Below are 71,172 nucleotides of genomic sequence, written 5' to 3' on the forward strand. Positions count from 1 at the left end.
TGGCAAGCAGGAATGTCCAGGAGGCAGGCAGAGATCCAAGGCAGGTAGCAATCAAGGGAGGTCCAGGAAGCAAGCCGAGGTCAATACTGGGTATCCATCCAAGGAAAGGTGGGATGGATAGGCAGGGCAGGAAGGCAAGGAGCAACATAGGTGGGCAGACGGAGCAACATGGAACACAGAAGAACTGAAGAAACTGACCACAAAGAACTGAAGAGCAAGGAGAACGATGACTAGTGGAATTGAAGGCTGAAACAAAGACCAGGAATTGAAGACAGGAATGAAGACCAGGGACCACTGAGGCAACTCACGCTACAAGGACTGTAGGAGACCTGTTGCTGAGACAAGGAAAAGATATTCCAGAGGGCCTTTTATAGGCCTTTTAGTATGACATCATCAGAGGGCGCCGATGGCCTTTTCCTGCTGCGGGCCCTTTAAAAGAGGGGACGTTGGATATGCGCTCGCCTTAGGGAAGCCTGGGGAGCATAGGCGGCATCCTTGCTGTGGGGAGTGTCTTAACGCGCTGATGTGGGGTGTCTCGACGTGTCGGGAAGTTGAGCAGCTTGGCAGCGTTGGAGCATGACCATGGCTCAATGGGTAAGTGCAGCGGTGCACAGGAGGGGCCTGCGGGCTACCAAATGCAACATAGTGGTTCCCTACCAGATCGGGTAATTGGGGACCGGTGTGGATCCTGGCTCCAGCATTTTTGCAGGTGGGAGGGATGTGGGGTGGGGACCGGACCGGGGGCCTTAGGAGGCCCCTTTTTGTTTCTTTTTTTAGGGATTTTATTTTTTGTTTCATTCGTTTTTTTTTCACAAGTGAAAATGAACCAAAAAACGAAAACACATTTTTTTCCCCAGCACACAGGCTCACCTGTTGGAAGTTTGGGGGCCAAGCACAATGGCCAGGAGAGTTAAGAGCCTCCTGTTGCCAGACAGAGATCAGCAGCTGCATCTACACTTGCAGAGGTTGATATTGAAAGCCTCCTAAGAGCCTTCATCGTTAGGACACTGAGCAAAGAAAAGATGTTACCAATGTTAGCGTACAGATTGATGCCACCTTGTGGCGGATTGTTAATACTTCACTATTTTTTTACTTTCTGCCTCTGTTGTTGCTTTAAACCCTGTGTGTTGCTTGCTGGGTAGAATACAACGTGGCACCTGTTGGCGAGCAGGCTTTCAGCTGTCTTTTATTTCCACATCTGAAATAATGTTCACTGAAGAAGAGCTTGGAATAGGGACCACAGAAAACTGCCACCAAGGAGACGTGGAAGCGAGGTTGCCTCCAATCGGTTTTGGGAAGATTGTGTTCAGGGGGGGATCTGGCAGACTTAAAAGCAGATAGAGGAATGGGGCTGGACGGGGTACATCCAAGGGTATTAAGTGAACGTAAGGGAAGCTCTGGCAGTGCTGCTCTCTGACTCTTTTAATGTTTTGTTTTGGTTTTTTTTAGAGTCAGGCGTGGTCCCAAAGGACTGGAGAGCGACCCCTGCGGCTCCTCTTCACAAAAGCAGAGGTAAGGGTGGAGGCCGGGAAGCACGGGCTGCTCACTTTGACCCTGGTGGCGAGGTCATGAACGGAATCCCTGCTACGAACAAACAGAGGACACTGCTGCGGTTTCTGAAATTCAGCGGCTTATGGGATCGGAGGCAGGATAGTTTCAGCAGAGGTGGGTCTGGTCAGACGAATCTAACACAGTTTTTTTGTCTGGGTGAGGAGGGAGATCGGGGAGAGCACTAGATGTAGAGGCCTCTGAGGCAGTTGCACCTACGTGACTTATAAACAAAGCGGGCACCCTAGCTATGGGCCCCAACGGGACTGGCTGGGTTAGAAAGCGGTGGAGTGGGAGGCAACCAAGGGTGGTGGTAAATGGAATTCACTATGGGGGTGGGGGGTACCGATGGGGGGCTTCAGAGGCCGGGACCCGGCCCAGTTCCGTTCCACATCTTCGGAGGCGATAGCGCTGAAGGTCTGGTGTAAAGGTTTTATGGATGATGCCAAAATCTGCAACGGGATGAACAACCCTGCAAAACATGAAGGAGGGATGCATTAAGGCCGGAGAAATGATCTAGACTTTGGCAGATAATATTTAATGCTAAAATAAAAAATTAAAAAAATGCAGAGCGAAGTATCTGCACTGCAAAAAAATCCATGGGCGCAGTACGGTATGGGGGTGAAGTTCTGGGCACAAATCAAGAGCTGGATCTGGGGGGCGATCATAACTGATGATCTTCAGGTGCCCAAACAGGGAGCATTAGGCAACGGCAAAAGCCAGAAGAATGCTTGGGTGCACAAGGAGAGAAATAGCCCACAGGAAAAAAAAAAAAAAAAAAAAAAAAGAGGCGATGTGGCCTCTTTATAAGCCTCCGGTTAGGCCTCCTTTGGAATTATGGGTAGAATTCTGGCCCCTGGACACCGGCTGGAGTCAGTCCAGCAGGCAGCTGCCACTAAAAGGTCAACAGGCGTCATCGTAAAGCACATGAGGACAGGCTCAATCTAAACACGAGTGCCCTGGAGGCGAAATGAGAGAGACCTTTAAATACCTCCAAGGAATAGATGCACAGGAGGCTTAACCTCTTCCAGCGGAGAGGAGGCACTAGAAGGAGAGGAGGGGGGTCGTGGGGTCAGGCCGGCTCAGGAGTAATCTAAGGAAATGTTCATTCCCAGCCAGGGCAGATGCATGGAATATCCTCCCTGTACAGGTGGTGAATACAAGGGAACAGTATCAGAATCTGAGAAAAAGATCTGTGCTGGTCCCATTCTAAGAGAGAGGAAAGCAGTGTAAAACGGAGCAGGAGACGAGGATGGGCAGATTAGATGGGACTGCCCTCCTGTTCGAGGTTTCTGTTTCCATGACCGTTAACTTTAAGCAGATGTCCTGCTATTCAGAGGGTCGCCACTAGGGGGCGCCGAGGGACATGAACCTGGAAGTGAAGAGGGAGATTCCTGGGGTTACTGGCAGACGCCGCTTGTTGTTCCGAGTCCTGCTTTTAATCCGGGCTCAGTCTCTTCCGTGAGTGAATAGCCGATGGAAGACCGGTTAAAAGAAAAATGCAAAAAAGTGAAGCATAACCTCCAGAGAAGTATGGTTTCCATTTAAAGTGAAATGCTATTACAGGGTCCGGTCTGCGAGGGCTAGGGCTACGCGCCGTGTGAGGAGGCAGGAGGTGAAGGAATGCACACATCTGGCTCGGGTTTTCCCCTGGGAACAGAGACATTCCTAAGCCCGGTGAGAGTTTCCGCAGCGCGGTGCACTAAATCTGTAATATCACATGCGACGTTTATTTACCGGGGGGTCTCTAAATATCGACCGACGTGTTTTCATCTCCGAGCCGGGCCTGAACTCACAAGAAGTTTGTTCAAGACTTGAGATGCAGTCTCGGATCAGGCCGCCCGCAGAAGTAAGCTCCGTTACAAACCGGAGAAGCCGCCGCCATTGCCACCGCAGACTGTAACGTTCGGCGGGCTGCCTGCGCCTTCGGCGCTGATCTCTGCCATTGCCTCGTGGGCTCGGCCTTTTCGGTCCGGAGCCCGTTTCATTTGATGGAGGCGAATTAGCCACGGCTGTCCTTGAAGGTCGTGAGCCACGTCAGAGCTTGGGAACGGTGCCCCAAGTCCCTGGATTTTTCTCAGCCACAAAAAAAATGCCTGTGCAGAACAGAGAACTCTCTCTCCTCCTCCTCCTCGTCGGCTCCTGCCGCAGCTCGCTTCTGGTGTGAACGCACGAGAGAGAGAAATGCAGTGGGCGGAAGCGAGCATTTCACAGGGGCTGAGTGCTGCTGGTTTTGGCTCAGGCTTTCTCCAGCACTGACCCCCTTCCCAGACCGGATGCATTCATCCAGGAGGCCGGTGGCTGTGCAAGCCCCGTGAACAGCGGCGTGGGTCCCAAAGTAATGCAACGGAGCCGGCCTCGCTGGCGTGCGGCGCCATTTATAGCAGTCACCTCTCCCCTCCTTCTCCCTCAACCCCCCCTCCCCAAGACTCAAAAGACAGGCGGAACCCATGTGGCATTAGGCCTGGTGCAATCGAGGGGGCAGAGAAATCTCAATGTCCAACCCCTTTGTCCTTGAGGCCTTTTTATTTGAAGTCTCACAGATATATTGCAAGACATTGCGGCGAGCTTGTGGTGAGAGTTACACGGTCCCCTGACAATTTAGCGCCTTCAATGGTTCAAGCTGCCTGAACCTTTGAATGCGATATAAACTGGATGCAAAAACATTTACAAAAAGAAATACGGTTTTCCTGCACACATCTGTTCCGCATATTAACAACATCTGGAGGCACTTTGCACTTAACAGTCAAACATTTGCAAAGCTGTGATTATTGGTCCCTCCCAACGCAGCTGTTGTACGAGACACGGTCACACGCATAGGCTCTTACTTACCTCACACACATACACCCACACACAGGCTCTCCCCCCCCCCACACACACACACACACAGGCTCTCCCCTCCCACACACACACCCAGGCTCTCCTCTCCCCCCACACACACACACGCACTGGCTCTCCCCCCCCACACACACACACATACACCCACACACAGGCTCTCCCCCCACACACACACACCCACACACAAGCTCTCCCCCACACACACACACACAGGCTCTCCCACACACACACACACACTGGCTCTCCTCCACACACACACACACACACACACACACAGGCTCTCCTCCACACACACACACACACACACAGGCTCTCCTCCCCACACACAAACACACACACACACACACGCACTGGCTCTCCTCCCCACACACACACACAAACACACACGCACTGGCTCTCCTCCCCACACACACACACTGGCTCTCCTCCACACACACACACACACACAGGCTCTCCTCCACACACACACACACACTGGCTCTCCTCCACACACACACACACAAGCACTGGCTCTCCTCCCCACACACAAACACACGCACTGGCTCTCCTCCCCACACACAAACACACACACTGGCTCTCCTCCCCACACACACACACACACACACGCACTGGCTCTCCTCCCCACACACACACACACACGCACTGGCTCTCCTCCCCACACACACACACACACACGCACTGGCTCTCCTCTCCACACACACACACACAAACACACACGCACTGGCTCTCCTCCACACACACACACACACACACACTGGCTCTCCTCCACACACACACACACAAACACACACGCACTGGCTCTCCTCCCCACACACACGCACTGGCTCTCCTCCCCACACACACACACGCACTAGCTCTCCTCCCCACACACAAACACACAGGCTCTCCTCCCCATACACACACACACATGCACTGGCTCTCACCCACACAGGCAGTCATTTATCTACGTAAACACACCCCACCCCCACCCCCACATACTTATACAGGCTCTCTCCCTGGAGGAACAGGACTGAGGAAGGCCAGGAGAGACTCCGGAAAGCCCCGCTGGCGGGCAGTCTGTTCCTTTTTCTTTTCATTGCATGATTTCATTTATCGCTCAGCTGTTTTTTCTTATGGTGGGAGTTGGGGGGGGGGGGGGGAGGGTATTAGCACCTGTTGCACGTGAGACTGGTTGTAAAGAATCCATGTGGTGGGGGGTGAGGGTCTGTATTGGGAGTATTTGTGGCTCCATTGCTTTAAACTTTCAGGGAATGAGAGCTAGCGCTGCTGATGGGAGAGGACTGGACGCGGTATAGGACGGAAGAATAATACAAAGATTTTGGGTCATTCTAAGTAAAAACCAGGTCTGAAGGAGCGGCTGCTCTCGGGTGTCTTTGGAGGTTTCGTGAATACCTGTAAGGCCTTTGCTTGCTGTTACGGTTATCCTGTAGCTGTCTCGCAGACTTGAGAACGTTTTCAGGTTATCTCCTTAGCAGTCTTAATTGGTTCCCCTCCAGAAGCAGGAGTGGGCCCCAGCTGCATAGGAACTGTCTGGGTCTGGGGGGGCAGCAGAGAAGGTGCAGAGAGAGAGAGGGGGGGGAGATGGCAGGGGCGCTCCCGGGAGGTGGCGACGATGCAGGGGGTAGAGGGTGGGAGGCGGGCGAGAGGAGAATGTTGTCCATGGGGCCGGGGTTGCGATCCATGGTCATCCTGGCTCTGCCGCCTGCCCTTAAACAGCTGAACGTTTCTGATAAAAAGTCTGAAGGCCACTCTCCAGGCTTCGGGGCAGGATGGGAGGCTCTAAAACGGGCCTCTTCTCAAATCTCCGCCACGGAGGCCTGCGGGCGGGTGCCGCGCGCCCTGTCGTCCCACGCAACCTTCCAAATCAAGCCGTTCCTGACCCAAGCAGCAGCAGCAACGGATCAGGGCCAGGACCGACAGAAGATTCGGTGGGCCGCTTCAGCTGAAGATGCACAGAGGTCCGGCGAGCGGTGCCCCTGCCTCGTGGATCAGAGGTTTACATTATATGGGTGGCTGGGGGAACAGATCCGAACCGCAAGCCAGCGAGGAGGGAGGAAAGTAACAGCAGGAGGAGGAGGGCGGCTCTCGGGAAGAGGGGATTTTGATAATAAAATCGGTTGAAAGAAAGGTAAGAAGGTAAAGCGTCGAGAGATGATGATCAGACTGCTCTCGGGCCCGGCCTGCTGAAGGGAGCTCACTGGTCAGTCTCTGCCCCTTCCCTTTCCAGACCGCTGGAGAGCAGACCCACCCTGGCCGCCGGCTTTAACCCCTCCCGTACCATGTCGACTCTTAAGGCTGAGAAACCGGACTGACCCGCAAGGCGTCCGAGCGCTCCCGGCCGGGCTCGCGCCGAGCAGAAAGCCACACTTCAGCAAAGAGAGGATTTTAAACGCGAGGAACCGCTCCACCCCGACCCCCGGCAGGCGAGCCCCGATTCTGTTACTAGTAATCCGCAAAGAAAACGGGTCTAGCTACCTCTGAACTTCAGCCCCGACGCCGGAAGGCAAAATTAAAAAAAAACAAAATATGTTCTAAAAGTCCCCTCTACCTTCCCGCGCGTGAGGTTACGTCAGAACGCTGGTGCGGAATTAATTTTATACACGGGTGGGGGGGGGGGCCCACGCTGAGGCCCCGCCCCCTGTGCTCCATCGTGGAATCCCAAAGCCCGGCTCCTGCTGCTTGGACAGGTGGGGGGCTGGAGGATGCTGCAGAGGCAGCGCTCACGGCACTCCGGGGGGGGGGGGGGCCCAGCTATCACGCAGCGGTGATATCTACTTCCCAGGCTCGGGATGCATGGATTCTGGAGAGGGAGGGAGGGAGGGAGGGGGGGGGGAGCATAAAAATATGGAAGACACCCCCCCTCCCCCCCACGTAGTTATGAAGGTTCACGGTTCTGTTCTCCCTCCTGCTAGGGGCCGGTTCCCACTGAGCTGGGAGCGCCAGGGGCCGAGAAGAAACTTGCCAGGCCACCCAGGCAAAACACTACAATTAATTTCTATACACATTAGGCTTCCGTAACGAGGGCCACGTTCAGCCACCATCCGGCCGAGCAAGGGAGCTGGATAAACAGATCCGGCCAACGTGGCCGAGAGGTTCAGCGGTGCTTACTACATCAGGCTACGAGCCGGATCATTTTATCTGCTCCACAGCAGGTCTAGCTCATCCGGCTGATTGAGCTGGATAAAGCTGAATATTGGCAATTTATCCAGTTAAAGTAGCTCTGACCCAGATAACGATTGAGCTGGATAAATAGTTATCAGACTACGTGCTGGCCGCTGACTGCAGCCGAATATTCAAATAGCGCCACTGAGCTAGATCAGCCAAATCTATCTGCCTAAGTGGCACTGAATATCGATCTCAGAATATTTATATTTTAAACAAATTTTCATCCTTCCCACGTGATTAAACCTATTCCCAACTGAGGCCGCAAAATCTTATTTTAAAAATAAACAACAACTATAATACACTGAAAAATACCAATCCCCAGAAAGGAACATTCTGTCAGGTGCTGATGACATCGTGGTTGAGCTGTGTGGGATTAAAAAAAAAAAAAAGCATTGCAGGAAACGACGGGGATGTCATAAGCTATGGGACAGTCTTCTGCGCATAAGATAGCTCGGCTTTAAATCATAAAATATTTACTACCAGCAAAAGATATGCATTTTTCTATTTTACAAAACGGTTTTAGAACTCAAATTTCTCGGGGATCCCCGCATTTTTTTGCTCTCTCATCATTTCAACCTGCATTCCATGCCGGAAATCATGTCCATCGCCCCCCTGGTGACTCAGCCTTCTTTCATTACTTGGCTGCGATCCCAGGGTCCTGCCGAGGAGATGCTCAACCTGGCACCGGCGGTGAAACAAAAAAAAAAAGTCCTTTTCCTCCTCAGAGCACAGATATCCGCTTGCTCTTAATGTACTGGTGGTAGGGGTCGCTCCTTTTCTCCACCTTCTTCGACCTGGTGTAGCCCAGGATCAAGCTGCCCACAGTCACGGCGAAGAGAAACATCACGAAGAGGATGTACAAGTAGGCGTAGTCGTCCTTGCCGGGGGCCACGTCCTCAGGGGACTCCGTCCGATTGACGCTTTGATCTCGCTGGCAGTGCAGGCTGTTCAGCGTCCTGTTCAAGGCGCTCAGCATGTACTGGAGATTCTCGTACAGGCCGTCCGCCGCCAGCTTCTCGCTCTGCGTGTCCGCAGGCATCGCAAGAAACGTCGCCAGCAAGGCCGAGGGATGGAAGGCCTTGGATGTCGTCCGCTCGCTGGCTGCTCAACGGGTTCCCGGGGACCTGAGGAAACAGAATAGCAAGAGTTAACTGCAGTTTCTAATATCTGAGCTCCCACTGAGCATTTCCATCCACCGTGCTTCATACTGGAGACAGTGCTGCAAGTTAAGCTGGCAAAATAGGCCCACACATTTCACCAGTTTGCAAAGCAGACTTAACGCGCACAGGGCCGATTTGAAAAAAAAGCAAAAAAGCAGACAGAATGTTGGGAATTATTAGGAAGGGAATGGTTAATAAAACGGAAAATGTCATAATGCCTCTGTATCGCTCCATGGTGAGACCGCACCTTGAATACTGTGTGCAATTCTGGTCGCTGCATCTCAAAAAAGATATAATTGCGATGGAGAAGGTACAGAGAAGGGCAACCAAAATGATAAAGGGGATGGAACAGCTCCCCTATGAGGAAAGACTAAAGAGGTTAGGACTTTTCAGCTTGGAGAAGAGACGACTGAGGGGGGATATGATAGAGATGTTTAAAATCATGAGAGGTCTAGAACGGGTAGATGTGAATCGGTTATTTACTCTTTCAGATAACAGAAGGACTAGGGGGCACTGCATGAAGTTAGCAAGTAGCACATTTAAAACTAATCGGAGAAAGTTCTTTTTCACTCAACGCACAATTAAACTCTGGAATGTGTTGCCAGAGGATGTGGTTAGTGCAGTTAGTATAGCGGTGTTTAAAAAATGATTGGATAAGTTCTTGGAGGAGAAGTCCATTAATGGCTATTAATCAATTTTACTTAGGGAATAGCCACTGCTATTACTAGCATCAGTAGCATGGGATCTTCTTAGTGTTTGGGTACTTGCCAGGTTCTTATGGCCTGGATTGGCCACTGTTGGAAACAGGATGCTGGGCTTGATGGACCCTTGGTCTGACCCAGTATGGCATGTTCTTATGTTCTTATCTCGGCAAATCTATCCACACACTATTTCAGCCACTAAAGCGTATGCAGAAATTACCTTTTTAAAATCCAAAAGGTGCAAACCCCTCCCCAAATCCGTCCGCAGGAACACCTCCGCTCAGGCTGGATAAACTTACGTATGAATGAGGCATAGGTGTATGAGTTTACCTGCATATTGGGCTAAATTGACCTAGCCCGGGTTTGAACCTTGCACGTACAAAGTAGGGATGCGCAGCGTTGTTTTTTTTTTAATTTCATTTCAATTAGCGTGCACTAAAACTTAACGAAACAAAAACAAGAAAATGAACATTTTTTGGCTGCACATCCCTGGTACGTAGGGTTGCCAGTGCGTTATGAATTTATTTGATTTATATTTTGCTTTTTCAATTACCGTACATTCAGGCACTGTAGGTACCAGGCCACCTGGAAAGAGTGAGTGAATCCTGGTTTTTTTTTTTTGTACTTATAATTTTATTAAATGATCAAAAAAGTACAATACAGGCATCATGACCAGGCTCAACATCAGAACATAAAGAATATACAGTCTGCGCCATATGCCCCCCTCCCAGGATACCCCCCCCCCCCTCCCATCCCTCCCTCCCTGCATCCATGTGCTCAGAAACTAATAAAGTACAAGAGGTCCATGAGCAGTGGGAAAACGAGCAAGGGTGCCACCAAAACAGGAAATGAAAAAATGAAAAACACACAAGGTCCAGTAAAAAGAACTTATGGTACGCAGTCTATTACTTGGTCTGAGGCAATGTCTGTTGTTGTTCCCAACGCAGGTAAGGGGACCAGACATCTTGAAACTTGGGAGCGTCCGCGTGGAGATCCGCCGTGATGGCTGCAAGCTTACAAGAAAGATGAACTTTGTGTTGAACCACTGATAACGGGGGGACCGCCGCTTGTTTCCAAACTTGTGCAATTGTCAATCTAGTAGCAATAAAGACTTGTTGGCACAATAGTCTATGATTCTTACGGAGAGTAAGAGGAGGATGGTGGAGAAGCATAAAGCTGGCCTTATACAATCCAGAAACTCCCAGAATGGTCTCCAGCCATTTGGCTACCGTTAGCCAAAGGCCCGCCACTGGCGGGCATTGCCACCAGACATGAAAAAAGGTCCCTGTATGGCCACAGCCCCGCCAGCATTGAGCGTCTAGGTGGGGGCACCGTCGGTGTAGAAGATGAGGGGTAAGGTACCAGCGAGTTATCATTTTATAGCAATTTTCCTGGTAAAGAGCCGATACGGAGCACCGACGGGCCTGGGTATATATATAACGCCAGTCTTTGGTTGAAAACGTCAAGCCTAGGTCTTGTTCCCAGGCATTCATGTGAGGAAAGGGAGCCCCGTCCGTCACGGCGAGGAGGGCGTATAGTTTGGAGATCATTCCCTTAGTTTTGTCAACTTCTGCACAGAGCTTTTCAAATTGAGACTTGCCCCGATGAATAGAATCCATCATTCTGGGGGACCTGAGAAAGTGAAGCATTTGACTTCCCGCTAAAAAATCAGATGCAGGTAAATGGTAAAGAGCCTGAAGCTCAGCCCACGACATCAGAGTCTCTCCTTTAAGTAAGTGTTCGATACGAGTAATCCCCTTCCTCCTCCAAGCCCGGAAAGCCCCATGTTGACGACCAGCTGGAAATTGCAAATGATTGTAAAGTCCAGTAGTATGAAAATAATAGCGATCTCCTGCCAGTTTAACTTTCCATCGATCCCAAAGACGGAGCATAGCATCGAGAGCCCCTGTCTTGACTCCCGTCGGCAACCAGGTGCTGCGCGGCTGCCAGATAAGTTCAGTCAGTGGCATGCCTCCAAGGACCTGCTCCTCAAATGCAGCCCATTGCTTTGGAGAGCGACGACTATGGGCATCAGGTAACGCCTTCAGTTGTGCAGCTGCATACAACCATAGCAAGTTTGGAACACCTAGACCTCCTCGGTCACGGGATTGGTAGAGTAGACGCCTCGACACCCGAGGCGGGCGCCGACGCCAGATGAAGTCAAACAGTATTTTCTGCCAGGAGCGAAGTATTGCAGAAGAAATGTAAATTGGAATGGTATGGAAAAAATACAAAAGACGAGGAATAACATTCATTTTGAGAATGGCCACCCTCCCCAACCATGAGTATTGCCCCCTGTCCCAAAGGTGAAGATCCTGTCTAATCCGTTGCAACAGTGGTATATAATTAAGGCGAAATAGCTCATGAAAATTCGCTCCAATGTGAACTCCTAAATATTTTAACACCTTTTGGGCTATTTTAAAAGGATAAAGGCATACCAAAGCAGTCATGACTTCAGGCTCAGCGGAAATATTTAAGATTTCCGTTTTATCCATATTGACTTTAAACCCAGACACCATACTAAATGCCTGTAGTTCCTCCGTTACACCGGCAACAGAAGTTAAAGGGTGGGTAAGGGTGAGGAGAATGTCGTCCGCAAAGAGTGAAAGTTTCATGGGGTTGGGCCTCATGGGTACTCCAAATACAGAACCAGAGCTTCGGATCCTAGTCGCCAATGGTTCTAAGAACAACGCAAACAACAAAGGTGACAGAGGACATCCTTGGCGTGTCCCTCGGTGGACCTGGAAAATGTCCCCATACCGCCCATTAACCTTAATTCTCGCCCCCGGGTCTTGATAGAGGCACCGAATCCAACTTAAAAAACTCGGGCCAAATGACATTTTTTCCAAAACGGCAAACAAGAAGTCCCAATGGACCAAGTCAAAAGCCTTTTCGGCGTCAATGGCCATTAGCACCATAGGGACATTCGCCGTCCGGGCCCACCAGATCGCGTCTATCACCTTTCGCACGTTGTCAACAGCCATCCTACGGGGTATAAAACCAGCTTGATCATTATGTACTAACAAGGGGAGGACAGTGTTAAGCCGGGCAGCCAAAACCTTAGCCAAAAGTTTGAGATCCACATTAAGCAGAGAAATAGGTCGGTACGACCCGCATTGTGTGGGATCCTTACCGGGTTTTGGGATGACTGTGATACCCGCCACATTAGAGTGAAGTGGTAATCGGGCTCCCTCCCGCAACCCATTAAAATAGTCAGTCAAAGGGCCCGCTAATTGGGTGCTAAATTTTTTATAATAACCCCCAGAATACCCGTCCAGGCCCGGCGCCTTACCAGCTTTAAGGTCCTGAATGGCCGCCTGTATCTCAATCTCCTGTATGGGAGATTCCAAATAGGCTTGCTGCGATCTAGTTAAGGAAGGGAGTGGCACGGTCTCCAAATAATGATCTACCTGCGCCGGAGAGATATGAGAGTCTGCCGCATATAACTGAGCATAAAACTGAGTAAAACAGCGCCGGATGTCTTTAGCCGCTGTCCACATAGTGCCCTGCTTATCCCTAAGCTTGGCGATGATGCTCGAGTAAGTGCGTTGCTTCAGCAATCTCGCCAAAAACCGCCCCGCCTTATTATTACCCTCATAATAACGTTGCTTGGCCCGAAACATAGCGTGCGTTATCTGCTCCGCGTCCAGGGTTTGCAATTCAATGCGTTTAAGCCGCAAGCGAGCAAGCGTGGCCCGAGTCTGGTGGCGGGAGTGGTCCCGCGTTAGTAGGGTTATGTCAGCCAGGAGAGCAGTGCGCTTCGCCTCCCTCTGTTTCCTCAAAGCAGAGGAGAGTGCAATCAAATGCCCTCTCATAACCGCCTTAGAGCCCTCCCAAAAAATCCCCGCGTCCCGCACTGTCCCCTTATTCAAAGCCAAGTAGGTTCGTAGATGGGCTGCCAACTGGGCGCTATGTGTGGGGTCCCGGAGAAGGTCGTCCCGAAGGCGCCAGAAACGACACCCCGGGTCAGAGTCCAGCAAACCAATGGTCAACCACACCGGGGCATGATCTGACCATGTGATATCTCCTATACCAGTGTCCAGCACCTGATTCTGAACCCCCTTATCCACTAGCATGAAATCTAAACGAGAATAAGTGTTATGAGGGTTAGAGTAAAAGGTGTAAGTTCTAGAAGTAGGGTTCCTCTGCCGCCAGATGTCCACAAGACTCCAGTCATGCATTAAAGTCTTCAAGGAGGAGGTAGCCTTCCAGCTCCCTGCCTTCCTGGGGCTTGAGGAGTCCGCCCTTGGGTTCCGCACCACATTGTGATCCCCACCCCATATCAACAGGCCCTCAGCAAAGGTAGACAGCACCTGCTCCACCTCTGCAAAAAAGAGGTGCTGATCCACATTGGGGGCATAAACACACGCTAAAGTATACAAGCGGCCATCCAAGCGCAATTTCAAGAGTACGTAACGGCCCGCGGGGTCAGCCACGTGCGACTGGTATTCAAAAAGGACAGAGTGAGCCACAAGGATACCCACCCCCGCATATTTAGTAGTAGGGGAACTGGAAGCAAAGTAACCATGTGGGTAACCGACAAAGCGCAATAAGTGTTCATGGTGCTTCCTAGTGTGAGTCTCCTGAATAAAAGCAATGTCAACTTTATGACGCCTTAAGTCCCTAAGAAGGTGTTGCCTTTTCATTGGGGTATTGAGTCCCTTAACGTTCAGGGACCATATCTTCAAAGCCATAGATGATACCTAAGGGATCGGTGTATACCACTCTGCTGGGACCACCCCCATTCTCCAGTCCGGACCCCCTGAACAAACTGAAAATCCCCAGCAATAACCCTTGAGCACATGGATGAACAGCCTCCCACCCCCCACCCTCCATTTCCCACTATATCCCCCATTGGGATAACTCCTAAACCGGGGGTCATAGTAACCAGCGAGAAGAGCCGTACCTCCCGGCCCTATAACAGTAAATCCCCTCAAACAGAGCCAAAACCCATACAGATCAATAACAGCATGAACAGCACTGAAACTGGAGAGAAAAACAAGTTATACACAACTCATGCGCCCTGTGAAACCAAGGAGTCCACCAGTCCTTTCATCCTGTGGGGCCTGTGGGAGGCACCATTCGCGCCTGTGGTGGGGTCCGTCCCTGGCGCTCCAGACGACGCTTATTACCAACCCGCTGCCAGCGCGGTGTCTTCGGAAGACTGGGCGCATGTGACGCGACGGGGGTGGCTACAATGGGTGGAGGCAACTGGACCTTAGAAAATGCCTCGGACGCCTCTGCCAGTGTGCGAACTCGAAAAAAGCTCCCCTGGGATTCGAATTGCAGGCCAAAAGGAAAAGTCCAGCGATATCTAATGTTCCGGTCTCGCAGCGTGCTGGTGACGGGTCGAAATTCAAAGCGCTTGCGCAGCGTGGAGGCCGCAAGATCATTAAAAATACTGATCCCGTGGCCCTCCCAAACCCATTCACGCTGTTTACGGGCACTGACATACAGCAGCTCCTTTGCCCTATAGGATTGCATACATACTAAGATATCCCGGGGTTTTTCAGACCTTTTGGGCCCCAGGGTCCTGTGAGCCCGCTCAATGTTGAAGCTGGGGTCCCCCACAGCCCGCTCTCCTGCTGACTCCGCCGCATTCAGGATGTGTTGAAAAATCTTTGTTACCACGTCTGCACAATTGGTGTAGCAGTCCAGCTCAGGTACCCCTTTAATGCGGAGATTATTTCGGCGGGACCGGTTTTCAAGGTCCTCCAGCTTGTCAGCCATCAGAGCCTGTTCTGTTAAGCTGGTGTGAAGCTCGTCGGCCATTTTATGAAGCAAGTCTTCATGGCCCTCCACTTTCGTTTCCGCATCGTCCACGCGCCGACCCAGCGCTGCAAGGTCGTCCCGGAGCTCCTCCATATGCAGCAATAAGTCGGCCTTATGCTGTTTCATGTCGGCCCGCAAATCGATGAACCACTCCCGCATCTCGGCCCGTGACGGCAGGTCCGAGATCGCTTCCGGCGCTGGGTGTGCCGCCGCCGCTTCAGAGCTAGGGCCTGCAGTCTCGTGCGCTTCGGAACCTCTGTCGTCCCCCCCAGGTTTCGCGTAAGTAAAACGCGTTAAGTCACAGCCCGACTTCAAATTCGCCATCCTGGGTTCACACTCTATGCGCTCCAGGGTTCCAAGCGCGGGTTCGGTCAGAAAAAATGAGGGTTTTGGCGAGCGTAAAGAAATGAGGCCGGGAGCTCTCCGTTTAAGCGGCCATTCCCGCCGGTGACGTCAGCGCGCCCCCTGAATCCTGGTTTTATCCCACTGCATCCCTGGACCGGTAGTCCCCCTTTCCTTAGAAAATCCTCGAACTCCAGTCTGTAGATCCAGCTGGGGTCAACGAGGCATTTGGTAACCTTGCCCCTATGCAGATGATTTAAACTATTCCGTTTAGCGAATTAACCGCAGTTCCATCAAGACCTCAAAGCATTTTACAAGGACTAATAAACAGGATAATACAACAGCAGTAAAACAACTAGATAATAAAACAATTAAAAACAACTTTATCTAGAATACATTAAAAAATATAATATAATTAAATGAGAAACTGATCAGTAAACACATTGACCAGAATAAAAGGCATCACAGTAGAAGAAGCAGAGTTGTTATCCCCTTGCTATAATCCAGTGGGTACAGTAACCTCTACATAAAGAAATCCCTTTCAGAAGACATTTCTGTACGTCCCCCGTTCTGAGATTCCCAAATGACCGTTGCACATTGGAAAGAAACAGTGCCGTCTCCATCATAGGTGAGCCCTCTCACCATATAGTGAAACTGGCATCAACCAGATACTAAATTTAGCCCTCTCTTTCATTCCTGTGGCTCGTCCCCACAGTTCGGCAGCACCTTGAAGTCCTCATCCAGCCAGTAACACGGAAATGTACGGTCATGACACGGGTACTGCAACCATACGCGCCAGTCAACACCCAATTGACCTATCAGGCCAGTCAGAGGATCACGGTCAACCTGAACGTTATCGAAACAACTGCCGGCGGCGTGCCGATCCATGGCTGGCTGCTAGATTTACTGCAGGTTGCCCAGGTGGTCTCCTACTGATCCCCGACTGCAGGGAAAAACACACAGGGGCAATTCCTGGCTTGCTGTTCCCCCGGGGCAGTGCTGGTTTTAGAAGCCTTTCCAGTTTTCCCTTGTCCCTGTTTTGGGCAATTCCCCCGACGTGCTACTAAACATTTCTCTAGGGGCTGCATGCTCCCGGATTCCCCGTGTCTGATCCAACGTCAGGCACAAACCGTTCACGACGGGAGAGCACAGAGCGGCAGTCTCGCTGCTCGGGAGCAGACGGCGCCAAAAGGCAGCAACCAAAAGTGAACGCCCAGAGAAAAGCTCCTGGCACAGCACGGGCAGCAGGGCAAAAGCTCGAGATAAAATATTCTTTTATATAGCAAACGTGAAAAAACAAACTGAATAGCAACTTAACTGGAAAGCATTTCAACCTAACCAGTACGTTTTCAAGGGATTGCTACTGGCAAACTACAAACCCTACGCAGATCAATGTATAACTCTAGAGGCCAATGTTCAGCCGGGTGGAGAGTGGGTGGGTTAGCCGGATAAACTTATACCGGATAGTCAGCAGTGTGGATCTGCCACTGAATGGGCTCAACTATCGGAAAGTTAATTAGGATTGCTTTCAGGCGCTCCTAAATATCGGGCCAACTTAATTCCGAGGTGTTCAGTAAATTTGAAATGCTGGCGTTTGTCTAGCTAAGTCCCAAACTTAGTCGGGTGAAAGCCCTGAATATTGACCCCCACAGGGTCTTAGAAGGGCAAAACGGACCAAAAATATAAATACACAGAAACCTAGGGCTGGCCTGTTTTTGAGTTAGCAACAGGGCCGTGCACTGCTGTGCGGAAATCCTGAGTTAAATCCCCAGACCCAGCTTACCTGCTCCTTGGGTCAGCCAGGGCTGGGAACCCTACAGAGGCAGCGTTCACAGCTCCCTGACGTGGGGGGGGGGGAGGGAGCCTGGGCCACTGCTTAATGGTGGCATCCGCCGGCTGGAGCTAGGGGTGGAGAGACATACCCGGGGCATCGCAATCTGCGGCCGTGGGCCACCGTCGCAATGGCTGGGCTAGAGAAGCATACAAAAATAGGGGACACACCCCCTCTCCCCCCCCCCCGGGAGCTGCGAGTGAAGGCGGCCACCGCTACTACCGCTCGCCATCGCTATAGCGCTACTGGACGTATTCAGCGCCGTGCAGATACAATGGAGGGAGAGCCTGACGTTTCCTTTGCCCAGCGGAAGCCAGGTCCAACTGAGCCGGGAGCCCAAAGGAGGCGGAAACTGCCAGGCCAAAAATACAATTCAAAAATAATAAATGCAAACACAATAAATGAAACTCAAGAGCAAGCGAGAGGCTCAATAATTCATCATCGATGTTCTATCAGGGACCTTCCACCTCCCATTCGAGATCCGGTCCTTCCAGCTCACCGTTAGAATTCGTTTATAATCCCCACGCTCCCATTGCCTGAATGTTGCTCGTGATCTCTTTACGTCCGTGTTTCACTTCCATATCCTACCACCGGGAAGGCGTCTGCACGCAGCCGGCTTAAACCTAAGCTCCTCCGGTAACACATCCAGAGCAAAAATTACGGGGACTGCATCATATTAGATCACCCCAACCAAGCAACCAAAATAAATCAGCAACTAATTATGCAAGCCTATACTAGACAAGCCGTAAAGCCCGTTAAAACGGGCTACATCCCTCTGTCTCTCACCTCCCCCTCATTCTCTCTCCCCACTCTTCACCACCCCCCTCCCCACCCTCCCTCTCCTCTCACTCAGTCCCCCCTCTCCCTCCCACTCAGTCCCCCCTCTCCCTCCCACTCACTCAGTCCCCCTCTCCCTCCCTCCCACTCACTCAGTCCCCCTCTCCCTCCCTCCCACTCAGTCCCTCCCTTCACCCACCTCCATTTCCTCCCGGCGCCGTAAGCGCGACTTCCCGCAACCCTCACCCGGCTCCATTAACTCCTCCCGCTCCTGCCGGCAGATCTCGGGGGGGGGTCACTCCCGCGCGCGCGCGCGCGCGGCAGTGACCCCCCCCCGAGATCTGCCGGCAGATCTGGGGAGAAGTAGCGGCACCGAGCGCGCGCGGTGCCGCTACTTCTCCTCCCGCTCCTGCCGGCAGATCTCGGGGGGGGGGGCGCGGGAGTGACACCCCCCCCCCGAGATCTGCCGGCAGATCTGGGGAGAAGTAGCGGCACCGCGCGCGAGCGGCGCCGCTGCTTCTCCTCCCGCTCCTGCCGGCAGATCTCGGGGGGGGGGGGGGCGCGGGAGTGACACCCCCCCCCCCCCCCGAGATCTGCCGGCAGGAGCGGGAGGAGAAGCAGCGGTGCCGCTACTTCTCCTCCCGCTCCTGCCGGCAGATCTCGGGGGGGGGGGGGGGCGCGGGAGTGACACCCCCCCCCCCCCCCCCCCCGAGATCTGCCGGCAGGAGCGGGAGGAGAAGCATCGGTGCCGCTACTTCTCCTCCCGCTCCTGCCGGCAGATCTCGGGGGGGGGGGGGCGCGGGAGTGACATCCCCACCCCCGAGATCTGCCGGCAGATCTGGGGAGGAGAAGTAGCGGCACCGCGCGCGCGCGGCGCCGCTGCTTCTCCTCCCGCTCCTGCGGCCCCACCGCCATTATTTTTTTCTGACCAACGTCCTTGCCCGCACATGCGCAGTAGAGCTGCGCTCTACTGCGCATTTGCGGGCCGTCGGTCACAGGCCATTTATAAGGTAGATAACTGTACTCTTTACTCAAGAGGCCTTGCAAAACACGCACCTGTGAAAAAGAGAGGGCACCAGAAAGCTGAGACGTGGATCACGTGCCCTGAACCCATTTATCGGCCAGTTAAAAATATGTATATAGGAACTGGCTAGGTCTGACCTTGTGGCACGTGATGTGTCGAGATGGTCAGTAAGAGGCCTGGGGAATCTGCCAAGTCAGGTTTCCCCAATCACCCCACAATCACCGCAGCTCTTCTGTGAGAGACGGAGCTGGACCTCGACCGAGGTCAGACCACGCTCTGCCATACTGTGCAAGGGGAGATCCTAGGATTCAGTCCACACCTGACCAGGGTGGGAAAGGTTCACTGATCCTGGGTGAACCTTTGGTCTGTGGTCTGGGCCTGCTGCTCACAGACCACAGGCAACCATCTGACCACATCGGATTGGGTGAAACTAGCTGTCCCGGGTCAGTGCCTCCGTCGTGACGCCCCCATCGGCGGCAGGATTCCCAGGCCACTCTCCGTGCCAACGGCCAACTTCGGTGTCCTTTGTACAGACAAGAAGGTCGGATATTATCTTTAGCCCCGAAGATGTACCAGGAAACTAAAAAAATGTGACTTATAGAAAGAGAGTGAGACACATCCAAGGAACACAAACAGGATATGAGATTCCAAAAATAAAATCTTCATCCCCCTCCGCACACAAACAATTAGTATATGACCTTCAACCTTCCTATGTGCTGCAGGATCTCTCTGCTCCAACGTGGGCCTCCACTGTGCTTTCAAAAGAACTCCAGAGCTGTGACCCATTGCAAGAAGCCAGTCCTGGTCACCGAATTTACATCCCGACACGCTGCCCAAACCAGGAGCTCCCCTGGTTTCAGCAGGAGACTTCAGGATTTTATTCAGATTCCTGCTTCTCTAGACACAGGTTGCAGTCAGGCCAAGACCAGTAGGGGGATCACGCCCTCGCTCACTATGAACTCTCTGTGCTCTGAAGCTGAGGAGAGCATTGCTGGGGGAGGATGAGTGAGGGAGGGGTGAACTGGGGGAGAGGAGGATGAGTGAGGCTGGGGATGGGGGTCACTGGGGTTGGATGAGGCAGGGCTGGCACGTCCTATTAGGCGAACTAGGCGGTTGACCCGGGCGCCGACCACTAGAGGGTGCCAAAAAGCAGCCATGTGGGGACCGCGAGCGGAGTCTATCCTGATCGCGGCAAAGAGGAGTAGAGATTCGATGGGCCGCAAGCAGTGCGCCCCAGAAAAGCACACACTCGGTGGGCACGAATGAGGTAGGAATCAGGGCCGAGTCCAAGGGGGACACAAGGCAGAAGGTTCACCCAGGGAGCCTAATAATCTTGCACCGGCTCTGGGATGAGGGAGGGAATTTTGCCAAGAAGTGGAAGAGGAAGGTGAGATGGAAAAAAAGGATGAGATACAAGAAAAGGTAAAATTGGAAAGAACCAGAGAAAGGCTTAGAAGACAGATAAGAGGAAAGATTGCAAACCCTAAGATGGATTAAAAAAAAAAAATAAATCTCAGACAACAAAGGTAGAAAACCAGTTTTTATTTTGGTAGTAGTTGGAATATGCAACCCTCTGCAATATTAAACAATTACATTTTCCTGAAAATGTTTGAAGTGCCTTGCTCTACAACTTGACGCGGTGTTTCCCAACCAGCGTGCCCGTCAGGCGTGCCAGGGAAAAGTCACCACTGCCGGCTGCGCAGATCCAGGCCAGCACCTTGTAGCCGCAGGAGACACCAGCGGTGGTGGCTCTTAACGTGCAGGAGCTCCTTTCTGCGAACACCCGTGCAATCGCGCACCCCTCCTTCTCCTGGTAACAGCACGAGTCCCGAAGTGTGGGAATTAATGGGCACGGACATACTCGGGAACCCTCTGGAATTCTAAAGGCACTGCTGGGTCTCCGGGCCTAATATTTGAAAACCGCAAGTGCTGCTGCAAAACCAGTCCCGGATAAAAATGTTGTCTAGGCCGCACACTGAAAAGCGGGGGAGGAGGAGGAGGAGGGGGTCAGAACATCAAAGACCCCCCTACCTTCCTGACGGAAGAAGAAAAAGGGGGCCCATGTAGGGAAAGAAAAGGGAGGCAACGGGTTGGCCCTCATGGGGCAGCAGGAGGAGGCAATCCCTGGCCCAGAGCTGCAGACATAGGAGGAGATCCAGCGGGCCTGGAAGAGGAGGCTGGTGTCGCTGGTAGGTTGGGGTAAGGAAAGAGGATGAGTGAGCATGTGTGTGAGTGAATGAGAGAGAGAGAGTGTGTATGTGTGTGTGTGTGTGGGAAAGAAGTGAGGGCGTGAGTGAGCACTGGAGTGACTGGGAGAAAAGTGTGTGCATATACTGTATGGGTGGACATGTAAAGTAAAGAAAGGAAGAGAAAACTGAAACCTGTCTGGTTCTCAAAGGAGGTGGTTGATAAAAATAAAACCCAAAGGAAAAGCGTTTAAGAAATATAAAGGATCCCAAAGGGAGGAACACAAGGAAGAATATCTGGTGGAACTGAGGGAGACGAAGAAAGTAATCAAGACAGCAAAACATGAAGCGGAAGAAAGGATTGCCAAAGAGGTAAAGAGAGGTGACAAAACATTTTTCAGATACATCAGAGAAAGGAGAAAAGTCCAAAGTGGTATAGTGAAACTGAAAGGTGAAAAGGATCAATGTGTGGAGCGAGACGAAGAAAAGGCAGAAATATTAGACAAATACTTCAGTTCGGTGTTCACTAAAGAGGACCCTGGAGAAGGACCGTCGCTAGTTAACAAGAAACCAGAGGGGAGTGGAGTAGATGTAACTCCATTTACAGTAGAGAATGTATGGGAAGAGCTGGGGAAACTGAAAGTGGACAAAGCCATGGGGCCTGATGAGGTTTATCCTAGGATAGAGGGAGCTCAGAGAGGTGCTAGCAGGTCTGCTGCATGACTTAGTCAATAGATCCCTAGAAACGGGAGTGGTGCTGAGTGATCAGAGAAGAACGGTGGTGGTCCCACTTCACAAGAGTGGGAGCAGAGAGGGGGCTGGAAACTACAGGCCGGTCAGCCTCACCTCGGTGGTGGGAAAATTAATGGAATCACTGTTGAAAGAGAGAATAGTGAGCTATCTACAGTCAGAAGAATTGCTGGACCAGAGGCAGCGTGGATTCACCAGGGGAAGATCCTGTCACACAGATCTGATTGACTTTTTTGATTGGGTGACTAGGGAATTGCTCGAGGCCATCTTCTGTAACCTATCATTAAAATAATCTGTTGTACCTGAAGACTGGAATGTGGCCAATGTTACCCCAATATTTAAAAAGGGCTCCAGGGGTGATCCGGCAAACTATAGACCAGTGAGCCTGACTTCAGTACCGGGAAAAATAATGGAAACTGTTATAAAGAATAAAATCACAGAGCATATAGAAAGACATGGTTTGATGGGACACAGCCAGCATGGATTTACCCAAGGGAAGTCTTGCCTCACAAATCTCCTACATTTTATTTTGAAGGGGTTAATAAACATGTGGATAAAGGTGAACAAGCCTTCCCAGACTCAGACTAAAAACAATTCTCTCCGATACTCAAATTCCAAGCAACAATTCTCTTTTATAACCATCCTGATAATCTTCCCCTACACTTTATAAACATCCAGAATCTTCATTACTTATGTTTTCTTCCTCATTGTTAAAAACTGCATTTTTGAACTGAACAATTCATTGTAAATCATTCACTTCCATCTTTGGAAACTTTACCATTCTACAGGTTAATACAACATGTTAAAGTTCCTATCTTTTCTTCTTCTTACTCCTAGTTGTACGTATCCTTGTTTATTGTAACTGTATTTATAATATGTATATTACATATTTGGTTCTATGTTCCAGTTATTACCCCATTGTTTACTGTAAACCGGCTTGATGTGATGTTATCACGAATGCCGGTATAGAAAAAATCAAAATAAATAAAATAAAATAAATGTAGTGTATTTGGATTTTCAGAAGGCGTTCAACAAAAGGCTTCTAAGAAAACTAAAAAGTCATGGGATAGGAGGTGATGTCTTTTTGTGGATTGCAAACTGGTTAAAAGACAGGAAGCAGAGAGTAGGATTAAATGGTCAATTTTCTCAGTGGAAAAAGGTAAACATTGGAGTTCCTCAGGGATCTGTACTTGGAACGGTGCTTTTTAATATAAGAACATAAGACATTGCCATGCTGGGTCAGACCAAAAGGTCCATCAAGGCCAGCATCCTGTTTCCAACAGAGGCCAAACCAGGCCACAAGAACCTGGCAATTACCTAAAAACTAAGAAGATCCCATGCTACTGATGCAATTAATAGCAGTGGCTATTCCCTAAGTAAACTTGATTAATAGCCGTTAATGGACTTCTCCTCCAAGAACTTATCCAAACCTTTTTTGAACCCAGCTACACTAACTGCACTAACCACATCCTCTGGCAACAAATTCCAGAGCTTTTTTGTGCATTGAGTGAAAAAGAATTTTCTCAGATTAGTCTTAAATGTGCTACTTGCTAACTTCATGGAATGCCCCCTAGTCCTTCTATTATTTGAAAGTGTAAATAACCGATTCACATCTACTCATTCAAGACCTCTCATGATCTTAAAGACCTCTATCATATCCCGCCCCCCTCAGCAGTCCCTTCTCCAAGCTGAACAGCCCTAACCTCTTCAGCCTTTCCTCATAGGGGAGCTATTCCATCCCCTTTATCATTTTGGTTGCCCTTCTCTGTACCTTCTCCATCGCAACTATATCTTTTTTGAGATGCGGCGACCAGAATTGTACACAGTATTCAAGGTGCGGTCTCACCATGGAGCGATACAGAGGCTTTATGACATTTTCCGTTCTATTAACCATTCCCTTCCTAATAATTCCTAACATTCTGTTTGCTTTCTTGACTGCTGCAGCACACTGAGCCGACGATTTTAAAGTATTATCCACTATGATGCCTAGATCTCTTTCTTGGGTGGTAGCTCCTAATATGGAACCTAACATCGTGTAACTACAGCAAGGGTTATTTATTATATTTATAAATGATCTGGAAAGGGGTACAACAAGTAAGGTGATCAAATTTGAGGATGACACAGAGTAGTTAAATCACAAGCGGATTGTGATAAATTGCAGGAGGACCTTGCGAGACTGGAAAATTGGGCTTCCAAATGGCAGATGAAATTGAATGTGGACAAGGGCAAGGTGATGATTACAGGTAAAAATAACCCTTGCGGTAGTTACACAATGTTAGGTTCCATCTTAGGAGTTACCACCAGGGGCCGATTCCCGCTGACAACCGGCCCGGGGATTCGCCGCCTAGGCCGGCCCAGGAGATACCACGTGGTCTGCCGAGCGCGGCTCTGTCACAGCCGCGCTCGGCAGATCACGTGACTAGAGCGACCGGCCCACCGGGGGATGCCCGATTCCCCCGAGAGGGCAATCCGCCCCCGATTACCACCCAGGAAAGAGATCTAGGCATCATAGTGGATAATACTTTAAGATCGTCGGTTCAGTGTGCTGCAGCAGTCAAAAAAGCAAACAGAATGTTGGGAATTATTAGGAAGGGAACGGTTAATAAAATGGAAAATGTCACGATGCCTCTCTGTGTGCAGTTCTGGTCACCTGGATGTGACCGACTCTGAATGTTGGGAGCAGCAGCAGTGAAGGAGCTCCGGCAGCCAGATGCAGCAGTCAAGGTAAGAAACTGAGCCGGCGGCCCCCACCACACCAACTTCTCTTTTCTCCCGAGGGAGCTGGGCCCATATTCATTTCCAGACATGGAAGAGAAACTGGTGGGGGCTTTCAGCGCTTCCCTGGCTCTTCTTATGGCCGTGCGGGTCCCCTTCGTGTCTGTCCGGCCTGTTTCCTTGGCGGCCGGTTCGCCTCCGGCTTCAAATGGTCGGCGAGACATTCCGGACCCCCTGCGAGCCCCGGCTAATCTCGGGGGAGGGGGACGCGGGCAGAAATCGCACGTTCCCAGGTGCGTGTGTCCGCGGGTCCCCGGAATCGGCGCGGAAGGTATCAAAACACCTCCCCCTCCTGGAAGTGGCTCGCCTGGCAGCTCTGTGAACCGGTAAGAGGGGGCAGGAAGAGAGCCCGGGCTCTTGCGATGCGCAGAGCGGACAGGCCCACGCCGGTCCATGGAGGTTTACACCTGCCCTTACAGGGACTCCCCGGGGTCCCCTTCTCTGCTTGTAAGAGTATTAGAAGATCTTAGGGGCAGGGCCTTGCAGCCGGCATTGTTTAACCACGCTCTGTAAATAACCTGCATTACTGGTAACGAATAAAAGACCCGGGCTGACGGGAGGCGGCGCGCACACCTTGATTTCACCCATCTCCTTTAGCAACCAATACGTAACCCGAGCATTGTGCAGAGACCTTTTAGCTGGCCCAGGGTGGAGCTCCCTCCCTCCCAGGACATTGCCATGGGAAGGGTCAATCCTCCCATTTGGTACAGGCAGCAGCAGGTCTTGGGTTGGCCACCCCCCCCAACCACAAGTCAATATTGACCCTGCTCCTGGAACGCTGTACTTCCTTCTGCCATGTAAGCGCTCTGGGGTCAAGATGTACGGAGCACTCAATAAAGTTTTGTACTGCACAAGTCTGGGGCTTGCTTTCGTGTTTTCTTCTTTCCCTTCTGTTTTTGTGTCAAATGTCTGTGCTGCTACGACAGACTAAGAAGGCTCACGGTGCTGTGCCCCAACTGACGTGCAAGGTGCCTCCAGTCCAAGGCCGTTTCTCGCCCAGCTGGTCCATTTCTGGCCTCCCGTGAGCTATCTGACCTCATTATCTCTCTGAGGCACTGGATTAAACGGCTGCTCAGTGCATCCAAAGCCCCTCTTTCCTTTCAATTGCTGCTCAGATCTTGGCTCTGCTTCCAAGAGCTTCCTTTCAGTTTGTGTATCACTTAGTCTCCCAGCAGCAACTCCTGCAATGTGACATCTTCCAGCTGGCAAGCTGCTGGTTTGCAAAAAATGCCTTAAGCGATGCCAAAAAAAAAAAAAAAGCCATGGGAAAAAATATAGTAATCATTAAAATGGAACACAAAAATGGCAAATGCCATCCAGCTGTGCTGCAAAAATCTTCAAAGGGGTATTGTTCAAATCATCACATTATAAAATGATATCAAAACTCAGAACCAAATAGCAACAGTGCCAGGATGAAAACATCCCATGAAATAACCCCCAGACATTATCTAGTTTTTCCTGTGCAAATGTTTCTTTCTGCATTGTTTCTGTTTGGATTCATTAGATTAGATGGTGTATCTACATTTTTCTTTGAACTTTCAAAACCTTTGCAGGTAGATGTCACTGGAAGAAGTCAGACAAGGCAGGCAACGGTGCCTAAGAACAGTGCATAGCCCCCCTTCACTACCTGATGCTGGTCTGAACGTCTCTGTGCCTCCCATTAGCCTCACCTCCAGCTCAGTTCGTCCTTTCCTCGTAGTCTCCCTTCCACCTGTGGTCCCATCTCCAGGCTGTCAGGGGTTATATGCCCTGGTCACTGTGTTGTGCCTGGAGAGCACAGGCTCAATTTACCACATGCTGAAGGGCATATGCTCCATCCACCCTTGTTCACTGGGTGGCCAACATGCACACACAAGATATGCCCTGTCTCTCATACATGCACACACACAAAATTATGACCTCTCTCATACACAGCCACGGCCTCTCACTCATGCAGGCACACACAGACGTGCCCTCTCTATGGAACACAGTCAGCATGGCTTTACCCAGGGCAAGTCTTCCCTCACAAATCTGCTTCACTTTTTTGAAGGAGTTAATAAACATGGAGTTAATAAAACTCGAGATAAAGAAATAAAGGTGGATAAAGGTGAACCGGTAGATGTGTAGTATACTTGGATTTTCAGAAGGCGTTTGACAAAGTCCCTCATGAGAGGCTTCTAGGAGAGAGAGCAGTTGATTATCTCAGCCAAGGGGTTTGGCAATTGTGCTTGCAATGGTAAGAGAGCTTTACTGGGGATAGTGTCAGCCGGGTGTGACAAGGGGTGTAATCTCTATAGTATGGTGTCAATTTCTGAGGCCATGGTGGTGTCGAGGGCTTCAAGTGTGGCGTTTGTGTATTTAGAGGCGGAAGGCATGGAGGGAGAGGGTGCTGAGAATCGAAGGAGGTTTGCGATTTTTTTTTCTTTGGAGAAGTCGGCGATCAGTTCGCATTTCGCTTTTGTGTCCTCTTCAGAGATCTGGGGGGGGGGGGGGCTGTGATGGGTTGGTGAGTTCGGCTACGTATGTGAAGAGGGCTTTGAGGTAGTTGTGGATTTTGGTAGCGTAATAGTCTCGTTTGGTCTTAAGTATGGAGGTTCTATAGTGGTGTAAGGTGGTTTTGTAGTCGGTTTGTGTAGCGTGGGAGGGTTCTTTGCGCCACTTTCTCTCTTTTTGTCTGAGGTCATGTTTCAGTTTCCTTAGTTCAGGTGTATACCAAGGTTTTTTTTTGCATGGGATGAGTGATTCATTTTTTTGGTTGTCAGGGGGCATAGGTTGTTGGCAATGGAGTTTGTAAGGTTGTTCCAGGAGGTGAGTGCTGTGTCGGGGTTCGTAAGGTCGAGGTTATGGAGGGAGTCAGAGAGGGCGGCGATTAGGTCTTCGTTGTTGCAGGGTTTTCTGAGTTGTATGGTGTTATTGAGTTTGAGGGGGGGGGGGGGGTGACGGGGTGTGCTTCACAGTTAGGTGAGCCTTTATGAGAGAGTGGTCAGACCATGGGACAGGGGTGCAGGATGGGGTGTTGGGGGAGTGTATAAAGTCGTTTACAAATATTAGATCAAGGGTGTGACCGCCTTTGTGGGTAGGGGAATTAATGAGTTGCTGGCCAGAACTGTTACATGGGGAAAACCTATATAGCTCCCAAGCTGGGCAAACCGATGCTTGTGGGACGTTCATGAGGAACAATCCTTTTGCAATCAATCAGCCCTGGAGGAAGTACGTGAACCACAGGCACAGAAACACGAGTACTGTGGGAGGCCCCTTCAGGAGTGAAAAGCAACCAAGTCAATAGCACCGGGTGCTAGCTCAGCTTATCCCAAGAAAGTGACCTGAAAGCGATGCTGGTTACACACAAACAGCATAAAGCTAGCACAGCTGGATTATGAGAAGAAGAAGAAAAAAAAAGTCCAAAGCGGCTACTGGAAGCCAAGAAGTGAAAGTGGAAATAAGTACGGCTCCGAAGAAGGAGATCTCACCTAAAATCTGGTGCGTGACAGAGCAACTGCTCTGTCCAGAACCTGAAACCCGTTAAACCTCAATTCATTTCTCCTGTAAATGAAGTCAGATCAGATGAGACAGAATTTGTTTATTATCCACCTCTGGAGAGGATTTCTGCCTTTGCGGTGAGTTTACTCCATGCACGGTCCCATCAGACCTCAGAAGTTACCCAACCGTTAAGAAGACTCTGGTATTGCTGCCCCCACCCCCCTGAGCTGCAGGTCAGACAGACAGGCAGATGAGAACCCTCAACCCTTCTGAGAGAGGCTCCCAGAGACCTCCCGCTCAGCCCAGCGTTGAAAAGCGAGCAGAGCGCGAGGCCCTTCCTCGGCCTACCAGCACCACTCGTGGCTGGTTAACCACAGGATCTCCCCCTGTGAGCTCTATTCACGAGGCCCAGAATGCATGTTCTTCCCCGTCAGACACATGCACTCAACTTTCTCTCCCCCCCCGCCGGACAGTCACATCTCTCCTCAGACTGAACGGACGGACAGGATTACATCGTTCCGTGCTATGGAACCGGGCGGGCCTGGATTTAGACACAGGCTGCCGAACGGTGATACTCGGGCGGAAGGAAGAGCTTTTAGGAGCACGCCCCCGCACCACTTCAGAGAGCCACCACCGTGGCACTCTGGCCCAGCACCCTCGCCCCAGCTTTCCCTCTCCCCCCCCCCACCACCACTCCTGAAGCTCTGAGCGGAGGTCGCTGCCTTCACCCTCTGATCCTGGCCATGGAGGCCGAAATCCTAAATCTGGCCCTGAAAATGGGGCTACAGTTAGGCAGAGAGCCAGATCCCGCCTTGGGAAAAAAAAACAAAAAACGTCACTGCTGGGGCCCAGCAGCCGGTGCCCAGATTCCCCCCTCCCTCCCACCACCAAATCCAGAAAGCACACACTCAGTGCATGGGGGGAGGGGCGGGCAGCTGCTTCCATTTTAGCAGGGCTCCCAGATCCAGATGTTGTGAGTGACAAGCCACCGCCGTCAGTCTTAGAGAAAAAGGAAAAAAAACAGCGGAATCGCATGAACAGGGTTTTAGATGCCGCCTGCGAGGCTGAGCTCTGCTGCACGGCAGGCGGACTTTCCCGAGGGAGCGCAGACCTTCAGAAGTACTCGCACAGCACAGCACATGCCAGGCAGGCCCGGCAGAGCACGGAGAGGCGGAAGAGAGAGAGGGAGTGTGCAGTCCGCTCAGGGCAGACACATATGGCACGGAGGCTAAAGAAATAGACTCTGAATTCAAACGGCGAGGCCACGATGGGGGATAAACCTTATCCAGGGGATTACTTGAAGAAGGCTTCCCAAGAGTCTGTATACAGTAAGAAAAGCAGCCGCTGGGATGGGCTGCAAGGCTGACCCTTTATTTGCACAATAATAATATAAAATATTTAAATATTTAAATATAAAATATTAAAATATAATATTTAATATTAAAAATTAAATATTAAATAATAAGATGGCTTTACCGAATAACGGTATATAAAAAAACTCTTCAAATAAATAAATAAAGCCCTCAGCCCCTAACTCACAGACCGAGTCACCCATAAGGAGACCCCTGGAGCCAACAGCAAGGAAGCAGCGGAAATTGCACCACTGAACCAGCAGCAAACGTAAAACTGAGCGAGTTAATTGGGCAAGCCCTGTGTTCCTGAAAACCGTGTGTTAGTTCCGCTCGATCACGCCGCGATCGTCACGTGAACCAACGAACCCCCTCCTTCTGCAGCAGTGGCTGGTAGGATCCTTCCCGGAGCCAAGCTCTGTGCGGGTACCACCTCTGCCCCTGCGCCAGCCTTTCAGCACCGCATCAAAAGGATGCAGACAGTGGTTACCCACTGGTCAGCGTGCGGGGAAATAGCTTTGCCCGTTACTCCCGCCACGGGCGACCGGGCGGTTTGATCAGACCCGCCGCTTGCCTAGCTCTGCCCGCAGCAGGGGGAGGGGAGAATATCGCAGGCTTTCACACTGCATCCCCATCGTGAAGCGAAGGCAGGTCACGTCTCTCCGGCCCCTCTCCATCTGCAGAGCAAGGGGGGGGGCCGCAAGTCACCACACAACTCCTCCAGCCTCTCCGGATTCTGCGCCCCCTCCTCCAAGACTGGAAGGCTGGCCGCCATGGAGCACACACGCGATTCCCCCCCCCACCCCCCCGAGGCGCTCTTCCCACGGAGCACGGCTTGCCAAAATCGCTTTGCGAGCGCGAGAGACGCGAGGAGGCTGGGACCGGGTGTGTGAGCAAGAGTGAGACTGTACGTGTGTGTGTGTGTGTGTGTGTGTGTGTGTGTGTGAGTGAGAGGGAGAGTCTGGATTTCTTTCTGTGTGTAACGGCCCACTAGGCCCCGCCACCAGTGTGGAAGTTCCCAGCGATGGGAGTCACCCGTTGAGCTTCTCCTGCCTGGAGTACTGACGTGGAGGTTCACGGAGCGGATTCTGCAGCAGTCATCCTAGGAAGGAAAACCATCCCATGGCAAGGAGAAGAGGCACCTGGAGCAGCACAAGTGTAAATAGTTATCTGGCTAAAATGGCGGACGCTCAGCACAGCTGAATATTCCAACGCCGCCACTCAGCTGGACAAGTCCGAACTTATCCGGTTAAGTGACCCTGAATATCAACCTCCTAGTGTTTGGGACCAGACTTCTAGAGGAACTTGCTCCGGAGGGTTGAGCATCGGCATTTCATGTCTGGATTTCGTATCTTTGTGCTTGCCGAAACCTGCTTATTATTGTAAGAAAATCTCCTTCTGGTCTGAAACGCCATCATTTGTGCGGACAGCGACCTCGTTCCACGGGACCCAGAATCTTTTTTCCCCCTACCCTGGTTGAGCAATCTGGTGCTCCCCAGGGCTGGGAAGGTGACCCCCTCCCCTGCAAAGGGCGTGTGTGTGTGTGTGTGTGAGATGAGGGGGGGGGGGGGGGGGAGGTTACACAGGGAACTGCAATAATCTTAATTCAAGGCTTGCCAGATCACTTTGAGAACCGAAGACCGCAGCAAAGGTTTTAATAAGTGCTCTGAGTGCAGTTCCAGAGCCGCGTCTCTGGCTCCTGCAGTTCCCTGCCCCTCCAAACTGAAGTTTGGCCTCCATCAGAACCTCCAGATTTCTCAACCTCAGGCTTCCATAGCAACAAAACATCTTGCCCCAAATGTCAACTTGAATCCACAGCTCCTCTATTACTTTCCCACAAGGACTTGGACTCTTTTTCAGGGCTCAGGCTTGGCTTCTTTGCCTTTTCAGCCAGAACCTGCAATCATGCCTTCAGCCTCCTTCCAGCGTTAACAACAACAACCAACCGCCACCAACCGCCACACGCAATTTCGCCCAATGGTTAAACGCTGATGAACGCCCGAGGCGGGGCCGAGCCCCGCGGCAGGCCTTAGCACAGCTGGCCAGGGTCTTGAAGAGTTCTCGGCGACAGCCGCCCTAGCCTTCAAAAACCAAGCAAACCATTTTAAAAACGGTCCCTCCTAACCCCATTTCTGCCGAGGGACACGGGGTATTCAGTGCTGAGGACATGTACCCGGCGCCTTGTCTAGAGAGGTCTCAGTGCTGTGTCCGGGGGGGGGGGAAGCCGTGCTCACTTGAAAAGTCCCGGAGTTAGCAGCAGGCCTCTGGCCCACCCCCCTCAGTTTGCCTAACGATGGAATATTCCAGCACAGGCCTACGATCTCCTGGCTTCCTGGCAATGCCAACTGGCTCCACTTTTTTTTTTTTTTTCAGGGCAGCTTGAGTCGGTCCTGGGTTCTGCCCCGCCGCATGCAGGAACTTGTGGATCTGATTTCCCATGGAAAAGCAGACCAGAGGTCCGTGCGTGCGGTGGAGGAAAGCCAGGACCGGATCAACCCGGCCCTGAAAACCTGGGGGGCCAGTTGGCAACTCCAGCTATATGGCCCCCCCCCCCCGTGGATAATCGGCACTGCTCGGTGGTCCTGGAGCGCAAGACGGATGCAGCCGCGGAGGGGGCAACTGCGCCAGAGATGTGCAAGGCCTTGCCAGCTGTTCCCGCTTAGGATTATCCTAAGGCACCGGGCGGTCTTCAAGCCCATCCACCTCCCCCCACGTTCCTCAGACAGCTGTTGCCAGAGGCAGCGGTGGAGGAGCTGGGCCGTTCCACCACCGCGAGCAGCAGGAGAGCTTCTCCCCTGTAAGCACAAAACGCTGATGACGGAGGAAACTGTAAGCTTTGCCCACCAGAACTGCATCCCGAGCCCTCCTGCTCAAGGGATTGCTCTCTTTTCACGGAAGACTTTATTGGCAGTTGTGCGCGTTGCCAAGGTAGGACATAATGGGCTTCAAATAAAAGGAACAAAAGAGAGCAAATTATATAAACACAACAGCGATGATAACAGTAAGAAGGGCCAGCTCCAGGTCCTGGCCTCCGTCATCCCTAAGGGCTTCTGAATCCCGACCCAGCGGCCATCGCTCAGCGAACGCGTGATGGAATTCCTGGCGGGCTCCCGGCGTCTGCGCTGCCTGCAGTCCCAAGCGGACATCTGAATTGTATTTCAAGTCACCTTCTAATTTGGTTACTCCTGATCAGATGGAAGCACTGTTACTCTGAAAAGGCTGGCTAGAGGGGTTTTTATTTTGGCGATTTATTTATTTTCAGGAGCTGACATTCCAGCTCCAGTCCTCTGCCCTTCCCTTTCCCATGGTCAAGACTTTGGCAACGAAACGTCATTTGCCCGTCCAGGGCCGGCTTTTGGGGGCAGGCGACCCGTGCGGCTGCACAGGGCGCCGCTGCCCCCTCCCAGGCTGGCTGCAGGCAGGAGACTGGGGGTGAAGGGAAAGGCTGGGTGGGAGAAAGGAAGCTTCTGTCTCTGGTGGTAGGCGAAGGGTCACCTTGCAAAGAGGAAGAAGAGGGGAGGTGAGAAACTGAGGAGGGAGAGAGAGAAAAGGATGCTGGAGGGCTGAGAGAGAGAGGGACGGATCCTGGTGCTAGGCAGAGGGGAGATAAGTGTGTGTATATATGAGAGGGATAGGGGGGAGAGATGGATTTACTGCTGAAGGAGGGCGGGCTATGCCAGAGCTGCTGCCAAGGGGGGAGGCAGCAATTTAAGTTTGTGTACAGGGCGCCGGTTGGCCTAGAGCCGGTCCTGTTGCTGTGAGCCAGTGACACAAACACCAGTAAAGACTCTGCACATAGCCTTCAGCTGCCCTGCCCTGCCCATGCCTGGACTGTTTACGTTATTTAAATGATGAACTAATCTCTATTAAAAATTGTATACAGCTTTACACATTACTGATAAGAAGAACATAAGATCATGCCATATCGAGTCAGACCAAGGGTCCATCAAGCCCAGCATCCTGTTTCCAACAGTGACCAATCCAGGCCATAAGAACCTGGCAAGTACCCAAAAACTAAGTCTATTCCATGTTACCGTTGCTAGTAATAGCAGTGGCTATTTTCTAAGTCAACATAATTAATAGCAGGTAATGGACTTCTCCTCCAAGAATTTATCCAAACCTTTTTTGAACCCAGCTACACTAACTGCACTAACCACATCCTCTGGCAACAAATTCCAGAGCTTTATTGTGCGTTGAGTGAAAAAGAATTTTCTCCGATTAGTCTTAAATGTGCTACTTGCTAACTTCATGGAATGCCCCCTAGTCCTTCTATTATTCAAAAGTGTAAATAACCGAGTCACATCTACTCGTTCAAGACCTCTCATGATCTTAAAGACCTCTATCATATCCCCCCTCAGCCGTCTCTTCTCCAAGCTGAACAGCCCTAACCTCTTCAGTCTTTCCTCGAATAATGTTATGCAGCCATTGTAACCTTCTATACCTCTCTCATGTGGTTAGAGCAACCCTCTATGCCAACTGTTACCCCACTGTTATCGAGCACGTCACACCATGCTCATTTTATTACGCTGTACCAACGGTGCACTCTGTCTGGAAAGGCGTGTCACGGCCCGCCGGTGCCCCGGTGTTGCTGTATGTGCGCCGAGTCACGGCGATAGCGGTTAACGTACAGAGGAAAAGTCACTTGCTGAAGTGGAAAAGATGCACAGGCCAGAGTTCTGGAAGACGTTAGAGGATCTCAGTATTTTCTGAGGGGAGGTATTGGGGGTGGACGTGGGACGCGATTGAAAAATAGAGAAGACGCGGTCAGAGCTTTTAGAGGAACGCCGTCAGATGAGGTCAGTGGTAACCTCACTAGATTTCGACGCGAAATACAATCCAGGTGTTTATTTGGACAGCAGGCAATGTAGAACGCGGCAGTCTCCGGAGCCCACAAGGATTCCCGGCACGCGGCGACGGAACTCGGGCTCTTCGTGCGCTAGACAAGAGCTTTGAAGTCAGTTTTGCGCTGAAAGGTGTGACTTAAGCCTGGATTTATCAAAATGCACTAAATATCGCATGCGATAGAAAAAGGGGCATGTTTTATGGTAACAGGCAGTTTACTGCAATTTGTGCTAATACCTCTGCACTTTGAAATAAGTGCCAGAATTGTGGTATTTCCTACATACAACCACTGGGGGGACCATGTTTACTATCAGGGCCACTGAGAGCGAGAGAGAGCCATAATGTCCTCACATAGATAGATATTTATATCTCTATGGGAGGCCCACCTAGTAACTCGAGGTGAGGTTTAGATATTAGTGTAGGGGTTAGGGGCCACTTTGACATTCAAAGTGAGACGTTCGAACAGAACAGTGCTCTCTTGTGAAGATCTGAAGACCTTCGGAGTGAGAAAACTCACCCAAAGATGAGATTTGTGCAGTGTTCTCTCAACCTAGCTTGACCTTACCCAGGTAGCGAGTCCATCAAGTTCGTACATCTCACTTTGAATGTCAAAGTGGCCCCTAACCCCTACACTAATACCTAAACCTCACCTCAAGTTACTAGGTGGACCTCCCATAGAGATATAAATACCTATCTAGCGTGAGAGCATTATGGCTTCTCTCTCTCTCTCTCAACACCGCAACATGCAATAAAGCCATAGGTTATGGTGATATCAGGTGCTTAACGCATGCGAAAACGCCATAACGCTGTTAAAGCGGTAGAGCAGCCTGCCCACTTTCTGGTTCTTTTCTGCCCTGCTTTTGGTCTTATTCCTAGCTCTCCTTGTTAAGAGATTGGAACCTACACATCCAGAAAGTCGCCAGGGGTAAAACCAGGACACACTCGGCCTATCCTTTGGGACGTGGATCTTAGCAGCCCTAAACACGAGAGGGTTACGTATCCAACAGGAAAGGCACAGGCCTGGGGTGAGTGGGGGCAGAAACAGTAACGGAGACAAAGCCAAGATCTTCTGGGCTGGCTTTCTTTTTTTTTTTCACCTGGCGTTTGCCGGTTAGGCCGGGCTGCCAGAGAAGGCCCTTCTGATGTTTCTTTTCTGTCATAGCTGCAGCAACCGTGGAACGTTGCCGGCACCAATGGCCACCACAGCTATCAGGCTGCTTGCCAGTTTTCAGGAAAGAGGAGCATCAGCCTCCCCGGCTCCAAAGGCTATCGGCCTGCCGGGATGTCGCCTTGGGGGTCTTGTGCATTACAGTGGAAATGCAGTTTAACGCAAGAGGATGGGATTCCCGTGCCTGAGGACTGTGCAGCATCACAGCTACCCTGAGACCCCTTACTCGCCCCCCCCCTCTTCCTGCAAAACACCTCTAAGATAAACATTGGTTGTCCCAGCATGTACCGCAGCAGTGCATACACTCAGAAAACCCGCCCTGCAATATAATATAAGAAGATAATACAGTCCAGTAATCTGCGACAGAGCACCAGTTCTCGGCTTGTGCATGTCCCGGCACATTCTGGCTATTGCTCTGTGCTTGAAGAATTTGCTAATTTATTCTGGAATGGCCAAGAACAAACATGACGCGTTAACAGCATGTTCCTACTGTACCCCAAGGAAAATCCAGTATCTGTCTACCCGAGTCCAATATATTAGTAAGCTAAAGGAGACCCGATGTGTACCAAAGCGCTTTACAGTGCCAGCCGGCCCTATAAACCTTACAGCAGCTCTGTGGAAGCCAGCGGCAAGGTCTGTGAAAGCAGCCAGGGCACTGGCTGCATGCAGGCACTGGCAGCAAAGAACTATTCATATCGTGTCAGCCTATCAACTCAAGGCAACCATCATCTGCACGTGGGCACGACTGGCTTCCTGAGCCACCTCGCATGGTTCCCCCCTGAGCCTGCCACAAACAAGAAGAGAGCAGGCTGCAGTACAATAATGCTACCCAAACCAGTGCTCATGCCACCACCCACCAGACACGAAATCCAAAGAGCACTGCACGTTCCCCTCACCTCAAATGACTTCTACTCTTCACAAGGGTGAGGCAAGTAGACAAAGGGCTAAAATCCCAGTGCGTTTCACGCCTTCCATTGCTTCTTCGGGGGACGGAATGCAATTTCCTGCCAGGCGGTTTTATTTAAGTACCTTTGCCAGACAGCAGATAACAGATAGAAGCGGAAGCCTGTGACTTTTTGTGGAAGACCGACCTGGCTGGATGAAAACCGAGCAGAGCTGAGTTCAGGAGAGAGCAGCGATGCGTCGCAGGGGGGGCTTCGGCAGGTCTCCAGGACCCTCTTCCTAACTATTATTCTATGAACACAGAGAACGCCTCAGGGAGTGAAGCAGAGCCGACATCAAGAACCCCTGACTAAGGAGATCGGTGCTACATCATGGGGTGAACGGCTTGCGGCAGAGCCAGAGCACCTTATCCAAAACAGCCAGGAAGCTTGACCCAGCCAGATCACTCATCCTGCCTGCCGGCGCCCTTTCTGGGATACTGTCGTGTGGCTGCCTTGTTAGTCCACTTAGATGCACATTGACTGGCAGTCACTTTCTGATGACCCATCAAGCCCCCTCCACCTTCACGCTAGCACTGGAATGCTTTTTAGGATTCACTCAACATTTTGCTCATTCTGTTCTGACCCGAGAAAGGGAGTGCTAGCTCCTGAAAGCTAATCAAGAAATGTATTAAGTTAGTCCGATAAAAAGGTATCACCTTATAGATTTTTTTTGTTTGTTATCCTTTATCAAGGTCCCTTGGGCACTTCTCTCCCCACTCCCCAGCTGCTTTCTGCCCTATCACCTGTTCTCTGGCCTAACCCACCTCCAGCCTTCGGGGTTCCTTTCCACTTTCGCCTCACACAGCTCTGGCCACATCTGAGTGAGCTGCAGGCGCAGTGATGCCTCCTGCTCCGCGCCAGACCTCGCCCAGCTCCTCTCACTGGGCTCTGTCCGCAGGAGTGACGGCTCTTAGCTCCCTGCTTCCAGACCACAGAGGCGAGCATGACTGGCAGAAGGCAGAGGGAGGCAAGCAGGCCGACAGCATGGAGATATTATGGGGTTGATGTAATAAGAGCCGCGCGGATTTTTCTACGCGTATTTTTTTTTTTTTAGCGTGCACAGCAAAACCCAGCGGCAGCACAGGATGTAATAACGGCCGTGTACGCTAATTAGGCACGGCCACAAAATCCACACACACCATACATGTGCGACATAATGCGTGCAGTAATGGGTGCTCGTGGCCCTATGCAATGAATTGCGCAGAAACCCGCGCATACATCCATCGGCATGTGAACACCTGCGACTGATTCTCGGGGCGAAAGCCTTTCTTTTTCAAAAAAAATGAATACATTAGTGGTCCGGAAGTCGATGTGAAGGTGGGTAGAGCAGTATCTAACCCCCTTTATGATCGGACTCATCGTCTCCCGACTGCATCCTACTCTGTTTCATGCATTTCTGTCGAAGGGACAAAAAACTCCTATAACCCATGCATTAAAGGAAATGTCAGAGGGCCCCCTTGACCATAACTCAGTTTCCTGTCCCGCTGTCACCACATTGCAAATGACACCACAGCGTTTATGCAGTGACATCACAAAGCTTTCCTGTGACATCAGTTGTCGTTTTTTTTTTTTACAATTCTGCGCTCATGTGACGGGAACTGCGAGGTGCTGGCACTGTCTGTGCATCGCCGTTAAGATCCTGGCTTGGCGTGGCATTATACCCGTCTTAGGTGACATACAGGGGCACGTGTGCCAAGGGATCACGTCTTCGAAAAACAAATGTCAGCAAAAGATTTGGGAATAGGTCTGTTAAGAGAGACTCATTAGGGTGGGCCCGGTCGCTCAGTGACAGCGCAGTGCACCCGTGCGGGAGACGTGCGATCCCGGGCCAGGGAAGGCAGAGTTCAAAGCCCGGGCTAGGGGAGGAGAGGGGTCTCGGCCATCGCTCCATGGTGGCCCATACAGGTCAGACTCACTGGGTGCCCCTGCTGCCGGCTCGTAGGCTCCCTCTGCCTGCAGCCGGGATACCTTGGCTTCCGTTCCTTGCGTGCCACAGAGCACTGCAGTTTGTAGTCCTGCGATAAGCACGGTCATTGCAACAGCCGGGCTAAGCTGGGAAGGGAACATAAAAACAGTGGGAAAATAACCTGCCTATTTGCAAATAAAGGCTTGTGGTGATGTAGCTTGCCGGAAGCCTGTTCCCGTTGAGCTGGAAACCCAAAGGGACAGGCGGAAACTCCCTCTCTTTCCCCGAGAAAAAAGGAGAATCATTAAGCTTCCCCTTCTCGTTCTGATTCCTATTTCAGCCTTGAGGAAAAGTGTGTGGGGGAGGGGGGTGTATGTAAGGTCTCTAAAGGCATCTTAGTCATTCCCACCATTGAGAATGTAAATAGACCAGGGGTGCTGCTGTGCCGATCATCATCAGAAGCCCATCCTCCCCACACCCTGTGCAGGCACCACAGTGATACATGTAAACTATGAGCATGACATGAACTTATAGCATATATTATATAGTGAAAACAGCAGAAGAGTAGACTCAGGAAAGGAGATTTATTTTAGACAAACTGGGCTCGGCAATGACAAAAGGTCGGGGCGTAACGTCCATAGTGCACAGGAACCACCAATATACAAGAGGGCAGTGCACCATCAACCTGAGATGCCATCGCCAGGGTCTGGACAGCTATTGCAGCGATCCTCTGCTGGCTGTTATCCTGCGCCCGGCTCCCCCTCGTAGCAAAATTATTCCCCCACCACCCCGCCCCGCACTGCACCAATCAGCCTCCCCGCTTTCTTCGTTTAGGTGGCCAGCGGCAACCACAGAAGACGGGAGAAGAGAGAGGCAAGTGCTCAACAAATCACATTCCTGGTGCGCTGCTCATCTTCCTGCCACTCCTTGCTTGCCTCCCTCCCTCTCAATTCGGTGAGGCCCCAGGGCTGCAGCTGCTACATCAGTCTTTCCTTTCATCCAGTGCGGTGACACTCGCGGCCCTGCCGTGCTGGCTCCTTCTGGGAGCCGAGGGCCACTGGCAACAACAACCCTGTCTCAGGCACAGCGCTCTGATTTCGGAGCGGCCTCGGAAGGAACGGGGAAAGCCACCGGGGCTCCCCTAGGGCTCGGTGCGCGAAAGGTGCACCCCCTTCTGCCTGCCGACCCCGGATTTTATAACATGTGCATGGCAGCATGCACATGTTATAAAATTGGGCGTAGATTTGTGCGCGCAGGGTAGCGCGCACAAATGTACCCCGCACGCGTAGATTTTAAAATCCAGTCCTAAGTCAACTTGATTAATAGCAGTTTATGGACTTCTTCTTATCCAAACCTTTTTTAGACCCAGCTACACTAGCTGTCTTTATCACATCCTCTGGCAATGAATTCCAGAGCATAATTGAGCGTTGAGTGAAACAATTTTCTCCAGTTTGTTTTAAATGTGCTACTTGCTAACTTCATGGAGTGCCCCCTAGTCCTTGTATTATCTGAGAGAGTAAATATCTGATTCACATTTACCTGATTTCATAGACCTCTATCATATCCCCCCCTCAGCCGTCTCTTCTCCAAGCTGAACAACCCTAACCTCTTCAGCCTTTCCTCACAGGGGAGCTGCTCATCCCTTTTATCATTTTGGTCAACCTTCTCTGTACCTTCTTCAGTACAACTCTGTCTTTTTTGTGATGCAGCAACCAGAATTGCTCACAGTATTCAAGGTGCAATCTCACCATAGAGCAATACAGAAGAATTATGACATTCTCCATTTTATTCACCATTTTCTTCTTAATAATTCCTAATATTCTGTTTGCTTTTTTGACTGCTGCAGCACACTGAGCCGACGATTTCAAAGTATTATCCACTATGACACCTAGATCTCTTTCCTGGATGGTAGCTCCTAATATGGAACCTAACATCGTGTAACTACAGCAAGGGTTATTTTTCCCAATATGCATGGATTTACCCAAGGCAAATCTTGCCTCACAAATCTGCTTCATTTTTTTGAAGGAATAAATAAACATGTGGATAAAGGTGAACCGGCAGATGTAGTGTACTTGGATTTTGAGAAGGCGTTTGAGAGGCTTCTAGGAAAAGTAAAAAGTCATGGGATAGGTGGCGATGACCTTTCGTGGATTACAAACTGGCTAAAAGACAGGAAACAGAGAGTAGGATTAAATGGGCAATTTTCTCAGTGGAAGGGAGTGGACAGTGGAGTGCTTCAGGGATCTGTATTGGGACCCTTACTTTTCAATATATTTATAAATGATCTGGAAATAAATACAAGTGAGGTGATCAAATTTGCAGATGATATAAAATTGTTCAGAGTAGTTAAATCACAAGCAGATTGTGATAAATTGCAGGAGGACCTTGTGAGACTGGAAAATTGGGCATCCAAATGGCAGATGAAATTTAACGGAGCTAATTTGCAAGGTGATGCATATATAGGGAATCCAGCGGCTACGTGGAGACTAAGGCTCTACACAGGGCCGGAGGAACCACTAGGCGAGCTAGGCCTGTGCCTAGGGCGCCAAGACTTAGGGGCGCTGCGACAGGTGGCAGAATTTTGAAAGGGCAAAAAATGCCCTTTCAAAATTCTGCCAGCCCCTGCCTCCCCCCCCTCCCCCCCAGTGCCACCCTCCTGACGCCCCCTGGTGGTTCAGCGGATGGCCTGGGAACGATCTGCCGCTCCCGGGGCCTCGGCTGCCACTAACCAAAATGGCGCCGGTGGCCTTTAGCCCCCTACCATGTGACAGGGGCCAACCAATGGCACCGGTAGCTCCTGTCACATGGTAGAGGCTGAAGGCCACCGGCGCCATTTCGATTAGTGGCAGCCGACGACCCGGGGGTGGCAGATGGATCCCGGGCCCCCCGCTGGACCACTAGGTGATTTGTGAGTTTTCTTTTGGGAGGGGGGGGGGAGAGTCAGGGCTGCGACCGGGGGGGGGAGGGGCCGCGCAAGGTTGAAGGTGCCTAGGGGACCCAATCCCCTTGCACCGGCCCTGGCTCTACAGCAATAGCAGGCGGCACTGGTGCCCAGCCTCCTAATGTAGCACATTGGTGCCCCAGGCAGTTGGCTGTCGTGCCCCTCGACCAGCCTGGCTCCTCCCTCTTCTCCCCCTCCGTCTGGCCTCCCTCTCTCTTCCCTACACCTCCCTGCCAGCAAGCCTGAGAGAGGGCCAGAGAGACTGCATTTCGGTTGGAGACTCCGAATTCTCCTTTTTCAGTCACATGGGACATTTTCTGACGCACCAACTAACTTCAGCGGTCACCCTAGGCCCCTACAAAATGTGTAATCATTTATATCAAGTGTAAAAAAAAACAAAAACCCTTAAGAACTAAAACAGAACAAACAGGAAAGGAGGAAGCAGGAAAAAAACCCAACTCTCCCTCATGCTGCTGCTTTTGTACAGATAGGAGCGTTAGTGCGTCTGTTTCTGCCGATCCCATTCCTTTATCAGATGGTTTTCACAAGAAATCATTTTTTATCTTTTATCTGCTCAAAAAGGAGCTCCCACTGAGCCACGGTGTCTCAACGAATCCTACTCACGGTCTGCACCGGCGGCCGCAGCCCAAGTATCCCGGGGCCGGCAGAGGCCTCTCTCCACGCGTTTTGTGATGGAGCCGGAGTCCCACGGCGGCCGGGACGCAGGGATCCTCTCGTGGCAGCTCTGTTTGCAGATGGAGAGAAGGAAGGCAAACAGTTCCATGGGTCTGGCTTTGATGGAACTGTGGGATTAGGTTACCAAAAAAAAAAAAAAAGCATCTGGGGGATATCCAGCCATTGTCCCACAGGGATTTATCCTTAGGCGTAATTTTTTTTTGCATGTATCGAATTTTGTGGGCTACAGACCGTAACCCAAGTATTCTTTTTTTTTTTAGCCTACTTTCCACAGGAAAAGAAGCTTTATGAGATCAGTGTGTGTGGTGTGTATATGAGAGACATGTGTGGGGGGGATGATTTCCCAGATGCATGCATATAGAAGGAGCACAGATGTGGGTCCTGGACAGCAAGGCTCCTTCAGCTCGGGCTGCAACTACTTGGGAAATGTTACAGACTTCTCTGTCCTGGGTAAAACTACCTGCAGGCGAGACACAGCCCGTTTTCAAATACAAAAGCTATGAGATCTATAGTATATCGTTTGCAATGGGCATCAGTGACTGTACACTTAAAGGCTGGGTAACCACCAGTGACTATTTACAGCAGGGGTCATTGCATCGCACGCAAGAAAAGGAGGAAAATCAAAGGCTTATAAACAGGGACCTTCGTTTTCACCTTTATTTGTCAGTTTTTATTATAGCAAACAAAATAAGAGAGACAATCAGTGGGAAAAAGGAGACTCATTTTTCTCCCACTTTTGTTCGTTATAATAAATACCGAAAAGTTCCCCGGGGGGGAAATAAAAATTGAAAACGAAGGTTCCTACTTTAAATCAATCAATTAACCCCCACCCAGCCCCCAATTCCGCTCAAAGGCATCCTGCATAGGCTGCCCCGTCCGATCAATCTGCAAGTCGGAATAACCCAACCTCGGGTCCCAGCGGGTTCCGCAATCCGAAGCAGGAAGCGGATCATAAAGCAGCAAACGAACAAGAGCAACCAAAACAAAAAAACCCCGATTGTCAAAACAGAGAATAAAGTTGGAGGGAGACACAGCAAGTTCGTGGGGCACGGGTGGGCTAAGCTGCAGGCACAGACTCCGCCGGCTCATCTACCGCTCGCAAACTTCGCCTTCCGAGGTCAACGGAGCCCAAAACCCAAACCCCCGAACCGCTCTCCATCGGAAGGAAACCCTCCGGGGGAGGCTCCCTCTTACCTGCCTGCAGACGGACGCTCTGGCAGGATCGCGGGACACATAGCAGGCAGCGGGGCCGGGAGAGAGAGGAGAGGCCCCGCCCCCAGAGCAGGGAAGCCCCGCCCCCGATACAGCCTTAAAACCACGCCCCCCCCCGCCGCCCTATACATAGAACGTAACCACGCCCCTCGCCGCAACCACCGATACAGATCTGGAAACCACCATGGGTAGCGACCTCGGGCTGGATATCCAGCACTGCCGGCGCAGCCCTGGGCTCTCTATATAAGAACATAAGAAATTGCCATGCTGAGTCAGACCAAGGGTCCATCAAGCCCAGCATCCGGTTTCCAACAGAGGCCAATCCAGGCCACAGGAACCTGGCAATTACCCAAAAACTAAGTCTATTCCATGTTACCCTTGCTAGTAATAGCAGTGGCTATTCCCTAAGTAAACTTGATTAATAGCTGTTAATGGACTTCTCCTCCAAGAACTTATCCAAACCTTTTTTGAACCCAGCTACACTAACCACATCCTCTGGCAACAAATTCCAGAGCTTTATTGTGCGTTGAGTGAAAAAGAATTTTCTCCGAATAGTCTTAAATGTGCTACTTGCTAACTTCATGGAGTGCCCCCTAATCCTTCTATTATTCGAAAGTGTAAATAACCGAGTCACATCTACTCATTCAAGACCTCTCATGATCTTAAAGACCTCTATCATATCCCCCCTCAGCCGTCTCTTCTCCAAGCTGAACAGCCCTAACATCTTCAGCCTTTCCTCATAGGGGAGCTGTTCCATCCCCTTTATCATTTTGGTTGCCCTTCTCAGTACTGAGTATCCTCCTGAGGGCTGGATATCCAGCGCTGCCTGCACGGCCCTGGGCTCTCTATATACTGTGTATCCTCCTGAGGGCTGGATATCCAGCGCTGCCTGCACGGCCCTGGGCTCTCTATATACTGAGTATCCTCCTGAGGGCTGGATATCCAGCACTGCCTGCACCGCCCTGGGCTCTCTATATACTGAGTATCCTCCTGAGGGCTGGATATTCAGCACTGCCTGCGCAGCCCTGGGCTCTCTATATACTGAGTATCCTCCTGAGGGCTGGATATCCAGCGCTGCCTGCGCGGCCCTGGGCTCTCTATATACTGAGTATCCTCCTGAGGGCTGGATATCCAGCGCTGCCTGCACGGCCCTGGGCTCTCTATATACTGAGTATCCTCCTGAGGGCTGGATATCCAGCGCTGCCTGCACAGCCCTGGGTTCTCTATATACTGTGTATCCTCCTGAGGGCTGGATATCCAGCGCTGCCTGCACGGCCCTGGGCTCTCTATATACTGAGTATCCTCCTGAGGGCTGGATATCCAGCGCTGCCTGCACCGCCCTGGGCTCTCTATATACTGAGTATCCTCCTGAGGGCTGGATATCCAGCGCTGCCTGCGCGGCCCTGGGCTCTCTATATACTGAGTATCCTCCTGAGGGCTGGATATCCAGCGCTGCCTGCGCGGCCCTGGGCTCTCTATATACTGAGTATCCTCCTGAGGGCTGGATATCCAGTGCTGCCTGCGCGGCCCTGGGCTCTCTATATACTGAGTATCCTCCTGAGGGCTGGATATCCAGCGCTGCCTGCGCAGCCCTGGGCTCTCTATATACTGAGTATCCTCCTGAGGGCTGGATATCCAGCGCTGCCTGCGTGGCCCTGGGCTCTCTATATACTGAGTATCCTCCTGAGGGCTGGATATCCAGCACTGCCTGGGCCCTGGGCTCTCTATATACTGAGTATCCTCCTGAGGGCTGGATATCCAGCGCTGCCTGCATGTCCCTGGGCTCTCTATATACTGAGTATCCTCCTGAGGGCTGGATATCCAGCGCTGCCTGCCTGTCCCAGGGCTCTCTATATACTGAGTATCCTCCTGAGGGCTGGATATCCAGCACTGCCTGCACGGCCCTGGGCTCTCTATATACTGAGTATCCTCCTGAGGGCTGGATATCCAGCGCTGCCTGCACAGCCCTGGGCTCTCTATATACTGAGTATCCTCCTGAGGGCTGGATATCCAGCGCTGCCTGCACGGCCCTGGGCTCTCTATATACTGAGTATCCTCCTGAGGACTGGATATCCAGCACTGCCTGCACCACCCTGGGCTCTCTATATACTGAGTATCCTCCTGAGGGCTGGATATCCAGCACTGCCTGCACGGCCCTGGGCTCTCTATATACTGAGTATCCTCCTGAGGGCTGGATATCCAGCACTGCCTGCACGGCCCTGGGTTCTCTATATACTGAGTATCCTCCTGAGGGCAGGATATCCAGCACTGCCTGCACGGCCCTGGGCTCTCTCTATATACTGAGTATCCTCCTGAGGGCTGGATATCCAGCACTGCCTGCGTGGCCCTGGGTTCTCTATATACTGAGTATCCTCCTGAGGGCTGGATATCCAGCACTGCCTGCACGGCCCTGGGCTCTCTCTATATACTGAGTATCCTCCTGAGGGCTGGATATCCAGCGCTGCCTGCATGTCCCTGGGCTCTCTATATACTGAGTATCCTCCTGAGGGCTGGATATCCAGCGCTGCCTGCACCGCCCTGGGCTCTCTATATACTGAGTATCCTCCTGAGGGCTGGATATCCAGCCCTGCCAGCACGGCCCTGGGCTCTCTATATACTGAGTATCCTCCTGAGGGCTGGATATCCAGCACTGCATGCACGTCCCTGGGCTCTCTATATACTGAGTATCCTCCTGAGGGCTGGATATCCAGCACTGCCTGGGCCCTGGGCTCTCTATATACTGAGTATCCTCCTGAGGGCTGGATATCCAGCGCTGCCTGCATGTCCCTGGGCTCTCTATATACTGAGTATCCTCCTGAGGGCTGGATATCCAGCGCTGCCTGCCTGTCCCAGGGCTCTCTATATACTGAGTATCCTCCTGAGGGCTGGATATCCAGCACTGCCTGCACGGCCCTCGGCTCTCTATATACTGAGTATCCTCCTGAGGGCTGGATATCCAGCGCTGCCTGCATGGCCCTGGGCTCTCTATATACTGAGTATCCTCCTGAGGGCTGGATATCCAGCACTGCCTGCACCACCCTGGGCTCTCTATATACTGAGTATCCTCCTGAGGGCTGGATATCCAGCACTGCCTGCACGGCCCTGGGCTCTCTATATACTGAGTATCCTCCTGAGGGCTGGATATCCAGCACTGCCTGCACGGCCCTGGGTTCTCTATATACTGAGTATCCTCCTGAGGGCTGGATATCCAGCACTGCCTGCACGGCCCTGGGCTCTCTATATACTGAGTATCCTCCTGAGGGCTGGATATCCAGCACTGCCTGCACGGCCCTGGGTTCTCTATATACTGAGTATCCTCCTGAGGGCTGGATATCCAGCACTGCCTGCACGGCCCTGGGCTCTCTATATACTGAGTATCCTCCTGAGGGCTGGATATCCAGCACTGCCTGCACGGCCCTGGGCTCTCTCTATATACTGAGTATCCTCCTGAGGGCTGGATATCCAGCACTGCCTGCGTGGCCCTGGGTTCTCTATATACTGAGTATCCTCCTGAGGGCTGGATATCCAGCACTGCCTGCACGGCCCTGGGCTCTCTCTATATACTGAGTATCCTCCTGAGGGCTGGATATCCAGCGCTGCCTGCATGTCCCTGGGCTCTCTATATACTGAGTATCCTCCTGAGGGCTGGATATCCAGCGCTGCCTGCACCGCCCTGGGCTCTCTATATACTGAGTATCCTCCTGAGGGCTGGATATCCAGCACTGCCAGCACGGCCCTGGGCTCTCTATATACTGAGTATCCTCCTGAGGGCTGGATATCCAGCACTGCCTGCACGGCTCTGGGCTCTCTATATACTGAGTATCCTCCTGAGGGCTGGATATCCATCACTGCCTGCACCGCCCTGGGCTCTCTATATACTGAGTATCCTCCTGAGGGCTGGATATCCAGCACTGCCTGCACAGCCCTGGGCTCTCTATATACTGAGTATCCTCCTGAGGGCTGGATATCCAGCGCTGCCTGCACGGCCCTGGGCTCTCTATATACTGTGTATCCTCCTGAGGGCTGGATATCCAGCGCTGCCTGCACGGCCCTGGGCTCTCTATATACTGAGTATCCTCGGGAGGGCTGGATATCCAGCGCTGCCTGCACCGCCCTGGGCTCTCTATATACTGAGTATCCTCCTGAGGGCTGGATATCCAGCACTGCCTGCACAGCCCTGGGTTCTCTATATACTGTGTATCATCCTGAGGGCTGGATATCCAGCGCTGCCTGCACGGCCCTGGGCTCTCTATATACTGAGTATCCTCCTGAGGGCTGGATATCCAGCACTGCCTGCACCGCCCTGGGCTCTCTATATCCTGAGTATCCTCCTGAGGGCTGGATATCCAGCGCTGCCTGTGCGGCCCTGGGCTCTCTATATACTGAGTATCCTCCTGAGGGCTGGATATCCAGCACTGACTGCACGGCCCTGGGCTCTCTATATACTGAGCATCCTCCTGAGGGCTGGATATCCAGCACTGACTGCACGGCCCTGGGCTCTCTATATCCTGAGCATCCTCCTGAGGGCTGGATATCCAGCGCTGCCTGTGCGGCCCTGGGCTCTCTATATACTGAGTATCCTCCTGAGGGCTGGATATCCAGCACTGACTGCACGGCCCTGGGCTCTCTATATACTGAGCATCCTCCTGAGGGCTGGATATCCAGCGCTGCCTGTGCGGCCCTGGGCTCTCTATATACTGAGTATCCTCCTGAGGGCTGGATATCCAGCGCTGCCTGTGCGGCCCTGGGCTCTCTATATCCTGAGCATCCTCCTGAGGGCTGGATATCCAGCGCTGCCTGTGCGGCCCTGGGCTCTCTATATACTGAGTATCCTCCTGAGGGCTGGATATCCAGCACTGACTGCACGGCCCTGGGCTCTCTATATACTGAGCATCCTCCTGAGGGCTGGATATCCAGCACTGACTGCACGGGCCTGGGCTCTCTATATACTGAGTATCCTCCTGAGGGCTGGATATCCAGCACTGCCTGTGCGGCCCTGGGCTCTCTATATACTGAGTATCCTCCTGAGGGCTGGATATCCAGCGCTGCCTGCGCGGCCCTGGGCTCTCTATATACTGAGTATCCTCCTGAGGGCTGGATATCCAGCACTGCCTGCACGGGCCTGGGCTCTCTATATCCTGAGCATCCTCCTGAGGGCTGGATATCCAGCGCTGCCTGTGCGGCCCTGGGCTCTCTATATACTGAGTATCCTCCTGAGGGCTGGATATCCAGCACTGCCTGGGGGGGGGGGGGGTATGCAGCGTCCTTCTACTGTCCTCCTCTGCCCCTGGTGAATTTTTCCTTGTCCCCCTGGGATGGAGTTCGATTTCTGGGCCCGACCTGTCACCCTTCCCTTGCACTTACGCCGAGCCACGCTGTCCTTCCTTCTGAATCCCCCAGACTACAGGCTCTGCCAGCTTTTTCCTCTGCCTTTTGAAAACTCATGCTGGCTTCCCTCTCACTTCCTCAATCTGGCCCTCGTTAAAACAAATCTGACAGCTGTGGAAAGTCATGGCGGGTCCTTAGCAGGCCAGAAGCAGTTTCAAGGTCTGGCCTAACGCTTCCTCCTCAGCGGGGTTGAGACATCCCTTCCTGCTGGCAGGCACTCCCATGGCTAATTTGTGTAACGGCTGCTGGCAGGTTCCTCCTTTCTTTCACTCCTTACCAGCTGGCCAGGGGTCAACAAGTTGTAGTCATCCAACCTGTTACGGCTGTTCTTAAGTCAGCTGAACAGGGATGTGGTCGAAAAAAAACATTTTCGGTTCACCTTGTTTGGCTTGGTGATTTTTTTTATTTTGTTTTGTTTTTGTTCAATTTGGGGCCCAAAAAAAGTATTTGTTTACGCGGGTCGTTTGGTCATTCACGTTCCGTTAAGGCCAGTGGGAGAAGCAATGCATCCTACTTTTGAGGCTCTAAAATTAAGAGTTTTCTGTCCAAGCTTTGTGAAACTTGCAGGCAGAGAGGGAAGAGCACCCCCCCCCCCCCCCAAGACACCAAGACCGGGGCCACGTTGGGCCCGAGTGAGCAAGAGAAGTGCAGCGAATGCATAAAAAGACATCAGATCAGCATGGCAAGTCCAAGAGTCAGCTAGAACTGCAAGCGGATTTGAAACGAACTGTAAAGACAACAGGAGCAAAGGCAAAAGTGCCCCCCAGGCTGGGGGGAATAGGCCGGGAGGTAAGAGCGGAGTAACAAAGCAGCAAGGCACGAACCTAGAAGGGAGGCAGGGCCGGGCAGGAGTGGCAAGAGCAACAACCAGGCTAAGCACACAGCAAGGCACAGAGGGCCGAACCCCCCGGGCGGCATCTCCCTTATTTATTTTTTTATTTATTTAACTTTTTTATATACCAACATTCAAGACGGTGGTCCCATCATGCTGGTTCACAAGAAACAGGGGTGTAATTATAATAAACTTTACCATTTAAATAATAGTGCAGAAAAGCAGTTACATATAACAAGGAAACAATAACTTGGAATGAGAAGGGAAATGAAGATCAGATAGTTATATATATGTGTAAATAACATTGTAAGAGGTGGCTATTAATGCTAATGCTAGCGGAGCGTGTTGAAAGAAGGAAGTTAGATGGAATTGGAGTTAGGAAAGGCCTGCGTGAACAGCCACGTCTTGAGTCTTTTCTTGAATGTTGAGATGTTGGGTTCCATTCTAAGATCCGGGGGAATGGAGTTCCATAATGTTGGACCGGCTGTGGAGAATGCGCGATCTCTGAGCGTGATGTGTCTGGTAGCTGTGCACACAGTCCTCCTGCCACTTGCCTGGAAACTCAGGGAAAGCCAGCGGAGCGAGGTTTCGTTTAATGGCGCTGCTCTGGGGCTGTTTAGATCCTTACACACTACGGTACGAAGCTACGAGTTCTGCAAGCTTGCCGCTCCACGGACGTCTGTACTGCATGAAAAGGATTCAAACAGGCCCTGAAGCAGTCACGTAGCAAAATGTCGCCCACGTCGGCTCTGCAGGGGGGAGGTTGCTCTGTTAAGGCTTGTTTGCAATTTTGGACTTATGCAGTGATTATTTTTTTCAGCTTGAATCCTCCTAAAATAAGTCTTACCTGCTGGGACTGAGTACTTCACCTGAAAAAATGTGCTTCCAGAAGGTTCATTTTGATGTTCGGTGCAGTTTATGACTGATTAAGAAAACCGTATTAAGGTTCGTTTAAAATATCAGGACAGGTCACGACTGTGATTTTTCTTCAACTTGACTCCTCTTCTTACGTGAAAGGTAAGTACTACAGACCGAGGCTGAGTACTTTAATTACAAACCCTTCTCTCGGCGAGTTCATGTCCGGATTTTGATGCACCCAGAGACGCGTCAGCCTCCCATGTTTTGGAACCGCCGCCAACGCACAAGATTCGCGTCGGTTTTGAGGGACGAGGCGTTTAATATCGCTAAGGTTTTTCATGGGCACAAAAATATTCGGGAGGAGTTTTCGGCCCCCACCCGGGAATCCTCGACGCCACGAGGAAGGACACCGACGGCCGGGCCGCATTGCTGCCTCAGCCTCCTCAGGCGCGAGGCCTTACCCCGCGGCCTCTTAAAGGGACCCGAGGTGGGAAAGCCAGCGCGGCGTTCCCAGATGACATCGCGGGCGCTGGGTACTCGAGTGCTGGCTCAGCGGTCGACCGGTGCCTCCGCAACGGGTCCTCCTGCTCCGCAGTGCGTATTGCTTCGTCCTCGCGCCTCTGCCCTTGCCTTGCTGTGCCCTGGTCCTTGTTTTTTTTTTCCATAAACCTTACCTGTCTCCCTTTCTTGTCTGGTCCATTCTGTCCTGTCTGGTCCCCCGCCCGGTGTCCCGTCTGACTTCCCAGTTCTGATCCCTGCCTTGGATTCTGACTTCTCTCTGGTTTGCTGGCCTGCCCTGACCCCTTGACTCGGGCCTGGATTGCAGCTTCTCGCTGCCTGCCTCGGACTGAACCCGACCACGCTTCTACGCGCCACCTGCCCTGACCACTATCGCCACCCGGACTCTCCCTGTCCGCCCCCCTTGAGGTCCTCTCGCCTAAACTCTGCCGGCACCTGGAACCCAAAGGCCCAACCCGAGGGGAACGGGGCTGGTACAGGTGAAGCTCCAGCTCCTGTCCAGGCAAGGCCGTGTCCGCCAGCTGTTGGCCCGGGCCCAGTGGGCTTGCCGACTCGGCTGCCCTAACCACACCACGACCTAAGGCTTGACCTAGCATGACGCGGCTGCTTGAATCGCTCGTTTCTCATGGTCTGCAGGGGCTGGTCATCCAGAGAGCAATCATTTCCCTGATGCACCGTGTCACCACCTTTAATGCTACCTGCCTCTTACTATGGGAGCCTCTTACTGTGGGACCACGACGTGGCTGTCTGTCCGCATCTAAGAGTGAGGCAGACCAAGCAGCACACCAGACACAAAAAGTGTATTTGCAACTTCTGTGAACTCCAAGAAAGCGTTCACCTGTCTAACTTTGTTTATTTTCTTGCTTGCTTTTTGTACTTTTACTTTTGTTCTGTTTTGGGGTTTTTTTTTGAGGGGAATCTAGCAATTTCCTCCTGCTACTTTGTACTTCCAGCTCAATCAGAAGCAGGGCTGGGATTTGGTGCTAGGGTTGGCAACTGGCTCCGGAGTTTCAGGGCAGGCTGATTCAGTCCTGGTTCCCCCCCCCCCCGACTGCATGGACTTGTAGTCTTCGCTTTTCTTAGGGACTATTTCAGGCCATCCCTGTACACTCTGGGAGGGTGGCGTTAGCCTTTCCTCCCGACAAGATCCAAGATACGACTGTGGCCCTGCCTCCTGTCGCTTTTCTTAGGGAAATCAATAGGGGCGTCAGAACTACAACTCCATGCAGGCACCGGGGTAAAACCAGAACTGGATCAAACTGTCCTAAAAATCTGGAGCCAGCTGGCAAGTGCCGTGAGCCTTCATTTGCAACTAGCCAGGGATATTTTCCCTATTCTATATCCCATCCCCTCTTCCAGCATGCATTTAGTGCATTCGTTGCATCGACAGTCTGAGCCAGGGGCCCGTGCACCGGGGCTCCCCCAGGAACCCTTGAATCGCGGGCCCTGAATCTGGCCACTAGGTGTCGCTGTTGCGCAACGATCATGACTCCCCAGGAGCTGTGAGCGCCCCCTCTGCGCCGTCCTTAGCCCCGCCCAGAGCAGGAGCGTAACGCGTGAGAAGGGAGCAGAAACCCGCGCACAAGTATGACCGGCAGTGAGAACCCCTGGCCGGGCTCCCCGCTGTTCTAGACCAAAGCCAGTGAAAGGCGGTAAAACATGAAGATGCTATGTCGTTATACAGCGAGAGCAGGGAGAGGCTATATCCAGGATCGCAGGGCCGCAGGCCGGCCTTGCGCAGATGGAGCCCCCCCCCAGCGGGTAGGAACAGATACAGATCCTCATGCTGGGCATTCTGTCAGGATTCGCAGCTTGCAGGTCGGCCCCACGAGCCGCTGCACTTGCCTCCGACGCCACTTCCCCAATGGCATGCTCGTGCTCCTCCCTGTGGTCCCCCCCCCCCCCCCCCAGGTGTGCACACACGGCGCGCGGCGTCTCTTAAAAGGCGCGCAGCGGGAAACGCCTGACAGCGCCCCAGGATGACATCAGCAGTTCTGCCCGGACCTCCCTGCCTGAACTCGGCAACAGGTCTCCCTGCTTTTGCAGTGTTTGCTGCCGGCGCCGATTCCTGTGTTCCTGGGCCTTGCCTCCTCCAGCCTTGCCTCGTCCAGTCTTGTCTTCTCTGGCCGTCCTCGTCCGGCCTTGCTCTGTCCTGCCCATCTCGTCCAGTATCTCCTGTGTGTGGTTCTACGTCTCCCTTGGCCCTGACCCTCTGGACCTGACCACGATTGCCTGCCGCCTGGACCTGACCCTGTGCCTGGATCCGACCCCTCTTGTTAGCTGCCTGCCCCAGCTTTGACCTGTTCCCGACGCCGTTAGCCTCCTGTCTGCCCTGACCCCAGTGTGCCTCTGGACTGTAGCTGTCTTCTGCATCCATGGGACCCACCTGTTATGGTTGAGCGGCGTTTGGGTGGATTCTCGGGTCCTGTGGCAGCTGACCACGCCCATGGGGAGGAGCCCCCGCGGGGAGCCACGGTACTGGGCTAGACTCGAGACGCACAAACACAGAGTTATTTATGTCTTTTATTGTACAGCTTGTGGTATTTATTTATTTTTTATTTAACAGCTCTTCTATACCGACCTTAGTAGACACATCGTATCGGTTTACATCAACAAAAGATGGAAATTACATTTAACAGGGGTGGGACCCCCCGTCCCACCCCTGTTAAATGCAGGAAGGAGCGAGTAGCAACAGTGGTGCTGCAATTAAAAGAAGGCTATAAGGGTAAGCCAGAGGAAAAGAGAACCGAAAGAAAGGCGAACTAGTGAGTAACAAATGAATGTAACGTCAAGGAAACATATTATACATATTAAACATAGCATCAGTAAATGCCGGATTTAAGACATTAAATTAACCTAATGGAGTAAGGAGGTTGGGGGGGGGATTAGAAATGAGGGGAATGCAATGCATGGATCTAGTCTGGAAATGCCTGGTGGAAGAGCCATGTTTTTAGCTTTTTCTTGAATTTGTAAGGGCAGGGCTCAAGGCGTGGGTTAGTGGGTAGGGCATTCCGGCGAGCAGGGCCACCAACTGATAGGGCGCGGTCCCTTGTTGAGGTGAGGCGGGCATTCTTGAGGGGGTGGGATGTGCAGGGTACCTTTACGGTTCGTCCTGGTAGGGCGTGAGGAGTGTGCGTGGTACGGAGAGGCTCATTAAGCCAGCTGGACTTGTTTTTGGAGATAGATTTGTGAATTATTGTGGCGGTCTTTGAGGGGGGGGGTTATGTGGTCAAATTTGCGGGCATTCATGATGGTTCTGGCAATGGCGTTTTGTAACATTTGGAGAGGTTTGAGTGTGGAGAAAGGAAGGCCTAGATACAGGGAGTTGCAGTAGTCCAGTTTGGACGATAGGGTAGCTTGAATGACTGTTCTGAGGTTGTAGGTGTGGAGTAAAGGTTTGAGTTTTTTTATAATATTGAGCTTATAGAAGCCATCTTTTAATACAGAGTTGATGTGTTTTTTAAGGTTCAGGTTGTTGATCTATTAGAACTCCAAGGTTTCGTAGTAAACCACCAGAGGTGGCAGTAGTGAGGAGATGCAGAGGTAGCAGTCCAGGGACCCTCAGCAGAGGGAACCCATCTCACCAAGTTGGTATAGGGAGATTCCAGTGTAGGTTTCCCAGCACGGCAGAGCTGTAGATGAGACAGACTGAGAGTTAGATTACTCACTAGATGGTAGCTGTAAGGTTGGTGATTCCACTAGGCTGAAGAAGATGGTAACAGGCACCGAGGCAGGGAGAGCAGGCCCTCGAGGAGCGAGTACCTGATCCCAGTAAGGCACCTGAAAGGAAAGCAGAGGACCCCTGAGGAGCGGGAACCCAGGTTAGAGAATACCCCAAAGGGCAAGAGGGAGCTTCCAGCGGCAACACGGAAGCGGCAGAGTAGCTTAGACCAGACGAGTCCAATCCATACAAACCGTATCACGATCCTTGCTAACTCAATGAGCTAGCAAACAAGTGTAGGCTAAATACCCAGATGGCGTGATGTCACTCGAGGGGGACACCCCCAAGGTTCACGCCATAGCTGGAATAAAGATGTGGGTAGTGCAGGTGCGCACACCATAGGAGGCTCTTAGGAGAAACATGGCAGGAGGCAACGCCATAGCTGTTCCGGGGACGCCGGAGAGAGCGGCATGCAGACGCGGCGGTAGCCATATTCCCAAGGCTAGCGGAGAGAGCAGAGAAAAAGGTGAGGCACATGGGTCGAAGCCGTCTGAGACCGACGGACGCAACACCACCTAAGTCCTGCCGGCTGCCAGAACGCAAGGGCTCGGCCCGCGGGGAAGGCGGCTGGTAAAGGTGAAGCTCCAGACTGTCCCGCTGGAGGACGCATTCGCCAGCTGCCGGCGTAGGCCTTGTGGGCACTCCCTCGAGGCTGCGTCAAACACCTGCCATCCTTCACACAGTCCTTGGGAGGGGGGGGAGGGGGGCGGAGGAATTGGGGCCCCACACCGGGGAGAAACCATGTCACCCAAAAAAAAAAACGGTGGCTGTTATCAGGGCCCCCCGGAGCCATCAGGCCCGCATCTGTCCTCACCAAAGACGAGGTGGCAAAATCAGCTGACATCATCACCATCCCGACCCCTGAGGTTTAGAGGTGGTGAAGAGCTAGGAAAGGAGAAGAGGTGGGGGAGGAAAGAGAGTACGCGCTGGCTAGGAGCTGGGATCAAGTCTGGGAAGAGGGAGAATGGTGGCAGTGAAGTCTGAGGAGGGAGGAGAGAGAAAATGAGTTGGGGGAGGAGAGAAAGTTTGTACTCTCTTTCCCTCTTCTGTTCCTTTCTCCTAACCGTTTCCTCACCTCTTCTCCAGCACCCTCGGCCTCAGGCCTCTTCCCTTTATGAGGGGGGGGGGGGCGGGATCTGGGCCTATCGCCCGCCCTCCCTCCCCTCCCAGGCTCGCTACTCCAGGCTCCCTACATCCTGGAGGTCCCTTTCCTCCTCACTCCGTACTCAGAAAGTGCAATTCCCACCAGAGGGACCCAGTCTTTATATCCTCCCAGGCCACGCCCCCAACCAATCATCACTTCCTATCTCAATGAAAGGGAAACCCTCACTAGCCCCTTAGTGCCCAAAAGGTTAAACACTTCGCAAGAAAACACAAGCAGCAGTTGCACACAATGCCATCTAATGGCCGCTTCATGGTACTACAACGCAGTATGCAATGTTTCCTGCCAACGTTTCAGACCTAAACTCCTTGTAACCACTTTCATGGACAGCAACACAACCAGTGATCCCTCCACGTGCACGTAAAGCATACTTATCCTCAGAGAACATGATACGTGTGCACAAAGCTTGTTTTGCGCCTATAAATCCCGATGACGGGTCCTGGTGTTGGAATTTCAGCTTTCTGCCCCTAGAGTGACCCTAGTGCTGGACTCTTTACTCCTCACCTCTGACCAGGAGTAAAATTCCCGGCGCTAAGGAAACCTGAGTCATGCCGGGGCATTGGGGGGGGGGGAGGGGAAGTTTTATAATCAATGTCTTCGTTTGCATGGGGACTTGCATGCGAGGGCGCTAAGTGGGATTCACGATTTTACACGAAACTCCTTGCTGCCTCGGGCTTAACGTTTGTGTGCAAAAAAAAAAAATGTGCAGACAACTGCAGGTAGAAGTGTGGGCTGTGCTGAGCGCCTCTCATCACATCGGGCCCTCTGTTGGATCTCAGTGATTCGTGGGAGCTGGGGAGAAGAAACTTCCCTAAGGAGAGATGAATTCTTTCATGCAATTTCTTTTTGCTCCTTTGATCTTCCAGCTCCGTGGGAACCAGCGCCGGGGTCCTGGCGGCAGGAGCCTTCCTTCACAAACGCCTGGGCGGTTTTCTGCCTCCGTCACATCCCCTCCCCAATTCCTTTAATGCAGTCAGCGACTGGCCTTGGCCAAGGGGCCAGACGGCAGAGCCGCCGGGAGTCACCACTGTATAATAACTGACCCCCCCCCCCCCCCCCATCCCCCAGCGGCTGTGAACGCGGGCCTCTGCGGCACCCCCAGCCCCGACCCCGGGAACTGAGCCCGGGTCCTCGGCTGTGTCACCGAGCCGCCGGGCTGGCCCTCGCCCTGAATGCCGTCTTCCCCCCCCCTCCGGTGGAGAAGCAGCTGTTGAGGGGAAGCAACTCTGTCCTGGAGTCAAATGGGAAACAGACAGCGGTGTGTACGCAACATATCCAGATGTTGCGCTCTGTCCCAAAGATGACCTTACAGAAAGCCAGGCAGAGCTGGAGCGGAAAAGAACCCTGCCCCGAGGCCTTAGAGGTCAGCTGGGACACTTTCTTAAATGCAGTCCACTGACCACTGGCCCAGGAACCCCCCCCCCCCCCCAATCTGGGATCTGCACGGCGAGTGAGCTCAGCGTGGGAGAGGGGGAAGGGTCCTTGACGGCTTCCGTGCCTCAGCCACAGGCTCTGCTTTCCACCCAGGGGGGGGGGGGGGGCTGCTCTGCGTGCAGCCACAGGAGCCGTCATTGCAGTCTGTTTGGCACAGGGGCCAGGGCAGGGCAAGCAGACGGTTTAACCTCCCCATGAACCCTTCTGCAGGAAAGGAGCTGAGTTGCCGAAATGGCCGCCGTTTCGGTCTTTCCCTTGCTGATCTGTGCTGCCCCCTGCTCCTCCCCGGGGGGGGGTCATAACCAGGGAGCCAGGTTGCCGGCTTCGATGCCGGGGGGGGGGGGAAGGGGGCAGCTCCTTTGCCCCTCAGGTCAGCCAGGTCTGGGGATGATGCTGGGTCGGCCGAGTACTGCGGCGAGTGGACGAATGTTAGTTGGAAGGCAGAGGGGGAAAAACAGCCCCGGATAATTGCAAATGAAAGCTCACGGCACCGGATCCCGGCCCTGAAACCCAAAGCAGGAGGAGGAGGGAACTGCTGGGTGAAAAAAGGGGAAAAAAAATAAAAATAAGCTTATGAATATGTTAATTTCTTACAATTAGACACGTGCGTGCCAGCTAAGACGGGAAAGCTAACTACACCTCAGGAGTTCAGTTTCCCTCCTGCTTGACACCGGACCCACTTCTCCTCTCCCCAAAATTAAAATGAGTCCCTCTAGGTTCATCACCTCTCCCCCTCACCCATCTAGGAGGTGCCTCGAACTTTGAAACACAGGTGAGGCCCAGTCCCGAGGTGCAGATGAACACCGGAGACCGAGCTGGTAGCAGGGGTACTGGCATCCTCCTACGGGCCTGCCTGCCTGCAAGAAGAGGGGCAGAGGTCCAGGACGATGAGTGGGGGTCCTTACGCTGAAGAGTGGCCTTGGGGGGGAAAGCCTTCCGTTAGGGGACATTAAAACTAACAGCCAGGGCCTGGCAGGTCAGTCGTAAGGGCGCCCCCCAGGCCGCGCAGCTGCTCTCAGCAGCAGGCTGTCCGTGTCACGAAAGGGCTCCGTCCCCCAGGCCAGTCGCACCATCCGAAGGGAACCCCCGCTGCCCGGAGCGCTGTTACCTCCACCGATGGTCCTGCGTCTGGAAGCCACCGTTTTTTAAATTTCAAGAGGGGAGGGAATGAGCCCCCCAAAATGGATGGAATTGCACGTGGTGGGCTTTTGAAGGATGGTAATTCAGAATCTGAAATCAAATAATTTATCTGGTTTTTTTAAAGTATGGGTTCTTCAAAAGCAGGGAAGGACATTATAGATAAGTTTGATTAGGGCTTTATTTGATTGTGTGCTTTTATGGTTTTGCATAAAAAATGTTATGTTTATTTTTGTGCCCTTTGATATGCTGTTTAGATTATGTTATGGTATGTTTAGATTATATTAGCTGTTTACTCGACATTTTATTTTGTTGTTTGCTGTGATCGATTTGTTTTAAATTTAATTTAGACATGTATCTGTCTTTCCAAGGTAGATAACTCATTCAACTCGAAGTACATGCAACAATAAAGAAATCGCAAGATAATGCAATCAAGAAACAATTTAAACTGCATTGCAACAACATAACAAAAAACCTAATACAATATCATCATTGTGCAAGAAATTCAGCATAACCCTGGATTTCACGACAGCTTCTCACCCTCAGAGAAATGGCCCCGCTCTCCTTAGGGCGCATGTGTGTCATCTGCTGTATATTTAAAGGGCCGATGGCGGGAACACTCGGGAGGCACCACTTGATGACCTCATCTCCTCTGCTGCATAAAGGACCACCTGGGCTGCCCCTCCAATGTCTCAGCAATAGGTCAACTTTGCTGAATGTATATGGCCTCCTCATTCCGGTGTTCCAGTCCTTGTACCTGGTCCTGGTCTTCGGTTCTCATCATCTTCTGTGATCAGTCTTCAGTTCCTCATCCATGGTCAGTCTTCAATTCCTGTCTTCCTTGTTGTCTGGTCTTCAGTTCTCATCATCTTCTGTGATCAGTCTTCAGTTCCTCATCCATGGTCAGTCTTCAATTCCTGTCTTCCTTGTTGTCTGGTCTTCAGTTCTCATCATCTTCTGTGATCAGTCTTCAGTTCCTCATCCATGGTCAGTCTTCAATTCCTGTCTTCCTTGTTGTCTGGTCTTCAGTTCTTCACTGATCAGTCCTGCCCACCTGCCTCATCTTGTCTCCCTGCCTACCTCATTCCCTGCCTGCCCTCAGAAGGATCTCTTTGGTTTGATCCTGGCCTGATTCCCAATGCCGATTGAACTCCACCTGCCACTGACCTCTGCCCAGACACCATCTCCACCTGTATTCCTCCTGTGCTAGATCTTGGTTTGCTATGCCATCTTCTTGTTGGATCTTCACCTCCACAGAGGCCCGCACTCAAGTCCAGTTGGCCCCGGCACCCGAGGGCTCAGCCTAAGGGGAACATGGGCCGGTATATGTGAAACTCCAGTTGGGCCTCTGCTTCCTCCAGCTCCACCAGCCAAGGGTGGAGACCTGCAGGGCTCCTCCCTGCAGGTTGCGCCAACTCCACCTTGGTTCAAGTGTCCACTCCCGCAACAGTAATTTGCATGTTCTGAGTCTGCCAATTCTGACTTTTTATTACCAAAAGGGCCAAAGATTTCAAAGAGCTAGGATAACAGCTGGTTTTAAGAGAACTGATTATGGCCCAAAGCCAAACCATCAATCCAACATTAATATTCTCTCGAAAAGTCATGCAGGAGGCGGGTGAAGCTCACAGGAGCCTTGTTTAAATTCAGATGCCATTAATTTAAGCTTGTTCAGAGAGGCTCGCTGAAATGTCTCCCATGTTGCTCTTGTATACAGCTCATTCTCAGGTCCTCCATTTACCTTTGACTCATCTCTCATGCTTCAGTAGTCTGGGGCTGGTCAGACATTACTTCATTAAGATGGAACAAAGGGTAGTAACTGCCGTTCCATGCAATTATCCCCAAACCTTATGATAAGGATAATAATATTTACAGTCAAAACCAAGCAACTGTCAAACCCATAAAAAAATTACCACTAGCAACATTTTTACCTGGCTGAGGAGTCTTCTTGAAAATTCAGACAATAATGCTTGACATGCTTTGCCCTTGGACTTGGTCTTCGAAGCAGTCCGGTGCTTTTTCCCTTACGTCTGCGAATGAGTACCCCAGATGTAAAAGTTGGATCCTGCGTTGTTTGTCATCTGAATCCAATTCCCCTTTTTTCCTCCCTTGCTGTCGAAGTGAAGAGAAGTTTTACAGTTGCATCAAAAATATTAAAGCTTATTGGTTAAGGGTAGAAATCCCCGTGCCTTCTATTAAGGGTAATAACTGCCGCACTGTGCAGGTTACCCCCATACAACTTTTCCTTCATTTCCATCTTCTAGCTTTTAGTGATCTACAGTATTTATCCCAGGCCCCTTTGAATTCTTTGACTGTTTTTGTCTTCACCTCTTACTCCAGAAAGGCATTCCAGGCATCTACCACTCTCTCCGTGAAGAGGGGACAAGAAAGCATAAGAGATGATAAGGTCTATCTTGGTATTTTTGACCCTGGTCCTGATTTACTAAGGCTTTTCTCTCATTCTGATTCTATGGAGGAAAAAAGCTGAGAGAATCGGGTCCATTGCTCACTAGGCGTGTGAAAACTGCTTTAGGTAGTCCCCTTTGTAAAGGAAATCAGAGTTGCGTACCTGTAACAGGTATTCACCTAGGACAGCAGGATGTTAGTCCTCACACATGGGTGACATCATCAGATGGAGCCTGGCACAGAAAACTTATGCACACTAAGCACGCCCAACATGCCACTATCCATGCGCCCATGTGGGGGCCCCTCTTCAGTCTTGTATATAGCATTACGAAAAAATAAAATAACAAACATAGAAGAAACCCAACTCTGCAGGGTGGCGGGCAGGTTTCATGAGGACTAACATCCTGCTGTCCTGGGAGAACACCTATTACAGGTAAGCAACTCTGCTTTCTCCTACGACAAGCAGGATGGTAGTCCTCACACATGGGTGAATCCCTAGCTACAGGCTGTTCCCGAACACAAACAGAACCAACAGGCACCCAACAAGGTGCCAATGGGCACAACAACAAAGGTGCTGTTGGTAACAGCGGGAACAGCCTGAACCCAAAAAAGGGCCCTAGGCAGGAAGAGTTGGGTTCTACACCTGAAAGAGATTTTGGAGGACAGACTGGCCAAAGCTGCTATTGTGTCGGCCATCTGTCCAAAAAGTAGTGAGCAACGAAAGTGTGGAGGGAACTCCACGTCGCTGCCTTGCAGATCTCAGACACGGGAACCGCCCGACTGAGGCAGACCGCCACCACATTCTCCGTCCCCGCAAGGTACACGGCTCGGAGCAGCATGCCCTGAGATTGAACCCATGACCAAATCTGGAACTGCCTCCTGACACAGGAAGAACGATCTCCCCCCCCTCCTCCCCAGTTTGTTGATGTACCACATTGCCACTTGGTTGTCAGTCTGGATCAAAACCACCTTATTGGACAAGCGATCTCGGAATGTCCAAAGTGCGTAACGGATCACTCGAAGCTCCAGAAAGTTGAGCTTCCTAAGCAGACCACAGGCCGTGTGTGGAGGCCCTCCATATGGGTGCCCCACCCCAGGGTCGACATATCCATGATGAGTACAATCTGAGAAGGGGGAGACTGGCAAGGAAGCCCCTGTTGCAAATTGGGCAGGCTCTCCCACCAAGACAGGGAGGCCTGGAGCGGCAGAGTAACGAGAATGCGCACATGGAGGTCCTGGGTGACTTGCCGCCACTGGGACCACAGGGTTCATTAAGGCCTTCACATATGCAGGCGAGCCAAAGGTGTAACATGGACAGTGGCCACCATGTGACCCAGAAGATGGAGCATGAGGCCGGCGGAGACCCATGAGGGATACCAGTGCAAGCACCCGATTGTGGGGCAGATAAGCTCTGACCTAAGTTGTGTCCAGCTGAGCGCTGATGAAGCTCAACTGCAGCGACGGGGTCAGATGGGAATTCGGGTAGTTGATGACAAACCCAAGGGACTCCAAAACCCAAATGGTCAAATGCAGGGACCGAAGCATCCCCTCCTGTGAGTCGCTCTTGACCAGTCAGTCCAAGTAGGGGAAGACCTGCACCCCTAGATGGCGGAGGTGTGCGTCCACAGCTGCCAGGCACTTGGCGAAGAATCGGGAGGGCTGAGGCTAGGTCGAACGGCAACACCCTGTATAGGAAATGTCTTTCGCCCACGACAAACCAAAGATACTTCCTGTGGCTAGGGAAGATTTTGATGTGGGCGTATGCATCCTTGAGATCGGGGGAGCAAAGCCAGTCGTCCCCCCCCACTTGCAGAAGGAGAATTAGAGTGCCCAGAACTTTTCTCTTTTTAGAAACTGGTTCAAAGCTTTCAGGTCCAGAATAGGGTGATGTCCCCCTGTTCTCTTTGGAATCAGGAAATAACGAAAATAGAACCCCCTCCCTTGCTACCGCAGCGGGACTGGTTCGACTGCTTCAGCCATTATGAGGGTGGAGAGCTCTGTCATGAGTATTTCATGATGCGAGGGATGACCCAAGAGAGGCATGGGGAAGTGTCCACAGGAACACTCAGAAAATAGAGTTGATATCTTCGAAGAATTATGGAGAGGACCCACCAGTCTGAGATGACACTGGGCCAGCGGTCTACAAAGAACTGCAGCCGGCCTCCAACCAGAGGGCTTGGTGTCCCAGGATAGGGTCAATTGTCTTATGCTCCCTCACAGCCAGTCAAACCCCGTACCGGTGCTTGGATGGGGTGCCAGCTGAGGCTGGGGGTCTGCTGCTGCCTACAGTGGCCCCTAGAACTCACCCATTGAGCATGGGCACGGATGCCAGAGGATAATATTTCCGCTGGTAGTAAAAGGACCTCCGTGAGCCCTGTCGCAGGGATTTCCTGGCAGAGGATGGGGGGTCCGATGTACTGGCCGACAGATACTGGAGGGGTCTCATGGTTAATTTCTCCTGCACCTTCAGCCAGAAATCTGAGGCTCAGAGCCAGGCCATTCTGCAGGCACCAATGCCTGCCACTGCCACCCTAACAGACGTTTCAAATATGTCGTAGATGGAGTGCACCTCATGCGTGCCACATTTGTGGAAAAATAGCCATAAGTGCGTCCTGTTGTTGCTGGGGCAGATGCTTGGACAACTCTTGGACTTGTTTCCAGAGGTTCTGAGAATACTGCGTCATATATAACTGGTAGGAAGCAATACAAGCAATCACCATGGTGCCTTGGAATACCTTCCTGCCCAGCCTGTCCAACACTCAGTGCTCTCAGCCCAGAAGGCCAGAGACATAGGTGTGGGAATGTTTGGCCTTCTTGAGCGCAGACTCTACCACAACAGACTGATGTGGGAGTTGACGTCTCTCAAACCCTAAGGCCTCAGGTAGACCGCATCCGTCTTTCTGTTTACCAGAGGCACGGAGATGGGGTGTTCCCAAATTCTAAGGAGTAGCTCCTTGAAGATGCCATGTATGGGAACAGCTACCACTTCCTTAGGAGCATCAACGAACTGGAGAACCTCCAGCATCTTATGTCGGGCATCTTCTTCCATCAGAAGCTGAAACAGAATGGTTTCTGCCAAGGCCCAGACAAAACTCACAAAGGTTAAGTCCTCAGGCAGGGACCGGCACTGCTCCTCTGGAAGAAACGGGTCTGAAGGAAAATCCCCGGAGTCATCAAAAGAGGACTCAGAAGTATCATCCCAACATGGATCATATGGGTCATCTTCTTCACTGAGATCACACAGAGACACCGGTGGAGGGCCCTTGCCCAGGCCCTTCGGTTTGGGCACCAAAGGCACCACAGGCACTGGGGCCTCCGAAGGAACCGGACTGGGGAATGTCAGTCATGGAACCAAGGGCCTTGGAGGTCCCTTGGGCTGCGCCGGGCCCTCTTCCTTGAAGGAACGCACAATGGGAATCGCCCCAGATGGGGGAGGCAATGGAAACCACAGGGGCATCGATGGACCTCTAGGCACTGGCAGCAGCTGTGTGGGAAGGACGCCTAGAAAGACATTGAGGCGCTCCAGCAGTGGTACCAGCATTGAGGGTGCAGGCTCTGGTGCCGATGGCTCAATGCCCTGAAGGGCTCGAAGCTCCGCCAATTGCACCCTACAATCCAACTCCTCTTGGAAGTCCGCCGAGGACAGAATGGATGGAGAATGATTCAGCAGATCTCCCTCAGAGCCTTGAGGGAGATCGTTGCCCGGCACCGATGTCGGTGGGGGAACACCTGGGACTCCTGAGTTCAATGGAAGGCTATGCCTCCTCTCCGCGGGGTCGCTTTGGTGGCATCAAAGCAGATGCCAGTGCCGACCTGAGCTCGGTGCCATGCGAAGATGGCGACAGATGACAATGCTTCCGTGACTTCCCCTGATGCTCAGCCCGGTCTTTCCTCGGTGCCGAGGAGGATGGAGACGATCCCTACATCCTGGAGCATGAAGACACTGATGATGGTTGATCTTCAACCCCTCTCTCCAGAGGGGGCCCTAGAGGGAGAGTGGACAGCGAAGGCTCTTGGAGTCGAAGTCCCCGATGCCAGAGTTGAAGTTCGGATTTTTTGGAACCTAAGAGTTTTTACATCTTGTCCAACCGGGCGCAACCGCTTTTGGGCGTCATCTGGTCACAAAAACGACACCCCTGGACATCGTGCGATGCCCCCAGGCAGAGGATACAAACCTCATGCGGATCCGTGGACACTGGGGTCACCAGCGAAAACCCGACGAAACCTTCGCAGAAAGTACCCGTCGAGCTGTCGGTGTCGAGCAGACACCGAGAGTGAGACACACCGGTAACAGACCGCAAAGAAGGAAGCAAACTTACAGCGCCACCCTACTGACTAAGCCGGTAGGAGAAAAGGGACCCCGATGCAGGAAAAAGTCAGAACCGACCGGGAAATGACTTGAAAACCAGAAAAAGAGCAGAGTTCCACAACCGCAAGACAATAGCTCCACGGAAAAGAAGAGACTGAAGAAGGGGCCCCCACGTGGACGCGTGGATAGTGGCATGCTGAGCATGCTCAGTTTTTCGTGCCGGGCTCCATCTGATGATGTCACCCATGTGTGAGGCCTACCATCCTGCTTGTCCTAGGAGAGAATAAACCATCTCCTCCCAGGGTCCTAGGGTGACCACTGAATTTGGTTGGTGCACCAGAAAATGTGCTGCTGCCATGTGAGTGGAAAACCAGAATTTTGAGAAGCTCCGGGAGAATTATATCTGACTCTCTCTCTCAGGCTTGGTGACAGAGAGCTGTAGAGGAGAGAGAGAGAGAGGAAGTCAGACAGAGGGATGCTGAGTGGAGGGAGAGGGGAGCCAAGGCAGTTCGGGAGAGGAGGGGGGAAGCATGGTAGGCAACTGTCTGGGGCACTAATGTGGCCACTGCTAAAGCAGCAGACGTCCTGCTTTGCTCCTTAGCCAGGGTCCTCCACCAGGGTCTGCTGGGCTTGGCTGGCCAGACTGGTCTATGTTAATCATGGAGAACCTGTATCTCCCCCCCTCCCTCCCCAGATAGCCCAGCAACAGGCATGGAGGCTGGAAACAAAGGGGGAGGGGGGCACGTGGACACACCATCCATTCTTGACGAGGGGGCTTCTGAGTTTTTGTTTTAATTATTATTATTATTTCAAAATATTCTTCGTCTCTTCTCCCTTCTTCTGAGGCTGCACTGGTCGCCTAAAGGGAAAAGCAGGAAAGCTGATTGGTGCTGGGTAGTGGGGTGGGGTGGGGGAGAAGGGAGCGGCTGGGAACAGGAAAGCAGCCAGCAGAGAATCGCCATGATACACTGGCAAGCGGCATGGACCCTGACCACAGCGTCTCAGGTTAGTGGTGCAAAGCCCACCCCTCTTGTAAGTTGGTGCTGCCTGTGGATGCTACGATCCCCCCGTCTCCTCCAACCTCTCCCCAAACTAGGATAGAGAATGCACAGTTGCAAAGAGATGGAATGTGAGCCTGGACTGGCCCCCAACCGTGTTCAAATCGCATTAGCTAGTGTGGCCTTCAGGAATGACAGGATACCGGTAATGAAAACGTGAATGCTGATGATGATACTCTCTGTGCACAGCAGTGATCTCACCTTCACCGCAACACAAAAGGGCTACCGCACTCAAAACAGAGAGGGAGCGCAGCTCACTCATCCGTCCAAAGCACACAGCGGTCCAGCCCTGGGGGTCAGGTGGTTCACAGGCTCCCTGGGCTGACCTCCAAGCAAAACAGACTACGACATCCAGTCCAGTGACACGGACCAAAATATCTGACCTCTAACGAATCGGTCATCTTATCGTTCCAGCAGCACACCTTTCCCCAGCCGTTTGGGGGGGGGGACTGCCAATAGCCAGATTTAGGGTCGCCAGTCACCCGGGAATATCCTGGGAATGTCCTGGAATCTCCCAGAATTCAGAGCGAAGTCCCCAGGCCGATCCTGCCAGCAACCCTTACAGAAAGATCGTAGGCAGAAACCACCCCCACCCCCCTTTTCCCAGTTTCCTGCGGAGGCTCGGGGGTAGATTCCGGAGCAAGAGTTTGCATACAGTTGCATAATTGTATAGATACAATAATGTTGATTTTTATTCTACATTTATGCAAGGCCCCTAGGGTCTCTTACTTAAATGTATAGTGAAATCCCTACTCTCAATCAGAGATGGTATTGCCCTAGTCCCAGGCACCCCCGTTAATGTGGGCAGTCGTGGGATGTGCCAGCCAGCGGGTAAGAGCATCTCTAGAGCAGTGGTCCCCAACCCCGTCCTGGGGGCCCACCAGCCAGTCGGGTTTTCAGGATATCCGCAATGAACATGCACGAGAGAAAATGTGCATGTTATGGAGGCAGTGCATGCAAATTTTCTCTCGTGCATATTCGTTGCGGATATCCTGAAAACCCGACTGGCTGGTGGGCCCCCAGGACGGGGTTGGGGACCGCTGCACTAGAGGAATGCATGAATTGCCTCTGAGTTGGAGAGGAGCGAGGCGTGAGAAGTAGGACCTCTGAGACAGTGAGGAGCTGAGGTTGCTTGCCTCGGGAGAGAGAATATTTTGAGTAATCGAGGCCAAGATGGCGCCATTTTTGCCCGTGAGCAGACAGGGTAAGCCCAGTTTGCCTGGGGGAGGGTAATTTTCAAAAGCCAATTACCTAGGTAAGTAAACAATTTAAGGGCCACCCGAGCTTTTCCCAACCCTGAACCTGGCGGAAATTACGCGCTGTTAATGAGGATTAGTGGCTCGGTGTTAGGAATTGTGGACCCTTGGTCCCAGGTGGGCTTGTTGCTACCTGAAGGGTTGGGCCCCGCAGGTCCCCCTCCGTCGGGAGGCGAGGATGGCCGGGAACAGAGGGGAGCTGGCACTTCGCCTGTGCCGACCCTCGTTCCCCGCAGGTTGAGCCTCTGGGTGCCGGGGCGGGCAGGAGTTAGGAGCACCTCTGTGTGGCTGGTTCCGGAGAGGGTGGACGACTGGGCGCAGAGAGGGTCAGAGAGGTCAGGCACAGTTCCAGACAGGAGCACTCGCGGAGGGAGGAGGAGAAAGAGTCTCGGCGAGAGCAAGGCCACCGCAGCTCTGGAGAGAGTAGGGCAGGGCCACGTGGGAGTGGCCTCGAGGTGAGGAGGTGCAGGGACACGAACTGTGGCATGCTGAACAAGGGCTAGAGCGGGGAGCTCGCTGTAGCAGGTGCCAGGAGAGCAGAGGTACTGCTCGAGACACGGCAATGCGGTGACGGGGCCTTCTGTAGGAGCAGCGCTGGGGAGTGCCCCGAGGAGCGGGGACGCCGAGACACCGTCTGGTGGAGCACGGCGCTGAGCCAAGCCTCGATGGGAAAAGGCATTGGAGCACGGTCCTCAAAGAGAAGTGCCGTGGGGGTCCCAAGGAGCAGAGGGCACTGCGGTAGGGACTCACAGATAGGCGCTGGGCCTGGCCCTAAGGAGCAGGAAGCACTGAGAGAGAGTCCGGGTGAAGTAGCGCTGAGCCAGGCCCCGAGGAACGGGAAGCACTGAGAGAGAGTCCGGGTGAAGTAGCGCTGAGCCAGGCCCCGAGGAACGGGAAGCACTGAGAGAGAGTCCGGGTGAAGTAGCACTGAGCCAGGGCCCGAGGAACGGGAAGCACTGAGAGAGAGTCCAGGTGAAGTAGCACTGAGCCAGGGCCCGAGGAACGGGAAGCACTGAGAGAGAGTCCAGGTGAAGTAGCACTGAGCCAGGGCCCGAGGAACGGGAAGCACTGAGAGAGAGTCCGGGTGAAGTAGCACTGAGCCAGGGCCCGAGGAACAGGAAGCCCTGAAAGAGAGTCCGGGTGAAGTAGCGCTGAGCCAGGCTCCGAGGAACAGGAAGCCCTGAAAGAGAGTCCGGGTGAAGTAGCGCTGAGCCAGGGCCCGAGGAACGGGAAGCGCTGAGAGAGAGTCCGGGTGAAGTAGCACTGAGCCAGGGCCCGAGGAACAGGAAGCCCTGAAAGAGAGTCCGGGTGAAGTAGCGCTGAGCCAGGCTCCGAGGAACAGGAAGCCCTGAAAGAGAGTCCGGGTGAAGTAGCGCTGAGCCAGGGCCCGAGGAACAGGAAGCGCTGAAAGAGAGTCCAGGTGAAGTAGCACTGAGCCAGGGCCCGAGGAACAGGAAGCCCTGAGAGAGAGTCCGGGTGAAGTAGCACTGAGCCAGGGCCCGAGGAACAGGAAGCCCTGAGAGAGAGTCCGGGTGAAGTAGCGCTGAGCCAGGCCCCGAGGAGCGGGAAGCACTGAGAGAGAGTCCGGGTGAAGTAGCGCTGAGCCAGGCCCCGAGGAGCGGGAAGCACTGAGAGAGAGTCCGGGTGAAGTAGCGCTGAGCCAGGCCCCGAGGAGCGGGAAGCACTGAGAGAGAGTCCAGGTGAAGTAGCACTGAGCCAGGGCCCGAGGAGCGGGAAGCACTGAGAGAGAGTCCAGGTGAAGTAGCACTGAGCCAGGGCCCGAGGAGCGGGAAGCACTGAGAGAGAGTCCAGGTGAAGTAGCGCTGAGCCAGGCTCCGAGGAGCGGGAAGCACTGAGAGAGAGTCCGGGTGAAGTAGCGCTGAGCCAGGCCCCGAGGAACGGGAAGCACTGAGAGAGAGTCCAGGTGAAGTAGCATTGAGTCAGGGCCCGAGGAGCGGGAAGCACTGAGAGAGAGTCCGGGTGAAGTAGCGCTGAGCCAGGCCCCGAGGACTGGGAAGCACTGAGAGAGAGTCCGGGTGAAGTAGCGCTGAGCCAGGCCCCGAGGAACGGGAAGCACTGAGAGAGAGTCCGGGTGAAGTAGCGCTGAGCCAGGCCCCGAGGAACGGGAAGCACTGAGAGAAAGTCCGGGTGAAGTAGCGCTGAGCCAGGCCCCGAGGACTGGGAAGCACTGAGAGAGAGTCCGGGTGAAGTAGCGCTGAGCCAGGCCCCGAGGAACGGGAAGCACTGAGAGAGAGTCCGGGTGAAGTAGCGCTGAGCCAGGCCCCGAGGAACGGGAAGCACTGAGAGAGAGTCCGGGTGAAGTAGCGCTGAGCCAGGCCCCGAGGAGCGGGAAGCGCTTTAGAGAGAGTCCGGGTGAAGTAGCGCTGAGCCAGGGCCCGAGGAATGGGAAGCACTGAGAGAGAGTCCGGGTGAAGTAGCGCTGAGCCAGGGCCCGAGGAGCAGGAAGCACTGAGAGAGAGTCCGGGTGAAGTAGCGCTGAACCAGGGCCCGAGGAACGGGAAGCACTGAGAGAGAGAGTCCAGATGAAGTAGTGCTGAGCTAGGCCCCGAGGAGCGGGAAGCGCTGAGGCAGGAACCTGGATGGAGAAGCGCAGAGATCTGAAGGCAGGAACAACAGGTCCATGGAAAAGGAACTGGCACCAAAAGGAACCAAGGTTAGTGGTGCCTGGAGGTGAAGCTTAAATATCCCGGGCCAGTGATGTCATCAGCCGGGGACGAGCCTGGAGTTCCCGCCATTGGCCATTTAAAGGGAGGACAGATGGCGCACGCACGCACGCACCTAGAGAGGGCCAGGATCGGAACGCTGGTCGGCGTCGTCCCAGCCGCCATGTGGAGCGCACGAAGCCAGGAGGAACACAGCAGCAGCAACTGGCCACCGCTGCGAGAGTACTGGGGGTAGAGAACCAAGCATGACGTGACATGAGCCTGCTGCGGGTGGCCGCAGCTGACGGTCATAACACTTGGGATCTATCCATTTAACATTTGGGTACTTGCCAGGTACTTGCGACTTGGTTGGCCACTGTTGGACACAGGATACTGATCCCGTATGGCATGTCTTATGTACCAGGGAGTGGCATTGCTGGGGGCACGCTTAGGTCGGGAAAGGGAAACAGTGCCCGTAGTGATATGTGTGCCTGAGCTTGATACCAACATGGAGACGGCAACTGACCCAGAATCCTATGCTATCTTATCCTTTCTGTCTATGTGAACTTTAAATTTTCTACTGAGCCTGACCTGGAGGAATTCCAAGGACACTTGGACAGCAGTTGAAACTGGCGACAATTTGTGATGCCTAATTATAGGGTCACAAGAGCAGAAGGCCACGGTTAGAATCTCAGGCTAGAATGTCATTACAGGGGCATCTGAAAACACAGCCTAAGATGTAACGATTGCCCTGAGCAGCAAGATTTTAACAGGACAAAGGATTAGCTAAAGAGTGATGGTAAATGGGCCCCAACTTGGAGAACTGGTCAGGGTCATGTAGGGATACTCTTATCATGCTGTTGACATGACAACCTATGTAAACGATAGGTTGTCATAGGTTGCATACAGGATCAGTTCCTGTATACAACGAGATGCTGGTGGTCAGTTTGTCAGAGAAGTGGCATCCAGCATCCCCAAAGAAAACTGATACATTGCTCAATAAAAAATGATGCTTTCTACAAAATCTAAATGTTCTTGTATCCATG

At 52.4% G+C, this 71,172-nt stretch overlaps 1 protein-coding gene across 4 annotated transcripts; it reads right to left on the reverse strand.

Moving 5' to 3' along the window:
• Positions 1-8,005: 8,005 nt before the first annotated feature.
• Positions 8,006-43,476, reverse strand: LOC115091831 (potassium voltage-gated channel subfamily E member 3-like). 4 transcript variants are annotated; one of them, XM_029602075.1, is made up of 3 exons: positions 43,369-43,476; positions 42,103-42,223; positions 8,006-8,675 (listed from the first exon to the last, which is right to left on the reverse strand). In XM_029602075.1, the coding sequence occupies exon 3, from the start codon at positions 8,588-8,590 to the stop codon at positions 8,273-8,275; it is 318 nt and encodes a 105-aa protein (XP_029457935.1). In that variant the 5' UTR covers positions 8,591-8,675; positions 42,103-42,223; positions 43,369-43,476; the 3' UTR covers positions 8,006-8,272. The 4 variants fall into 4 exon arrangements, with proteins under 4 accessions (XP_029457935.1, XP_029457937.1, XP_029457938.1 ...); XM_029602077.1 differs by lacking the exons at positions 42,103-42,223; positions 43,369-43,476 and adding exons at positions 17,857-17,980; positions 18,334-18,395; XM_029602078.1 differs by lacking the exons at positions 42,103-42,223; positions 43,369-43,476 and adding an exon at positions 18,334-18,394.
• Positions 43,477-71,172: the final 27,696 nt, after the last annotated feature.

Source organism: Rhinatrema bivittatum, chromosome 5 (assembly GCF_901001135.1).
Source record: "Rhinatrema bivittatum chromosome 5, aRhiBiv1.1, whole genome shotgun sequence".
NCBI classification, from domain to species: domain Eukaryota; kingdom Metazoa; phylum Chordata; class Amphibia; order Gymnophiona; family Rhinatrematidae; genus Rhinatrema; species Rhinatrema bivittatum.

Coding starts and splice junctions, on each gene's coding strand:
- LOC115091831 (XM_029602075.1), bottom strand. CDS start 8,590: ATGCCTGCGGACACGCAGAGCGAGAAGCTGGCGGCGGACGGCCTGTAC.